Raw genomic sequence first — 72,089 nt, forward strand, 5'->3', positions numbered from 1 at the left:
GCACATAATCAACCACGTCCTTATCCAAATCAGGATAAGGACAACCATGATTGTGCTCATTAGACAACCTTCCAGAAGGTATCCTTTAAGGAATAAAGAATATGCTGATGTTGACAGTTGCCAATGAAGGGTGGACAACTCAGCAAAACCCATGTGCTACCACGTGATTGCACATGGGTCAGGTGAAATACCTTGGTCAGAGAATAATCAATGAAAAAGCACCAGGTGTCCTAAGGACACGTGGCGCGAAGCAATAGGAGGAGGCCAAAAAGGTCCTAATTGGGTCTGAGCCCAATCATTGGAAACCCTAACACTATAAATACCACACCACCTCCACAAGGGGAGGTAAGCAAGAAAATACATTCTAAGTCTTTACTCACTTTCAGATTATTATTATCTTCTCCTATAATATCTTATTCTCACACCGGAGGGTTACCCCAAAGAGGACCCCTCTGTCCCTTTCTGAGGGGTAAGTTCACGGTGCTGCTCGTTTTGTAGGTGGAAGAATTCATATTCCGGAAAACCATCGGTGATATAGCACACTCATACCCGAGGAAAGTTGATCGTATACAAGTAAGTCGATCCGCGTTTCTTCATTGGCGCCATCACCTGTTACAACGGCAACAAAACCACTATCTCATCAGTTCTCACTGAAAATCTTCACCATGGTTTCCGGTGTTCGAAACAGCGATCAAGTTCTGGAGGATAATGAGCTTGAGGATGTTAATGAGGGACATCAGTTTCTGAGGGCGCCGCGTGATATTGCGCGCACCACCAGTAACCATCCCTTCATCACAACACCTCATAGCCAGACTGAAACTCCTCCAGACGATCTCACGTTCCAAAATCTGACTGGTGCAAAACAAAAAGGCCCAATGGGTCCGGAAGTTGAAACCAATGACCCTAAAGAATAGCTCATAAACGAACAACGGCGTTTAATGGACAAATACAATGAGCTGGTCAAACACAAAAAGTTAGCCAACTTAACACAAAGGCTCGCATTTGATAAACAAACCATTCAGGGAACAACAAAAAGGGCGCGCGCGCCGGAAGATGGTCACTCTGTTCACACCGAACACGCTGATGTTAGTGATGAGGAAGAGGTGCACAGCATGAGGAAGACGCGAGATACTCATGCAGGAGGTTCACAGCTTCGCGCGCACATGAACATAGCGCCTGGAGCCAAAGTTGATATGGATCTATACACACCGTACAACCCACAAGCGAAAGGGCAAGTGGACGTAACCACACCATATAGGCCAGCCATCTTGGTGAAGCATTCAAAATTCACTGAGCGCATTGCGAAGGCTCATATTCAACACAAAACCAAGATGCCAAATGGTTTAGGCAAGTACGATGGTACAACAGATCCAGATGATTTCTTACAAGGTTTTTACAACACTGGAAACCTAGAAAGCTGGACGATGCCAACATGGTGTCACATGTTTGCTCGCCGCCTCACGGGCGCAGCGCGTGTCTGGTTAAAAAGCTTGCCGACAGGACAAATCGATGGGTTCGAAGAGCTATTGGAGAAGTTCCAGGCTCACTTTGTACAGCAGCGCAGACACACGCGCGACCCCGATGACATCATGCACTGCGTGCGCAGGAATGATGAAACCATTGAAGACTACATAACTCGTTTCAATCAGGAATCTCTTGCAATTGGAGGTATCACTGAACAACTCTTGCGCGTGGCCTTTATACAAGGTGCGTGTAGTGATCAACTCCGCAGAGCTCTCGTGAGCAGAGATGGCATGCCAACCACTTGGGCTAAGCTTATGGAAGCATCGCGAGTCTTCGCGCGAAATGAAAAACAAATTGCCCAAGACAGAGCAAGAGATAGAGGGCATCAAACAGAAGCACCACGCAACAATGAAAGGAGGGGCAAACAAAACTCCGTATGGTCCAGGTTGCAACAAACCAGTTATTCTCCCGCAGAAAAGCAAGCACAACAAAGTTCACCCCAGCCCCAAAAAGACATTCGTAATCGCGGAGAAGGTGACAATAGGGAAGGCGGCAGAGAGCCTAACAGACCTCTACCAAGAATATGGACTCCCCTCACCAAAACGCCTTCGCAAGTGTTAAGCACAGAGAATGTCCAGTTTAAAAGCCCCAAGCCATTACTCCATAAGGGACCACCAAACAGTGGCAAGTATTGTGAGTTTCACAAGTCCACAGGGCACAACACCGATGCATGCCACCATTTGAAGGATGCGATTGAAAGAGATGTGAAATCAGGCAAGTTGGCTCACCTGGTGAAAAACCCAAGACCAGAGAATGAACAACCAGACGGAGCCTTAGCCAGTAAAAAATTCAAAAGAATCTGTGTAGCTGAAGGAGGAAGGCAAGGGCAAAGATCGAGGAAGAGAAGCGCGCAAGTCTAAGGGGATTGGCGCGAGCAACAAGTAATCTTCCCAAGAATCAGAGGAGGCCCGTCTATCAGCAGTCCTCTAGTCATCACTGCACACATCGCTCATTATGAGGTGTCAAAAGTCCTGGTGGACACCGGCAGTGAATTAGACATCATGTATGAGCAATGTTTCAGGAAGTTGGATCCAGCAGACCAAGCAAGGCTCGAAATTGTGAATGCACCAATCTCGGGTGTCTCAAACGAAATTATTCACCCCCTAGGTCAGATACAATTCGAACTAACTATGGGGGATGAGAAACACAAGTGACCTGAAATTGTCAACTTCTTGGTCTTGCCCACCACTTCATGCCATAATATGATCTTGGGTAGAGGAACGATTGCCCAATTCAAGGCCATACCGTCATCAGCGCACGACGCGTTGGGGTTCCCAACACCAATAGGAGTAACATTTGTATACCGAGATCATTTGTGCGCAGTAACAAGTATACCGCGAGAAGGGAGAATGAAGCTTCCAATGGCAAACAACGCGCCAGAGGAATGGATTCTCAACCCAAAATTCCCAGAACAAACAATCACAATTGGAGCTATGATATCAGATGACACAAGGGTGAGAATGAAAATATTGCTCACAACGTATATATCGGTCTTCGCGTGGCAACATTCTGATATGACTGGGGTTCCGCGAGACCTGGCGCAGCATTCTCTCAACACATTCAAGTCTGTAGAGCCAATTGCTCAAAAGAAAAGAGTCATGGGGGATGAGAAGGCAAAGGCCATGAATGAGCAAGTAGAAGATCTACTGCGCGCAAATATCATCCGCCCAATACGATACCAAACATGGGTAGCCAATCCTGTGATGGTAAAGAAAAGCAATGGGTCATGGAGAATGTGCATTGATTTCAAGGACCTCAACAAAGCGTGTCCAAAAGATTGTTACCCCCTCCCAAACATTGACGCGAAGGTGGACTCTGTGGCGCCATTTAAGCTCAAATGTTTCCTGGATGCCTATAAGGGCTATCACCAAATTCAAATGGCACCACAAGATGAGGACAAGACTGCCTTCAGAACTGACAAGGGTGTTTTCTGTTACACAAAAATGCCCTTTGGTTTGAAGAATGCAGGAGCCACTTACCAAAGACTCATGGATGCGGTTTTCAACGAGCAAATTGGAAGAAACTTAGAAGTCTACGTGGATGATTTGGTGATTAAAAGCAGGGAGGAAAAACAAATGCTCAAAGAAATCAAAGAAACCCTTTGGCGCCTAAAGGAAGTAAACATGAAGCTCAACCCGAGCAAATGCACATTCGGCGTAGAAGAAGGGAAATTTCTCGGTGTAATGGTCACCAAGGATGGTTTCAAGGTGAACCCAGAGAAGGTGGAGGCTATCCTTGACATGCCCTCACCATCCACCATGAAGGAAGTTCAAAAGTTGAATGGCAGATTGGTATCAATTAACAGGTTCCTAGCAAACCATGCAAGCAAATCTACCCCATTCGTTAACACATTGAGAAATGGCTTAAAGAAAAGCCAATTCAAGTGGACACCTGAAGCCGAGCAAGCTTTCAATGAGATAAAAGAATGTCTGATAAATCTGCCTACGCTCACAGCTCCACTTCCTGGTGAAACTTTAACGTTGTACCTGTCAATCCAAACACCAATTTATTATGTAAGTCGGGTGCTGACAGATCCTGAGACGCGCTACACCATCATAGAAAAGTTAGTTTTATCACTAACGCATGCGTCGCGCAAGCTTCACAGATATTTCAATGGTCATCCTATTGAAGTCCTGACTGGTTACAACATCCAGCAAGTCTTGCGGCGTCCCGCGCTCTCAGGAAGGCTGACAAAATGGGCGCTGGAATTAGGAGAGCACACGATCGCCTATAAGCCTCGTCCAGCAATCAAGGGACAAGTCTTAGCTGATTTCATCGCAGAAACCCTGAAGGAAAAGTTGAAGAGGCTCAGCGCGAATTAGACCCTCCGCAAGCCAATAATGAAGAAAACGTTTGGAGATTATTCACTGACGGAGCTTCAAACAACGAAGGGTCCGGCGCAGGCCTCAAGCTGGTGGATCCAGAAAATCATGAGTATACTTACGCAATCAGGTTGGATTTCAAGAGCACCAACAATGAAGCTGAGTATGAAGCCCTGCTGGCTGGTTTGCGCATCGCGCACAAGTTCGGAGTCAAAAAGCTAGAGGCTCATGTAAATTCATACCTGGTAGCAGCGCAAGTCAATGGCCTTTATGATGCCAAAGAGAACACCATGCCTCTGTATCTAGAGCAGGCGAAAAAACTCATCGAACAATTTGAATCTTTCAGAATCATACACATTCCGCGCAGTGAAAATAAGTCTGTCGACGCGCTGAGCAAGATGGCATCAACCAGCTTCGATCACTTTGGCAAAGATGTCAGGGTGGAAGTAATGAGCAACCCGTCGGTGGGAGCGAAGTCTGTCCTTGTAATTCATACAACACCTTCATCATGGATAACTCCAATAATGGAATTCTTGAAGGAGGGAAAGGTACCGGACGATCGCGCACAGGCGAGGAAGATAAGACACAAGTCGCAGAACTACGAACTGCTTGATGGTACGTTATATCGACGCTCTTATCTTGGACCGCTCATGAAATGCCTGGATGCTGAGGAAGCAAGCTATGTGATCAGAGAGATACACGAAGGAATCTGTGGAATACATGCTGGCCCGCGCATGGTGGTTGCCAAGGCAATGAACGCAGGTTACTATTGGCCAGGCATGTACTTGGACGCGTTAAAAGAGATCCAAAAATGCAAAGCGTGTCAGAGCAATGCGCCAAACACCATGCGGCCAAAGAACAACTTGATTCCGGTGACCTCTGCATGGCCTTTCCACAAGTGGGCAATCGATATTGTGGGTCCCTTACCACAAGCGCTGGGGCGAGTAAAGTTTTTGGTAGTGGCAGTAAACTATTTCACCAAATGGGTTGAAGCCAAGCCACTAGCAAAAATCACAGCTGAGGCAATGAAGCAATTTATTTGGAGCCACATCATATGCCGTTTTGGCCTGCCAATGGAAATTGTGAGCGACAATGGCAAACAATTCACTGACAAGAAGATATCCAGTTGGCTCAAGGAATTGCGCATCAACCAAGTCTTCACTTCAGTATACCACCCTCAAGGGAATGGCCAAGTGGAGCGCGCGAACCAAAGCTTGCTGAATGGGCTGAAGAAAAGGTTGGAGGGAGAATCCCATGCATGGGTCGAGGAGTTACCTAATGTCCTGTGGGCGCACAGGACATTAAGCAAAACCAGCAATGGCGAGTCCCCGTTCAGCCTAACCTATGGAACGGAGGCTATGATTCCAGCAGAGATTGGATGCCCATCCTATAGAGTGCTCATGATGAGTAAAAAAGACAACGAGCAAGAAAGGAGGTTGGATCTCAACTTACTTGAAGGGCGCAGAGAGGCGGCTATCATCAGTGAAGCCAAATACAAGAAAAAACTAGAAAAATATTACAATCAGCGCGTGAAAGAATGCCACTTCAAGAAGAATGATTTTGTCATTCGGAACAATGAAGCTAGTCGCGCAATACCCCCGGGAAAGATGTCTCCCAACTGGGAGGGACCTTATCAAGTCTTGGAAGAATTGGGAAAAGGTGCATACGCTTTAAAAGATTTGAATGGAAAGAAGATCGCGCGCACATGGAACGCAGCACAGCTTAGAAAATGTTTCATGTAAAAGTTGTCAAGTTTGTAATCAAGGCCCTTTAAGCCATTATGAATAATGATGCGCGCTATTTTCTCTTAATGTGTGTTCTATTACCTTTTGCATACATGTTTCACACTTCCCTTTATTAATTTTGAGCAATATGACAACATTGTATTGACATCAAACTAAAAATAAAACGAAGTAAAACATACATGCGCGAGCTTCAAGCTCAAACGCGTTAACGAGTTTTAACTCTAAAATGTCGGGGCCTTAGCCCAATAATATGAGCCTTAGCTCAAATCACTCACAACATCCATCCTACATGCTGCGCAGCTAGACCATAAAAGTACCTAAGCACAACTAAGGCAAAGCACATGCCAAAACATAGTTGTTAAGGTCTCAAGTCGAGGTTGCGCATGGGATTATAATGGATATCAGAGTAACACATACTGACACGTAAAGGCTAAAAAACTCATTCATAATTCCCTATAATAAATGCGCGACAACGTCGCGCAAAGGAGGAATAATGAAGTGCCAAGGCACGTGTCAGCATATTCAGAATATTGCAAAATAACTTGAAATGTGACAACTGTTAAGGATTAAATAAAATAATTTCCTTACAGCCTTGTCCAAGTTTCAATGTGTAAGCATACGTTATATTCAACGAGCACAAACATGCAATATAAAGAGATGAATTGGGAATGCGCAAGATGCGAATAAGGGAAAAACAAAATTTCATTCCAAACCATAGAAGTTTACAAATTTACAAAATGATGAGATAAAAACTACAAAAAAAAAAAAAAAAAAAACATGAAGGGCTTTTCAAGTCTCTATATCAACATCAGCCTCTTCATCGTCCTCATCATTACCTCCTCCCTCAGCATCTGGCGCAGCCCGCTCCTCGTCATCTCCAAACTTACCATAATCAAGCTGTTCGTCTTGAATGGAGTCGTCTTCTATCACGATAGTGTCAGGAGTAGGTCCTTTGGCCATGCCAGAGCCGCTAGCAGAGGCAGCATTGCCCGCGCCATCATCGCTGCCACCAGTCCCTTCACATTCGTCAAGTAATTTCTTTAGCGCGCCAAGATCGGGCTGGTCAGCAAGCGCGGCTATCTGCAAGTCACAAGGAAAAGTATGAGTACAAAAGATTAGGAAAAAAAGTCAAGGTAAACTCATTAAGGTTAAAATACCTGCTCAAGGATGGGAATTGGAGTATTCAAGTACTTCTCCCCCACCTCGGTCATGTTAGCGCAGACAACGTCGAGCTGATAAGGGTAGTCGGATGGATTCTTCTTCAGCATGCCATATTCATAGCCATCCTTAAACCCTTCAGCTCGACCCACCAAGCGCGACGCAGCATTGCAATCCATCACAAGGGTCTGAAACTCGTCTGAGTATTTCATCGCATAAGCGCAACGAGTCACACCCTGTGAAACTAGCCATTGACGATCCTGCGCGAGGGAAGAAACAGACGTCTCAAGAGCAGGAATCTGAGAGTTTAACAACTCAACAGTTTCCTTGGTTTGTTTTAGCTCTTCTCTGTCAGACGCTGCTGCCGCCAAGGCTTCATTCTTTTCTGCTCGCGCAGCATCGAGCTCTTCTCTGTCAGACGCTGCTGCCGTCAAGGCTTCATTCTTTTCTGCTCGTGCAGCATCGAGCTCTTTCTTCAGGCGCGCAACCTCACTCTCTAATAAAGATTTGTCAGTGTTAGCCTGCGCAAGAGTTTGATCACGAGCCTCTGCCTCCAACTCCAAGTCACGCGCTCGACGCGCGTACCTGGCCGCATCCGCTTCTGCCGCTTGCAGCTTCTCCCGCGCAACCTGCAGCTCATGCCCGCGCTTCACAAAGGCAGCGTTGGCACTTGCTCGGTTCTCGCTAAGTTCTGCTTGGAGTTTCTCAGCTCTCTCTCGAGCGTCAGAAAGATTCCAAGCAGAAATCTTAGCCTCTTGCTTGGCCTCCACAAGGGCATCACACACTTTTATATAATCATTGCGTAGCTCTTGGGAGGCAGCAAAGAACGCAGACCCAACAAAAAGGTGGTCGTTGAGCAAGTCCACGCGAGCGCGGTCCTCCTGAAACCTCCTTTCAGCCGGAGGAACAGAGTGAGCCCAGAAGTCTTCACACACGCCCATGGATTGAAATGAGCTATCTTCAGTAATATTCCAGCTCGGGCAGTATATGTGATCGGCTTCCTGCAAACACAAAGCAACGCAAAAGAAACGTTTTAGTTATCTAGACACTAATTTGGAAGTCCGCACAGCGGAGAAAAACAAACTTATACCTGCGGAGAACCGGCAGAAAGGTCAGCTCCAGCTGGTGAGTTCCTGCCTGCCCCACGAGAAGAAGGCTGCGCCACGAAATCTCGTGGCGCTATAGGGCTTGCGCGGCCACCATCGGAATCTTCAAAATTGACCTCCTCATCATCCTCTGTAACAGGTCTTTTCTCCTGCGACTTGGAAAAATCAAAAACAGTCTCACGAGGAGGGCTGCGCGCAGGAGGAGGTGAGGGAGGTCTTGACGCCGTTAGATCAGCACGTAAAATAGTCTCCTGCTCCTTAGTAATCCCAATGAGAGGAGATTCAGTGCTTGTTGGAGCAGGAGCAGAACTAACGGCGCCGGCGCCGGCGCCAGCAGTGCCGCCAGCAGCTTGTGTGCCAGCTATAATTCCTATGAAAAAACCAACAAGGAGAAATGATTCATGACTTGATCTAAAGGAAAAAAATCAGAAAATTAAAGCGCAATAAATACCTTGGTGCACCGCCGTCCGCGAATTGAGCATCGCCATGAAGTCCATTTTCCCCCTTTTCGAGGGTAAAACAGGGGACTTCAAAGCAACCTTCGGCGCAGCCTCGGTACCTTGCTGCGCCTGAGGTTGAGCCACCAAAGTCGCCGGCTCTACAAACATTTGAGTGAGCAAAGCTTCATTAATAACCTTATCGGAATCACGCTCATAAAACCACAAAATATAAACAAAGTATACCTGTTGGAGAAGATGAAACAGCAGGCGCAGCGCCGCTTCCCTGGTCCGCCGCGTGAAGAGATGAGGTGGCAGCACCATACCTCGTGTGGACGGGAGGATTGTCCACACCTCGAGGCAAAGAAGACGAGGAAAACTTGGAGGTAAATCCCTTGGTTTTCTCAAGTCCCTTCGCTTGGGTAGGAGGAAGATTCTGGGCAACAGGGGCATCATTTTTCTTCTGTTTTTTACTGGCCCCTGCGCCAGTTTTGCCTTTAGCTTTGCGCTTGAGTTGTGGCGCCTCAGCTGCTTCCTCCTCCACCTCCTCTTCCGCAAGCTCCAACTCATAGTTCTCGAGCGCATCTACAATACGTGCAACAGAAATGTTAACCAAATTTGGTATTCTAAAGGCATAAGCATAAGTACAAAGGCTTACCAGGCGCATCGCTGTCAAAGCAAAATTCTAAATCGACAGGGATGAACATATCATCGAAGCGATCGGGGAAAGCAACTTCCCCAGCGCTCAGCGCGACAGAGCCGCCCTCCATATGCTCGTCATAGGCGGCGTGGACGTATTCCTTGCTTACTGCATAAAACAAGACAAATGATATCAGCAAAACGATTTATATTCGCGCAGAAATAATGCAGTGAGCTAATAACTCACCTAAGCCATCAATATGGACGACGGGCTCAGTCGCGCTGTCGGTCCACCTCTTGCTCATACCAACCCCCACCAGCGCCTCCTCGCAAATATTCTTGGCGGGGGATGGTTCAGCAGATAACTTGTTAACCCATGCGCCCGTTGGGTTCTTAAGAACATTCTCATCCGCGGGCGCAGAAGTGATCGAGCGCATGGTCATGCGGATAGGAATCACATCAGCCTTAATATAAAAAAAATTTTCAGCCCAGTCATGAAGGCTTTTGAAGGAAACAGTGCAGCATTTAACCTTCTGACTGCGCGGTATGAATGAGAACCAAGAATCTTGGATTTTTGGCTTGTAAAAATATTGAAAGCGCCGAGGGGTGGGCTCCTCGCGCTGAGCTTTGCACATGAACTCAAAATGAGTCATGCGCACTAGTCCACAATGATGGACTTGGGATATGTGAATCCCATAAAACTGAAGGAGCGCACCCATAAACCTTGTCATCGGAAGACGAAGGTTACAGTGAGTGAAAAAGTGAGAGTATAAAGAGATATAGCCGGTGGGCGGATCTGCCGCCGTTTGCCCGGTCACCGGGAGCAGACAGCTGTACTCAGGGAGAAAACCCTGAGAGGCGACGAGATTGTCAAAGTCAGACTGTTTCAATTTGCAGGGAATCTCATCCCATCTCTTCACTGTTTTGTTCTTCCCCACCTCCTCCGACGAGGCCTCGGCAGCCCGTTTACTCTTGCCGGTCTTCTTCAAAGTGGACATAACTAACGATTTTACACGGCGTTTGCTGGGGGAAATTGTGGTGTCTGGGTTATCAGACATACAATTGTGAATCAAACAGCGGTTACTTTAAGCACGGAAATCTGGAAGCAAAAGATAAAGGCTCTTAATCGGAATGAAAATTGAAGGAGAAAGAGCTCTGAAAATAACAATGAAGATGAAGAAAAAACCACTCAAAAGGCTTGCTTTTATAGGCCCAGGAGAGAGAAAGAAACAGGTACTGATCAGAGTTACGCTCACGCGCCCCCACTCGCAGGTGCAGGCCAACATGAGCGCGACACGTGTTCCTGACACTGTATGAGGAGACATGAAAGGCCACTGTAGCACCTCGAGCACACGAAAAGTCTGACACATGACGTCTCCATCTCTGACGCATGTCAGCACCAACCAACCACGTACATGGACGATTCATTTCAACCAAAAGGATAGAATTTCGCGCAATGCACATATGAGAAATAAAAAAGAAAAGACAAACCCTATTAAAAGAGCAAACTATTAAGTCTAATATCTATCTTACCTCGCTCGCGCGAGACAAGACACACATTAGACTGGGGGGGCTTGAAGAGGTATGCACCCGCCTTAACATCGAGCGGGGCGGGTCAATCCACAAGATATAGACAAGAGGCTTGAAATCAGGATGTCATGAAGACACAAAGCCAAAACCTATGCGCGTGGCGCATATCACATATGCTCACGCATATCACATATGTTCACGCATCACATATGCTCACGCGTATCACATATGCTCACGCATCATATATGCTCACGCATATCACATCTGCGTGTGGCGCATATCACATATGCTCATGCATCATATATGCTCACGCATATCACATCTGCGCGTGGCGCATCTGCGCGTGGTGCATATCACATATGCTCACGCATATTACATATGCTTGCGCATATCACATCTGCGCATGAAACATCTGCGCGTGAGAATAAAGAGAAGACCTCGCGCATCCCCAGGATAGGCGCATATCACACATGCACATAATCAACCACGTCCTTATCCAAATCAGGATAAGGACAACCATGATTGTGCTCATCAGACAACCTTCCAGAAGGTATCCTTTAAGGAATAAAGAATATGCTGATGTTGACAGCTGCCAATGAAGGGTGGACAACTCAGCAAAACCCATGTGCTACCACATGATTGCACATGGGTCAGGTGAAATACCTTGGTCAGAGAATAATCAATGAAAAAGCACCAGGTGTCCTAAGGACACGTGGCGCGAAGCAATAAGAGGAGGCCAAAAAGGCCCTAATTGGGTCTGAGCCCAATCATTGAAAACCCTAACACTATAAATACCACACCACCTCCACAAGGGGAGGTAAGCAAGAAAATACATTCTAAGTCCTTACTCACTTTCAGATTATTATTATCTTCTCCTACAATATCTTATTCTCACACCGGAGGGTTACCCCAAAGAGGACCCCTCTGTCCCTTTCTGAGGGGTAAGTTAACGGTGCTGCTCGTTTTGTAGGTGGAAGAATTCATATTCCGGAAAACCATCGGTGATATAGCACACTCATACACGAGGAAAGTTGATCGTATACAAGTAAGTCGATCCACGTTTCTTCAATCAAAGAAGTAAAAACTTCTGTAAGAATGTTAGTAAAGTAGCCAATGTCATAAATGAGATCTAACTCAAAAGGAAATACTCTTGTGTACCACTTACTAACGTAGTTATACATTAATATAACGATGGACTTTTCTTATTTCAAATGAAACGCCCCCATAGAAAGAAACATTTTCTCAAGATAAATTTTGATAGTTGAACATTAATAAGATCATATTTGACTTAGACTAGAGTTGTAAACGCAAAGCCGGTAGTAAGCTACCTGAAACAAACATGTTAAAGTCTAAAGACTTGATTTGAGACGAGTATAAACGAACCTGAGCCTAAACTAGTGCTACTTTACTTTTATAAACAAACACAAGCTCAAGTTTCATGTACCGACAATGATTGAGAAAGTAACAAAAAAAAAAAACAAATTACGTAGCACACATGTTTCTGTGTGAGAGAGAACGATTATATATATGAAACATGTATAAAATTGTTAATATGTGTAATATTAAAAATATTTAAATAGTTCATAAACAGTAAATGAGTTGAATATAGATTACTCGCGATTCAAACTCGAGTTTTAGACTAAGTAAAGCAAGCTTAAGATCTCAACAGCATGAGAGTTGTCAATAACCATGAGTTGTCTTAATTTAAACGAGCTACACTTTGTTTATAGTTTATACTCTTAAGAGCACAAGTACAACTTTTGAAACCTTTATTAGCCCTCCTTTAACGGGAACTTTTTGGTGCAAAAAAATTACAATGCACATTTTTAAAACATTAACTTAAGGTTCAGATCGAATCGTTTCGTTTCGAGTCTTACATCTAAAGTTAGAGATGAGGCTGCGGCTAGTTTTACTAACAGGCTTGATTTATAACTTTCACTTGCACTTGACTAGTATATTACTTAATTAGGTAAAGGGCCCAATACAAAAGCTCCTAATTGTACAAGAACGTAAAAAAAAAAAATCCTTTTGAGCCATGATTACATGACATTTATAAGGTTTTATGGATGAAGTAAATAGATTACGCATAAAAGTTAACTAATTACGCATCGGAAATTACACATGTAATCATGGTTGTAGAAATCACGCCTAGGCGCCGATTACTCAACGAGTAAGCCCCAAGTACTCCCCGCCTGGGCCGAGTTCTAGTCTAGCCATCCCGAGTACTCCCCGACTAATACCGAGTACTCGCAAGAGTCGATCGAGTTGGCAACGCTTGGCGAAGTCACAACCATGCATGTAATAATAATTGCTGAACTTATATAATAATCACAACCTATATTAATAATTACACATGTACTTTTTACATTAATCGTCCTTTATACAATAATAATAATCTATCATACTTAATTATAATTATGACATATAATACTTATAATTCTATACCATTTTTAAAATAAATTTATGCATAATAATATTTAGCATTCATATGACCCAGCAAGTGAGTATGTGACGTTCATTAGCTGGATCCTTGAACTGAACGAGTTTTATCCCATCACACTGTCGTGCCTTCGGGCAAGTGTACACGGACTCACGGGCGTTGACCTCAGGTGAGAGTTTTACCCGAATCGAAAAACGAGTGTATCCGATAATTTGAAAGAGCAGGGACCAGAAGTACACATTCCGAAAAGTTGAAATGGAAATAAAAAGCGGAACCCCAGCGAGAAACAAAATCCAATTCGAAAACAATTTCATGTCCGCCTTCGTATTCCATGGTAACCAATATCCAACCGGCCTCTATATAAACCCCCAATTACTTGCTCTTATTAAACAATCACCAGCAAAATCTGACGAAATGCTACACCAGTGATTGATTAAACCACTACTTAGAGAGTCTTGTCTTTCAATTCCTACAATTTCAGCATCACCATTTTCTAGGGTTTTGTCTGCAACAAGATCCGTTCTTCGCAATTTGCTTCTTCTTACATAGGTCAGTTTAATCTTTTATTCGTACGTTTGGTGGGTCGGTTTTTGGTTTCATTTATGCGTTTTTACTATTTTAGGGCTTCAATTACGTTAATTGGGGTTTTTTTATTTTTAGGTTTAAGCTGTAGCTTTACCTAGAATTTTATAGACGAATTATTTGTATCCGTTAAAAATTTTAATTTAATTCGACTGTGGTGAGCTTAATTACATATATATGGGTGGTTTTTTGAAATTAGGGTTTCGAGTTAGAAGAACATAATTACATATATACCCTCACCAAATCATGTGGAATGTGTAGGTGAATTACTTGTTTCTGAAAACTTAATTATCTCCTAGTATTTAAAGGCTTTAGTTGATGTTAGAAGTTTGTGTTGTCAAATTGAGCACCTGTCTTGACACGATTAGATTTGTTTAGCAACAAAGTGCGTGATGCAATTTTATACTTTTTTAAAAATAATTTAAATTAGGAGGCTAGGGTATATCATTTCTTCTTCTTGGTACATAAAAACGTATAACTGCCACGCTCAAACCACCAAAGTCAAGTGTTAAACGAGTCGTTTTCATGTTTGATACCTGTTAAACACGTTAAGACACGAATTGCCAGCTCTAATCTTTATTGTTTACATTGATTCCTTTTTTCTGTAGACAGGGGCATGAGGGTATGTCTAATAGTAGAAATAATTCATGTGCCTAAAAATATATCTAGCAAGGATATTGAGACCTAGGCGTTGTATATATTAGGCATATATTTAGGGGTATATATCATTACTTGCCAAAAAATGACGCAACACTCGTTAGTTTATAAAGATATTATTATCTGCGTTTTAAAGATTGTGTAAGTGGAAATGACATGTGATCTTTTCATCTTTTGTGTGGCGATAGAGATTTTTTTAGGTTGACTTAATTTACGGGAAGTCGGGAAGAAAGTCAGAAACATATTCAAATTATGGTGCTTTGGTTTGTGTTGGTAAAAGACAAAAGTATTTTGTGTGAATTTGGTTCTTTTTGTGTTTACTTACTGGAATGTATTGTAGCAATTGTGTAATGACAATTGAGGAGTCCATCAGTGCGAATGCTTTGTTTTCTTAAACATAACGTTGTCCATCAGTAATAACAAGAAATCAACTAACGTTATTAAAACTTGGGAGGTTTTTGGATGTGTTGCAATCCTATCAGTATTTGTTTGGCAATTTTTGTTTTACTCTAGTTTTTGTATTACCTTTGGAGGCAAGGTAATAAAAATTTAAGACATAGGCAAAGAGTGGCCACAATGAAACTGATTTTCAGCGTAAAATGTAATATTACCTAACTTTTACTAACTTCAGTCACTGGATTGTTATTTTGAATGTCATAATAATAGCTTCGGAAGCACACTTCTAAACACGCCCTTACTGAAGCTCTCTTTATTACCATCTTTTTAGCAGTCTATTTCTAGAATAGTGCCATTGAAAGATTCTTAGCAATGAAACAGAGCTAAAGAAATGATGGTAGCATTAATCTGGATTAGCATTATTCTGAAACTGAGAAACTAGTTGCTATGATAGGTTTAATACAAGCACTATTTCTTTAAATGTTCCATATTATCAATAGAATTTTTTATTATTATGGAACTTACAACAACACAACTGTGGTGAGCTTTAGGGTTTGGCGGGTGGTTTTTGTTTTAATTTGTGGGTTTTTACTTTTTAGGGTTTCAATTGGGAAATTAGTACGTGAATGCTGTTATTGCGTTAATTGGGGGTTTTAGGGTTTAGTTGATGATATAAGAATGTCTTGTTAGGCTGCTTGATTTGTGAATCTTTATTATTTACATTGCTTCCTATGACATGGGCATGAGGGTATATGTCTAATAATAGTAATGCTTCATGTGCCTAAAAGTATATCTAGCAAGGAGATTAAGACCTAAGCAATGTATAGATTAGGCATATATTTAGGTTGATGTTTAGGTGTTTCATTAGTTGTCAAAAAATGGCGCAACACTGGTTAGTTCAGTAAGATATTAGTATCTGTGTTTTAAAGGTTGTGTAAGTGGCAATGGCATGTGATCTTTTATGTGGCGACAAGTATATTTTAGGTTGACTTAATTTTCGAGAAGAATGTCAGAAAAATATCCAAATCATGATGTTTTGGTTTGTGTTGAATTTGGTTCTTTTTGTGTTTACTTACCTCAATGATACAGAGCAATTGTGCAGTGCACAAATGTGTAGTAGTGTGAATGTTTTGTTTTCTCAAGTATGACGTTGTTCATCAGTAGTAACAAGAAATCAACGTTATCAAAACCTGGGAGATTTTGGATGTTTACAAGCCTTCAGTTTTTGTTTGGAAATTCTGGTTTTACTTCACTTTTTATACTACTTTTTTGAGGCAAAATAATAAAAAATCTAAGACTCAGGCAAAGAGTGGCTGCAATGAAACTGCTTTTCAGTGTAAAATGTAAAATGAACCAAGTATTACTAATTACAGTCACTTTGTTGCAACTATGTATTGGATTATTATTATGAATGTCATAATGCACACCCTTGCTGAACCTCTTTTTTTTTTTTACTTTTACCATAACATATAGCAATCTATATCTAAATTAATGCATTAGAAGATTATTTCGTCAAAACTATGTATATGAATAAAAAGGTTATCAAATTGTCCCCTTTGTCTTTGTCATAGAATTATTTTTGCTTGTTTGTCTGTTTTTTAAATGCAAGTATGTGACACATGTTGGTTAACCAGAACAATTAATTACTTAGAAATAAAACAGAGTAAAATAAACAATGGTAGCAATAATCTTTTGTTGACTTGGATTTAACAATAATCTGAAACTGAAATTAGGTATTTCTATGAAAAGTTTTGCTCTGAGCACTATTTATAAAATGTTCATATCACCAATAGAATATGTTTTTACTGTAATAAACTTACAACAATACAATTGTACAGGGTTCTTGATACTCTTTTAAAATGATGCAACATGAGATGGAGTCCCAGATTCATTACCTTGAGCAAGTAGCTTACAGTTCAGTGCTACGAGCTTTCAAAGCACAGTCTGATGCCCTTTCATGGGTATGATTTAGTTTTTTTGTTACAAACCTTTATCCTAAATATAGTTTATTTTAACGTTCTGTAAATATAAATAATATTATAACAGGAAAAGGAGGGATTAATAACAGAACTTCGAAAAGAGCTGCGAGTTTCTGATGATGAGCATAGAGAATTACTCTCAAAGGTAAACACCGATGACATCATCATACGAATCAGGGAATGGAGGAACTCAGGTGGGACCCGCAGTGCAATGATCAACATTCCTCAATCAATCCACGACCCTATTCCACTGAGTCCAACTGTTTCTGGATCCAGGAAGAGGCAAAAGACATCTATGCCCCTGTCTTTACCTACTCAATCTTTTCCTGGCTTGGGAGGTGGAATTCAAACCCCTAAACCCGTGAGTTGGTTTATAACTTAAATTAGACTGTGATGTTAATATTACTATGTTTGTTGAGTGATTGATGGGTCATGTTGACTTTTAATGAAGTCCCCAAGGTACCCTTTAGTGGGTCGAACTCCAAGAGCAATGCTTTCAAGTCATGGTTCTGCTGTTGTTCCTTTTGCAAATGAAGCAAGTGATGTGGGGTCAAAGGATCAGTTGATTGGGAAGAAACTAAGAACTAGATGGCCTGATGATAATAACTTCTATGAGGCTGTCATTGTTGACTACAATGCAGTACAGGTATGTTTTAGATTCATTTATTAATCTTAATTTTCTGTTAATATATTTAATTTTTGTTAGGGACGACATGCTTTGCTTTATAATAAGAATACACCACAAGAAAGCTTTGAGTGGGTTAGTCTCAAGGAGGTAATTTGTTGGCATCATCTAAAGTCTTATTTTACTCTCAAAATGGTTTATATCTTATTTTCAATGATCAAGCTAACATGGAAAATTCTACTTTGTTTAAACAATGATTCATCCCAGATTCCTCCAGAGGACATTCAATGGATAGGTGAGGACCCGAGTTACCATCAGGTTAGTCACGGTGGGTCCCACGGGTACAATAATCAAGTGAGCCATGGAGGTGGAAGGAGTAGAGGGAACTCAAAGGAACAATCCAGAATAGGGTACCCGACACCCATGCAGAATGGTGATCATATGAAGGCTTCAGATGAAATAGAGATACTTCACACCGACACTCTTATAAAGGAGGTACTTTTACTTTTAAATTTTAATAATAATAATAATAATAATAATTTTGAATTGCGGTTTAAGTTATTTACCTTAATCAATATTTGTAGGTGGAAAAAGTGTTTGATGCTACTCATCCTGATCTTCTTGAAATCGAAAGGGCAAAGAAAATGCTCAGGGTATATATTATTACACGAAAATCTAATAAATTTTATTTCCATGCCAGCATTAATGTTTTTTTTTTGCTTTGTCGATGATATAGGAACATGAACGAGCACTGATTGATGTCATTGCAAAACTTGCTGATGCATCTGACAGCGATAGTGGTAATCGTCATATTATTATTTGTTTTATGATATTTATGTTGATGTTTAGAGATGATTTTATAATTCTTATGCTGTTTAAATCAGGTGGAGATCAACGGTTCATGCGGGGGCAAGCTATGGATGGGGAAGTGGGGGGCCGGAGTCTGCTAAAGTATGGTGGCAATCAGTATGGTACGGGAACGGGAATGAGGGGAAGCATAACTGCAATGGATAACCAAACAGAAGAATATGTGGAGATCCTCTAGTAGTTGTATGCTTTTTGCTTATGGATCCGACCCCCCTTTTGCCACCTGTAAAGCTCGATCTCTTCTAACTCTAAAACAAGATATCCAGAAATTAGGGTTTTAGTTTTGGGTGCGGGATTTTATTTGTTGAAGAATATCTATTGTATTTGTATAGACGGTTTGGTACTATAGAAGTAGAATCAATGGCACATACTACTAACATTCAAGACTATGGCCTTGTAGGTATCAGTTTCATCATGCTAGCTTTATTTTCTGTCTACAAATCTGCAATTCATAATAATATTCACCGACGCCATTTTAGCATTTCATAATCTTTTAGGCCCAAAACTATATCCCATATGATACAGAACAATGCGGTGCAATTAGGCTTGTAAGCGAAACGAACGTTCAAGTAGAGCTTGTGAACCGTTAGATAGGAAGTTCATTTGTGTTTGCTCATTTAAGTTGTTTATGTTTGTTTTGTGTATACTCTTTCAGTTGTGTTCATTTAAGTTGGTGTTCATTTATATATTTATTTAATCTTTTAGATTAATTACAGTTTAGTATCTTAGGCCAAACAGATTGATGTTCATGCTTACTTTTGATTGATTTGCTCAATTATTTTTGTTTACATTCATGAACATTTTATTGATACTGTAAAAAAAAATGGACATAAACATATATAAAACATACAATTTTTTAGTGTATATGGACAAGAAAACCCCATTCATTCAATTGTTCATGTTCCATCGTTTGGTTTGTTTACAAGCCTAGACAATAGTAGAGTGTCTTTATTTTAAAACCTGGTGAAATTGAGTTTCAATACATTCAAACTGATGATCAGAAAACCCCAAAAGACACTGGGTCAAAACTCGCCAACTTGTGTACGATCAAAATAGCAACCCGAAGGGCCTCCTTGAGGTAAAAGAGCCAACATAACCGACCCCTGTGCTCCCTCTTCAACTGTCATGATACCTGTGTGCCAATTTATATCAGTGTCTACATATCCAGGATGGACACAGTTAATGCACATCTCCGGGTACTTCTTTGCAAGGACTCTAGTGTAGGCGTTGAGCATGGCTTTTGACACGCTGTAAGCCGGTAACATCTTTGACCAACCGCTGACTTCAAGCTCATTGTTCTTCAAATCATGCAAAAACTTCTCTACGAACCCATCAATCTTCTCTTCGGTTAATGTCTCTAGGTTTCCAAGCTCGCTTCTTATTTGTTCATTTGGAATCCTCTATAAGAATCATACAACACAGTTATAATAAACTTATTATATAAACATGATAAACAGCAGTCAAAACACATTCCAACAAAAACCAGACTTACCCATAATTCGGCTCGAAGGGAAGATACATTTACGATTCTACCCCCAGAAGTTGAACATTGTAGGAGTGGAAGTAGTGCTTTAGTTACATTCTTGACACCATAGTAGTTTGTGCTGAGACATCCTATTGCCGAGTCATAGGTAGTTTTCATCACATCTTGAACCATATTTGTCGCCTTACCCGAAAGCTAGATTGAAGTCGAATATTATTATGTTACATATAAGTTATAAACTCGAGTTCAAACAGGCGTCATGCATAATGAATAAATATAACTTACCCAAGTTGCAGGATCTATATTTAGAGCCCGTAAACCATCTTCGTCAACAATCACTCCAGATGCTCCAGCATTGTTAACCTTTTTAGTTTAAATAAAACAATGATTAACGTATAAAACGAGTATTTTCTCACCATAAAACTCAAAAAAGATAATAGCTTTACCAAGATATCTAGCTTCCCAAACCGGGTTCGTATGAAATCAGCCAAAGCTTGTATGCTTTGAGGGTCTTGTACATCAAGCTGATGGAATAGTACATTCGATAAACCGAGTCCATGGAGCGATGCCACGGCATCAGTACCTCTCTTCTCATTTCTGGCAGTCAACAAGACTGTCACGCCGGAAGCTGCCAGCTGTCTAACTGTCTCTAAACCAATACCCTTGTTTGCTCCCGTTACAACTGCATACCTTAAAAGTTGTATATATTTAAAAAAAAACACTCAAACCAATTAAAACAATTGATGATGTTACTAAACCTTACCTCTCTGTCGGTTGGTTCCCGTTCATGTTCATCATCGACGCTGTCACGCTTTGATTTGTTTTCAGGCTATCGATATATATGTTACACCTACTATAAGGAGATAAATGATATGAGCCAATAATTTGGTTTTAAAGACTAGTTTGGATGTTTCAGTTTTTGGTCTATATGGTCATAAATACAAATTGTATCCATGGAACCCGAATCCGAATAGTTCTAATTCAATTACTGGTCAACCCCGAAAAAACCTGTTCTGTTTTTAGATATATTCATTCGATTGGCATTTCATCGATTTCAAATTCTATGGATGCTGTATTTCTAGGTCGAATACTCGAAAATCTATTAATAATGAACAGAAACAGAAACAGAAACAGAACGTCAGAAAGTGACCTGTTTTGAGAGGCGGTGTCAAAGTGGATGGATCTACATCTACTAGAAAAAAGTGTTGTGAGTTGATGATATTTGCAAAATCTTGCCTGCGAAGTGTTTGTCAAAATGTCAACATGTTTGTGGGCATGAGCCACAGTAGTATCTAAACTACGAATCATGTTTTTTTCTTTTTAAAATTTTTCGTCATGATTAATCTTCAATTATATCGCCTATACTCGAATAAATTAATTATTTTTCATCGAGGAATACAAAGCACGGCGTAGTGGGTGATTTGTTTAACGACTCACAACAGTGCTTCACGTGGGAGAATAAATAAAAATATATAATTGAACGTAATTTTAATTATTGATTACCTACCACTAGCCTCGACGTTAAATTAGATAATAAAATTTGGGCATGTTTCAACACAAAAAATATTACTTTGCTTTCGATATTTTGATTCCTTGGATATACATAGCAGCATAAGTGTAGATCTTTTTTAGAATTTAGGGCCCTAGGAACGTGAGCCCCAAATCCCTTACATGAGTCGCTCGTACGCATCCAACGCGCCACTGGTTAAGAGCTGATGCCGGTCTCCTGATTTCATAAGTGAGGCAGATTGGCCGAATCTCGAGCAACCAAGGGTATGGCATTAGGCATCAAAACATTTGGAGCCCCATTTCGTTAAAAACAATCGTAGTTGGTTCTTTTCTTGGGCTAATGAAATTTAGGGGTGAATACGACCAAACACCTGAGATTTATATGATAATACGCATGCGACCAAGGATTGAAAGGCATAGAACGGACTTGAAGGAAACAAACACTTTGGTTCACAAAATGCAATAAAATTAAGTGGAATTTGAGTTTTAGTTCCGTCTCTTAATGTGTTTGTTTCGCAAAGTTTGTCAAAATTGGAATCCCAATTCCATACTTAATTTGTTTGATTAATTCCGTCAAATTCCTTCATTTAAAGGAATTCAACAATGATGTGATTTCTTCACAAGAAAAAAGGAAAAGAGGACTAAATTTGGAAATAGAGATTAAACTTAAACAAACTTTTCTGCATAATTTCATTAAAGTGGAAATAACCAATATATAGCTAACAAACCAAGGAAATGGAAACACACGACTTACTGCCATTAACAACTAACTACCTAAATATGGGTCCTAAGATACGGAGAACATGGTAACTACCCATGATTGAAGTAAATAAAAAAATAATAAATAACATAAAATAGAAATAAGAAATAACATAGATAAATATGCAGAAAATATCATGTAGAGATGCAAACACGCCAACCGAATCACCCCCTTGTCCCAGGTACGGGTTAGAAGTTTTAAGTAAAAGTGTGTGAATGAAGTCTTAATAAGGAAGTGGTAAAAGTTGTCCCACATCGGATTGGGAACAAAACAATGAGTGGTATATAAGGTAGAGCATTTATCACTCATTTGAATCTTTATGACATGTTTACAACAAGTCCTACGCGCGCGCAGGAGGGGGGGGGGGTGCAAATTTGGGTTTCTGGACTAAAATTCATTGAACTCGTGACACGAATGCAGCTCCAAAAACCCAAGCCCGCGTGAAGCAATTTTTTGAATTTGTTTTTGAGATTCAAAATCTGCTGGTCTGGTCAATACTATTTAATAATCATTATGAGAATGATTATTATTTTCAGTTTTGTAATCTGCACTAATGGCCATTATTGGAATATACAATTTAATGGTCATTAACAGTATTGATTATGATTGTGTGGTTATATAACCAGGACCAACTCTTCACTTTAGACACACAAATATACACACTTCTTCTTCTTCCTCTTTGCTGCAGCAATATTGTTACGATTTCATTTCAGGCAAGTGATCGAGTCTGGCAGTGCTACGCTTCTGCTTCGAACCGGAGTACCCTGGGAACATACCGCGAATCTGTTTAAGGGAATTGTGTCAAACACAAGCCCGGTTCACTATTCGTGTTTAATTATGTTTCTTATTTCAGATTCTATTATACACGATTTCTAACAAGTTTAAACAGATTACTCATTATTCTTCTATTTTCGTTTCAGAATGGAATCCAAACCCATGAGTACTGTCGTCTCTGCAATCGTGACTTCTGTTGTTGCTGTCACAACCAGTTTGGTTGCTCCGCTGCCTACTGCAGTCACGTCTCGTGCTGAGAAACCAGAGAAGTTCACCGGTGTGAATTTCAAACAGTGGCAACAAAAGATGTTCTTTTATTTGGCCACTTTGAACCTCGTGAGGTTCTTGACTGAAACCGTTCCCCAAGTTGATGAATGGGAAATGGATGTGCAATCATTGAGCTCGGTTCAGGCTTGGAATCATTCGGATTTCTTGTGCCAGAATTATGTTTTGAATGGCATGGTGGATGCACTCTATAATGTGTATTGTAAGGGCAAGACTGCCAAAGAATTATAGGAGTCGTTGGACCGCAAATACAAAACGGAAGATGTCGGTACTAAGAAATTCGTGGTGGCTAAGTTCTTGGACTTTAAAATGATAGACTCAAAAACTGTTATTAGTCAAGTCCAAGATTTGCAAGTTATTCTTCATGATATTCATGCAGAAGGAATGTCGCTTAGCGAGACATTCCAAGTTGCTTGTATTATTGAAAAGCTACCACCAAGTTGGGTCGATTTCAAGAACTATCTCAAGCATAAGCGAAAGGAGATGACCATTGAAGATCTTGTTGTTCGTCTTAATATTGAAGAAGATAACAAAATTGCATTAAAAAGAATTGATGGTCCCGGAACAACGAAGGCCAATGTTGTTGAACATGGCCAATCTTCAAAGGGTAAAAAAAACGGTGGAAAGAAAAATCATGGGAAAAGCTTCAACCTTGGTCCTAAGGGGGGAGTTGGGAAGAAAAAGAAGTTCCAAGGAACATGCTATAATTGTGGAAAGCAAGGCCATTGGGCCAATGAATGCAAGCTTCCAAAGAAAGAAAATGCTCAACAAGTGAACATGGTTCGTGAGGTTGAGAACCTTGTTGCTGTGGTCACGGACCTCTCGATTATGGTCACCGAAGTTAACTTGGTTGGGCAAAATAACATATATTGGTGGGTCGATACGGGGGCTACCCGTCATGTGTGCTTTGACAAAAGTCTCTTTAGCACTTTCAAGGAGGCGACTAACGGAGAAAAAGTGTTTATGGGAAACTCCGCTACGGCCGAAGTCAAAGGTAAGGGGAATGTGGTTTTGAAGATGACTTCGGGAAAAGAACTCACTTTGTCAAATGTGTTGTATGTTCCCGAAATTCGTAAGAATCTTGTGTCGGGGTGGCAGTTGAACAAGTTTGGTTTCAAAATGGTGATTGAGTCTGATAAGGTCGTGTTGACCAAAAATGGTTTGTATGTTGGTAAAGGCTATGCCCTCAATGGTATGTTCAAGTTGAATGTAAGCGTGTTTAATGAAATGAATGAAAATGCTACTAGTTCTGCTTATATGCTTGAGTCTTCTAATGTTTGGCATGGTAGACTAGGTCATGTTAATTTTAATTCCATTCGGCATTTGATTAAACTTAATTGTATACCAACATTCGATATCGACTCAAATAATTAATATGAAACTTGCATCGAAGCAAAACAAACGAGATCGTCATTCAAAAAGATTGAATGATTTACCGAACCCCTTGAGATGATTCACACCGATGTGTGTAATCTAAAAGCAATTCCTACTCGTGGTGGGAACAAGTACCTCATCACGCTCATTGATGATGGTACAAGGTATTGCTATGTTTCCTTACTTAAGGGTAAGGACGAGGCTATTGATAAGTTTATCTTATTTAAAGCCGAAGTTGAGAATCAACTAAATCGGAAAATCAAAAGAGTAAGGAGTGACCGAGGAGGTGAATATGTTTTACCTTTTGTTGACTTGTGTGGAAAGGAAGGAATCATACATGAACTCACGCCAAAGTTCTGGGGAACGTAAAAACCGGACCTTGAAAGAAATGATGAATGCCATGATGATAAGTTCTGGGGTAAGCCCGGACATGTGGGGGGGGGGGGGAAGCAATCTTATCGGCGAATTATGTCTTGAACATGATACCCAATAAAAAGAAAGATCTAGCGCCATATGAATTATGGACGGGAAATAAACCATCATATAAATACTTGCGAGTGTGAGGGTGCCTAGCCAAGGTAGTGGTGACTCCACCGAAACGCCTACTAATAGGACCCAAAACCGCGGATTGTGTATTTATAGGATATACCCGTCCTGGTGGTGCATTTCGATTTCTTGTGCATGATTCCAAGAACCCCGGAATAAACAATGGCACCATAACCGAATCTAAGGATGCATCATGGTTTGAACATATGTTCCCATGTTTGGGTGAGGGAAAACGAGCTATCCTAGACCGGTTGAGGAAACTATTCCAGAGAACGAGGGTACAAGATATGAACCTCGGGATCAATCTGAGACATAGGAGGTTGAAATCAGAAAAAGTAAACGGCAAAGTACTGAAAAATTCTTCGGCCCTGATTTCCTTACCTACAAGGTAGAAGAGGAACCTCAAACGTACCAACAAGTGGTGAATTCTGCAGAAGGCCCTCAGTGGAGGGAGGCCATCAAATGTGAGATAGATTCTATCTTACAAAATCATACATGGGAACTAGTGGATCTTCCTCAAGGGTGTAAACCACTAGGATATCGATGGATTCAAGAAGAAGATAAAACCTGATGGCGCTATCGATAAGTATAAGGCAAGGTTGGTGATCAAAGGATATAAACAACGAGAATATTTAGATTACTTTGATACGTATTCTCCAGTTACGCAAATAACCACTATCAGGTTAATGCTTTCCATTGCCGCCATTAGAAACTTGGAAGTTCACCAAATGGATGTAAAAACAGCTTTCTTGAATGGAAATATGGAGGAAGAGATTTACATGGAACAACCTGAAGGCTTCATAGCCGTTTGGCAAGTAAAGAAAGTGTGTAATTCCAGGAGGATGTTGTGACAAATGCTTGATGCTGGGTTCAAAATCAATGAATGTGACAAATGTGTATACGTGAAGGACACATCCGATGGATATATCATTTTATGTCTATACGTAGATGATATGCTCATTGCTGGAAGTGATGATAAAATCATAACGTCCACAAAGAACATGCTAAAAGCTAGGGTTGACATGAAAGACATGGGTTTTGCGGATGTGATTCTGGGAGTTAAAATCACACGAACCCAAAATGGACTTGTTTTAAGTCAATACCATTACGTGAGCAAAATTCTTGAGAAGTTTAATACGAATGACTCTAATGTAGCTAGAACTCCCATTGACAAAAGTCAACATCTAGCTAAGAATAGAGGTGAACCCGTTAACCATTTGGAATACTCAAGAATTATTGGTAGTTTGATGTATCTTATGAGTTGCACTAGACCCGACTTATCATATGTTGTGAGCAAGCTATGTAGATACACAAGCAACCCAAGTTCAAATCATTGGAACTGTGTGATTCGGTTGCTTCGGTACCTAAGATACACTAGGGAATACGGGTTACATTAGAACAGATATCCAGCAGTTATCGAAGGACACTGTGATGCAAATTGGATATCTGACACGAAAGATTCCAGAGCAACAAGTGGGTATGCATTCACACTTGGAGGTGCAGCTATATCGTGGAAATCGTCAAATCAAACGGTTATAGCTAGATCCACGATGGAATCAGAATTCATCGCCCTAGATAAAGCGGGCGAAGAGGCAGAATGGTTACGTCAATTTGTTTAGGATATACCAAGATGGCCTAAGCCGGCATCGGCCATCTGTATACATTGTGATAACCAATCGGCAATTGGCAGAGCTCATAGCACAATGTATAATGGTAAGAATAGACATATTAGACATAGAAATAATACGGTACGACAACTAATATCTACTGGAATTATCACTGTTGACTACGTGAAGTCAAAGGATAATATATTCGGATCCGCTAAAAAAAGGCCTAAGTAGAGAGTTAGTTCAAAAGTCTTCTATGGGAATGAGACTGAAGCCCTTGAAAAGTTAAAGTTCATACGAAGGAAACCTAACTCAACTGTTTGGAGATCCCAGGAATTGAGTTCAATAGGAAAACCTAATTGTATAAATTAGTGTGGTCACTGTGGGGGATAACCTTACAATTTAAGAGGGATATTACTACATAGCTAGGTAACCTTCCTAGTTTATTCCTAAAATGACAAGTGTGAGGCTAAGCATATGGCTTTTAATGATTCGACCAAGGTAGTCATACATGGTGAATCACCTATGTGAGAGAGAAGTGGGGTCGTTTCGAAGGGTGTTGTTGGGCACAATACTTAAAAGCTCTTGCAGAACCATGCTCATATTCATGACCATAATGAACATAACTATGAGGACTTGACTTTGTCGGAGAGAGTCTTGTGTGAAGTGTATTGTCGTCTACACAAACGGCAGACGAGTTCAAAGACATCACTGTCTACTCAGAGCTAGTGGGCTAAGTATGCTTCATAAGCAAAGGTTCAAAAGATAACACCTACCTATTGTATGCAAGATTCAACTGCTGAAATCTAATCGGAATAATGTTGTTTTGACCTCCATTCATGTGGGGGATTGTTGGAAGTTTTAAGTGAAAGTGTGTGAATGAAGTCTTAATAAGGAAGTGGTAAAAGTTGTCCCACATCGGATTAGGAACAAAACAATGAGTGGTATATAAGGTAGAGCCTTTACCACTCATTTGAATCTTTATGACATGTTTTTACCACAAGTCCTACGTGCGCGCAGGGGGGGGGGGTTGTTGTTTGAATTTGTTTTTGAGATTCAAAATCTATTGGTCTGATCAATACCATTTAATAATCATCATGACAATGATTATTATTTTCAATTTTGTAATATGCACTAATGGCCATTATTGGAATATAATTACAATTTAATGGTCATTAAAAATGTTGATTATGAATGTATGGTTATATAACCAGGACCAACTCTTCACTTTAGACACACAAATATACACACTTCTTCTTCTTCCTCTTTGCTGCAATTTTGCTGTGACATTCGTCAATTTCGGGTCTTGTTTGTATTCGTATTTATATTGTTTTATTATGTAAACAACCCGTTTTGTAAAACGAAGCTTATGTTATAATCAAAATGATGGATTTTATGTTACAATATTGTTTTACACTTGTTGGGTCTTGAAAACATCCTTTTTGGTCCTTAAAACGCGTAAAAATCACTTAAACGAACTTCAAGGACCAAATCTGCCAATTATCAAAAGTTGGAAAAACCACCAGCCACCACCCATCGCGCTACGCGATGGGGGAGCAACCTCATGGTCGCGTGGCGCGACCTGATGCAGACCAGCAGCTACGAATTTGTTGTTTTGTGTTTTGTTTTGATCCTTTTTGCATGCAAACTCTTGTGTCTCACACCCATATTTGACTACCAACATTACCCTATATATACACCCCCTTTCCCCTTCATTTTCCCCTGCTACAACTCCAAAAAATCTCTCAAATATCAAAGATCCAAGGTTGTTTATTTATGTGTTCTTGAGTGTTTGACTTCCAAAAGTCAAACTGAGTTTAATCTTTCATTCTAATTAGCTTATGTAGTCTTATTACTACTTGATTATGGCGGAACAACATATATATACTATAATACCCCTTATTACCTTTGGTAGTTACTTCTCCGATTCCGGTCGGTGAGGTTTCGGACCTTGTAAGGCAAGGCTTCATGGAGGACTTCGTGTCCTTGATATATATATAAAACTTGTTTATACATATTAATCTTGATTAACTTTTGCTCATTTTAGTTTATTTGTTATATTTACAAGTTCCATGGTTATGAGTTCTAAGAGTCTATGCTTCGGTTTAACCGTAAATAGCTCTAGACTGTAAACCAAACTTTTGTTTAAAACCTTTGTTGTTAACTTTTTGGTTGTAAAACTTAAGTATTTTTATTTGTACATTATTATACAAGATCTTTGATACTTGGGCATGTGAAAACCATATATGAACTTGTTGTGAGATGGAAACCAAACCAATCCGATTTTTTACTCGCTTAAGACACACAAGTGTGTCTTAAGCTATCAAGACTTGTATATTTCTTTAAAAATATTTTACAAACTGATTTTAATTATTTTCTTAAGTACCTGGAAATGTAGGATCCAACTTGATCTCATAACAAAGTTTGGACCAACTAAACTGAACACTCGCTTAACGTGCGTTGTTAGTTCTAAAACAATAGAACTACATACTTGGTTAAGTCTTATTAAGTTTTATTGAGTTATCTCATAACATTCATTATTTTGGATAGTTGACTTTGGGTTTGACCAATTGTCAAGACCCGAACCAACAACCCGAACACTCATTAAAGACCCGTTTTAGTATCTTTATCCCAAAGGAACTTGCATCTTTGCATTTTTCCCATCTTATTACTTAACATAGGTTAAATAAATTTTAAGGTTAGATACTTCTAACCCGGTTTCGAGTAAACTTTCATTTTAAAGGGTTATTATTTATAAATTCTTAAGTAGTTACATTTTAAACCTTGAACTTTAATTGTTTACTTTTTCGCAACAATTATTTTTTGATTTAAAGATCTTCAAGACAACCTTTCTAAATCCAAGACTTATTTCCTTTTAGGCATTATTCGTTAAACTCGTCGTTCCGGCAAATCTTCAAACTATCATCTTTCAAGTTTATTACTTGAACGTGAGTACTTTCATACCCCGTTTTCTATCTTTTGTTTTGGGGTGACATTTCATACTTATCTAAACTAAATGCTTTATACTTGAGTCTTAAACCACAAATGTTGTTGTATACTTTACTTAAATAATTGCTCAATTTGGTGTTCTATGATTATATGCCTATGTGTTTATCGCTTTTGGTTGGTGGAACTATAAAATCTTAGTCTATTTGGCATCCCCTTATTGCAAGGTGTCGTTAACGTAATGCAATTAACGATAACTATAAAATCCTAGACTATTTGGCATCCCCTTATAGCAAGGTATCGCTAACGTAATTCTACTAGCGATTTTATCTATTTATCCAAGTTATTGCGTTTATTTATTGTTTCGTATACAAGTTTTGTGGCTTTTCTTACTATATATATGTGCTCAAACTTATGAATTGCTCACCAACCTTTGTGTTTATAAACTTTATTTTATGAAATGTTACAGGTTTGCTTCTAGGTTGATTGTGGAGTTGAATAAAACGACATCGATACCTTTAGGATATTTAGCAAAAATGAACAATATTTGATTTGCTATATTTTGTTGTGACTATCCTTTGAATATTGTTATGTTACATTTTCGATGTTGTGAAATGAAATGAGTTTGTTAAATATTGTTTCTTTAAATAGTGTCATGCGCTTATGGGCAATCGTTACACCTCGGCATGTTCCGCCGCCTTTGGTCAGGGTGTGACATATTGGTATCAGAGCCCTGACAATAAGATAGGTGGTTAGACGTAACGACCTAATATTGTTATGTTTAGGGTCCTATACGTGATATAATTGATTATTCATACCACATGTTATTTATAAATTTGTTTAAAATTCACCAATATCCTAAATGTTCACATACACACACTTTCATAGTATTTCCAAGGTATCCTTACCTTAAAACGCAAAAAAAGTAGATTTTCATTATGTTTTATGGATTACAAGATTAACTTGGATCCAGTTATTTCAAATCCCTTAAAGGTTGCGTTTATATCGGGTTTGTAGCCATCATAGAAAACGAGACATTATAAAACGACCATTTGACAAAACGATTCCAAGGATCGAAGGTGATTTACTTACCTGGGATGGTTGAGTTATAGTGCTCGTTTTCTAGGCCACAAATCGTGTTATACATGTCAATTCTTTAAGTAGTCGAATTCGAGCGTTCCGGTCGCCATCCTAATTTTCGGTGTTAAAACAATAGAACTACGGTGGTTCGTAGACTAGTGTTTTGACATGACGTTGTATCTCGATTTATTGTGTTATTATCGTTATTTGAGTCGAAAACATGAAAAAGTCGCGGTGGTTCGTACACATGTTTAGACTTCAACGTGGTGTTTTATAAAACTTTTAGTGTTGGAATATCACGTCATGGTGGTTCATGTACGATTTTCCGACTCGATAAATCTCAAAATCTCCAAATTTTCAAGCTTTAACATCTCAAAATCATTTACATTTTGTTTATGGTTTTGTTATTTATATACAAAGTTTTACATTTTATCTAACACTAACATCTTCTCCTTACTAACTCTAGGATTCACATTAAAAAAATGAAATCTTAATTTATTTTATACACCCTCGTATTCATTTTTTTTACCCAAAACGTATTCCATTTCTTTATATACTTTTAGCATGCCTCCGCTAAGACTCCAACCGCGCAAGAACTCCAACCGACGTATGGATGCTTTCGTCGCCAAACAAATGGCCGTTGTGATTCCCGAACTTATAACCCAAATCCAAGCTACCCAACTCGCACCCGTTGAACCCAAACCCGCATCCTACTTGTATAAGCAATTTACTAGTGCCAACCTGTCTGAGTTCCTTGGAACCAACTGTGCGACTACCTTGTTGCAATGGTTCGAATCGATCGAGAGTGTGTTTCGACATAGCGAATGCCCTGAAGCCAAAAAGACAAATTTTGCTTCAAGCATGTTTAAAAAGACCGCTCTAACATGGTGGGGGTAGTTTTATGCACCTCCAAGGTTTGGATACAGCTATGGCTCTTCCATGGGTCGATCTCTAGACGCTTATGATGAAGAAATTATGTCCCAAACACGAGCTCCAAAAGCTTGAGGAAGAATTTTGGAACCTAAAACAAGATAGTGGTGATAACGCCGCTTATTCACTCCGATTTAACAAGTTGAGCATTCTTGTCCCTCACTTGGTTACCCCGACTGAGCGCGAGCTTGATAAATACATTTGGGGTCTACCGATGCAAACTGGGGACTCTGTTATGAGTAGCAAACCCGTGAATCTTGAGGACGCCATAACTTTGGCCGGTGCGCTATCGAAAAATCATGTGAAGGCGGGTACTCTAACCCTCAAGAAACCGAGTGAGAAAGCCAAGCCAAGCCCAAGCCCGCATCGCAAGCCAAGGTTTAACCCGCACCAAAAGCCATTAAATACTTCAACTCATCCCGTCACAACAACAACAACAACAAGAAACCCAAATCCAACTAATGAAACTTCGCCGTTACCCAACCTTAACAACAAACTCAAGCCGCACCACCAAACCGAAGACCCTATACCGGTATCGCCCCGCTATGCAACACTTGCCAACTTCACCACCCACCAAATATGCCTTGTCTCCATTGTACCATTTGTAACAGACTTGGTCACCTCCACACCACATGCCGATCCGCCCAATGAACCCAACCTAACCAACCAAACCAACCAAGAACCTTTCCCCAAAATTCCCAAAACCGATATGCACCCTACCCACAAAACCAACCCCGAGCTTGCTTCAATTGTGGAGATCCTAACCATTTCTGCAACAATTGCCCACGTTTAACTTTTGCTAACCAAGCCCAAACCGTGACCGTACCCTACTACCAAACCCAAGCCTACCAAGTTCAAACTTACCAACCCCAAATTCCCCAACTGAATGCACCACTCATCCAACCCATCCAAGCAATCCAAGTGTCACACCCCGACCAAAGGCGGCGGAACATGCTGGGGTGCAACGTTATTGGACAAATACACAAGACACTATTTAAAGTGACAATATTTAATCAACTCATTTTATTTCATAAATCATTAAACAACACATCTCGTTCATATAAACAAATTGAATACAAGTAAACAATTATATTGTTCGTTTTACTAATATCCTAATAGTCTTGGTAACGTTTTTCGTCAAGTCCCCGAGTCAACAAAAGTCAAACCTGTAACATTTCATAAAATAAAGTTTATCAACACAAAGGTTGGTGAGCAATTCATAAGTTTGAGCATATAAGTATATAGTAAGAAAAACCACAAAACTTGTATACGAAACGATAAATAAACGCAATAGCTTGGATAAATAGATAAAATCGATAATAGAATTACGTTAGCGACACCTTGCTATAAGGGGATGCAAAATAGTCTAGGATTTTATAGTTATCATTAATTGCATTACGTTAACGACACCTTTCTATAAGGGATTTCAAATAGACTAGGATTTTATAGTTCCACCAACCAAAAGCGATAAACACATAGGCATATAATCATATAACACCAAATCAAGCAATTATTTAAGTAAAGTATACAATAACGTTTGTGGGTTAAATTTCAAGTATAAAGCATTTAGTTGAATAAGTATGAAATGTCACCCCAAATCGAAAGATGGAAAACGGGGTATGAAAGTACTCATGTTCAAGTAATAAACTTTAAAGGTGATAATTTGGAGATTTGTCAGAACGACGAGTTTAACGTATGAAGCCTAAATAAATAAAGTCTTGGATTAAAAGGTTGTCTTGAAGGTTTTTAATAAAATACATGTTGAGAAAAAGTAAACAATTAATGTTCAAGGTTTAAAATGTAACTATTTAAGAATTTATAATAACCATTTAAAATGTAAGTTTGCTTGAAACCGGGTTAAAGTATCTAACCTTAATATTTACTTAACCTATGTTAAGTTATAAGGTACGAAAAATGCAAAAATTCAAGTTCCTTTGGGACAAAGATACTAAAACGGGTCTTTAACGAGTGTACGGGTTATTGGTTCGGGTCTACGTAATTGGTCAAACCCAAAGTCAACTTTCCAAAATAAGGAATGTTATGAGATAACTCAATAAAACTTAATAAGACTTAACCAAGTATGTAGTTCTATTGTTTTAGAACTAACAATGCACGTTAAGCGAGTCTTCGGTTTTGTCGGTTCTAACTATGTTATGAGATCAAGTTGGATCCAACATTTTCAAGTACTTAATTTTTTTTTTATCAAAATAGTACTTTTATTAACATTTAACACCAACCAAACTACATCTGGATAATGGGTAAGCGAGCAACAAGCTGCGTCGCTATCCCCTTTTGGATCTCAAAGCCTATTCTACTAAATATAAATCCTTGGTTCCTCGGGCTCTGCGAGTCACTGTGGACCACCTTCTGCACCCGTTCCAAGAAGCGAACCGCCTCGGGAGCTAGAGATCGAAATGTGTCGAAGGCAAATGGAATGAACACGTGCTGATTCTCCAAACACGCTGCCTCATGCTTAGCAACCTTCCTAGATTCCGCCCTCAAAACCGCCTGTCTCGGAACGAAACCACTATCTCTCAACCCCACCAACGGGGACACCCCAGTGAGGTTGACACATGCATGCTTACCCCCTGCCCATCCAAACACAAGAACGTCCACAGGACGCAGTGTAGATCTTCCCTCTCTCGGATCAGTTAGAAAGTTAACAGGTGCCTCTTTTTGGCTGAGATCCCAGCACGCCTAAGCACATCACATAAGACATCTCTAACCCAGTCGTGACGATACTTGAACCCAAGCAGTTCCTTACAGTGGAGGGCATGCTCACCAAATTTATCCAAACAGGCTTTTTTAAGAAAATAATTAAAATCAGTTTGTATACTATTTTTAAAGAAATATACAAGTCTTGATAGCTAAAAACACACTTGTGTGTCTTAAGCGAGTAAAAATCGGATTGGTTTGGTTTCCATCTCACAACAAGTTCATAGATGGTTTCCACATGCCCAAATAACCAAGAACTTGTATAATAATGTACAAATGAAAATACTTATGTTTTACAACCAAAAAGTTAACAACAAAGTTTTTAAACAAAAGTTCGGTTTGGTTCGATTTCAATCTCACAACAAGTTCATAGATGGTCTCCACATGCCCACATAACCAAGAACTTGTAAATATGACAAACAAACTAAAATGAGCAGAAGTTAAGCATGGTTAGTATGTATAAACAAGTTATATAAGTATATATATCAAGGACACGAAGTCCTCCACGAAGCCTTGCCTTATAAGGTCCGAAACCTCACCGACCGGAATCGGAGAACTAACTACCAAAGGTAACAAGGGGTATTATATTATGTGTATGTTGCAACAACAAGATTTAAGTAACACGAATTAGTTATAAACAAGGTTAGCATTAATGTGGAAGATGAACTAAGAACTTTAAGAATGGATACTTGGATCTTTAGTTTGAGAGAGTTTTTGGGAGAATGGTTTATAATCTATAAGTGATTATTTGAACACATGAGGTTTTTATGAATATACTAGTTGTATATACATACATAAAAAAATTTGAGGGTAAAACGAAGCTTGCGTGCATTGGGAGGGGTTTTAGGCTTCGAACGGTGAACAGTTTGAAAATTTGGTGAAAAGTGAGTGTGTTTCGGTTGGCTTGCGTAGTTGGGTTTTGTTGAGTTGGATTGATGAGGTTCGTTGTGTTTAGTTCATTTGAGTGGGTTAGGCTTAGATGATTTGTGTGAGTAGTGGTTGGTCTATTTAGGTGAGGTTTTGCTTATTTGAGCTCGGGTTAAGTTGATGGGTTGGATAATTTGATCTTGACTAGTTTGGGTTGAGATTCGGTTTATACATGTATTTCATAAGGAGTGTTGAGGTTTCTAATTTTGATATCAAACCTATGGTTAGATAGGAACGGTGTGGCGACATGGTTTGTGATTTGACATAGCAAGGATCGAATGATCGAGTCATAGTTGGGTAAGCTTTGGTTTGTATATGTCCAAGGCATTTGTGGGTGTGTTTGTCGGCGTCTTTGAAGTATTTGGATAGTGAGTTTGATTGGTTTTCATGGCATAAAAGTGTCGGTATTTAGGGCTTTTTGTTGGGTTGATTTTGTACATCTTGGATTTACGCGGGGTTTGAGTTGGTGAGGGTATAACTTTGGTATGTTAGGTTTCGTTCATATTGGGGAAAGATTTGAGTGCGTGTGAAAACTTTTGTAGTGTAAGGACGGTTTATGTTAAGGTGGTAGTTTGAGATGTGATACGGGTGTTTGGAAACTTGTAGTTGCGTTTAGGGAAATTTTGATTAATAATTTTTTTTTTAATTGAAAATATCATAGTTTATAAATAGTGATTGAAACATTCATGAATCTATTGATGATTAAAATTACAAGTTATTATGTATAAAATAAAATATTGAGATTCAAGCTATTGAATCACAACAATTTTAATTGCTAAAAATTTTCCACTAAAATGAGAGTTGCTACGATACGTCGGGTTGGATAACTTTTGAAATAAACCAATTCGCGTAACGCAAATCGTTCTCGAAATACTTAACATTTAGTAGTTGAAAACATCATAGTAACTATGATAATAAGGTTTGCTTATTTTGAAGTTTATTGTAAAAATAAGAGTCGATTGTCATGAGGAAGCAAAATAAGTTCTATAAGGGTCAAAACGAAATTCCTTGCTTATGAGGAAATAAGAATAAAAAGAACAAGTTAATTTAATGTCGGGATTTGTTATGAGGTATCAATATGAATGTTGATAGTTTCTTTGAGCATAAGAATTTGCGTATTGGAAATTTTTTACCAAGTTCGTTATTTAATACTCCCTGCATCCCATTATAAGTGTCCTAGTTTGATTTTTCAAGTCTTTCTTGTTTAACTTTGACCGACAATATTTTTGTTTGTGTTATATAATACTTGATGTAAAATATATGAATGGATTGGGTTTTAAATGTATTTTACATTGATATAATTTTCATCAAGTATTATATGACACGAACAAAAATATTTACGGTCAAAGTTGCGAAAGAAAGACTTGAAAAGTCAAACTAAGACACTTATAATGGGACGGAGGTAGTATCGTATAACGAAAATATCACGGTAAGTTAAAATGACCGTCATTGTGAATCGAGAAAGTGACATAAACAAGTTTTTTTTTGTCTTTAAAATAAAATTTCTATGAAGTTTTGCATGAGGATTTCAAGAAAGTTACAAGCTATAAGTTTGTGAATTTTTGAAAAATCAAGGCGAAACTACCATAAGAAATTTAAAACGAAGAAAATCGTTTGATGCAAATTTTATCCATGAAAATTTATAATGAATTAAAAATTGCATGATGAAAGTTGTTATAAAAATAAATTCGGGTAACGAAAATTCTACCATGTATATTATATAATATAGTGTAATTAAAATGTCGTGAGAAAATTTAAATAATCGATATTGTGAAATGATAGTTCCAAAATGAACGGGATCGTTATAAAAATAAAGATTTTTATGGAAACTTGTATGAAAACATTAAAGGCAAGTTAAAATCTATATAATGGGAGTTTACTTGAGAATTTAAGGTAAAATTTATCATAAAACCTTTTTAATATGATGAAATTCATATGATAAAATTTGGATTTATAAATAGTTTTAATAAACAAGGATGACATATTAAAAATCATTATTAATAGATCAAACTATATGTGTGTGTGTGTGTATATATATATATATATCCCCCCCCTTTTTTTAACTTATATCGAAGAAATGCAATGAACAAAATTTTGTAAATAAAATCGTTGGGAAAACAAAATGAGAAAATTTGTATAGAAATTTTACCATATCAAATCAAGATATAAAATAATTATTCACAATAAAAAATAACATTTATAAATGAGAACTTGTGATGAGAATTAATACGGCGGAGTAAAAGGAAAAATTGTTTAAATCCTTGAAATTTGTAAATAATGTCTTAAGATTTAAAGGCGGAAAAATCGCGCATGAACCACCATGACTTGATATTCCGACACTAAAAACCTTTTTTCAAAAAATACCTTGTTGGAGTCTAAACATGTGCACGTACCACCGCGTCTTTTTCATGTTTTCGACTCAAATAACGATTGTAATAAATATAATAAATCGGAATACAACGTCATGTCAAAACACTAGTCCACGAACCACCGTGGTTCTATTGTTTTAACACCGAAAAATTAGGATGGCGACCAGAACGCTCGCATTAGACAACTTAAAGTGGTCATCTCATATGAGACAATCTTTAAGGAGATTTGAAACAACGGGATCCAAGTTAAGCTCGTGATCCATAAAACACAATAAAAACTAGTTTTAAGGTAAGGATACCTTGGAGTCTTGGATTAAAAAAGCGCGAGGCGAACAAAAGCGAAGAGGTCCTCAGCCGAGGCGAAAAGCGCAAAAGCGAATGCTTGTTGAACACGAGGCGACCGTATTTTAAAAAATATTTAATTATTTATAAGCCACATATTATATACAAACCACATTATAGTATATATTAAACCTCTAAAACATCAACATATATATATATCCCAAAATTCAAAAAGTAGTGTAGTACAATTTTTCGAGTACCACAGTACTCGCCCAAAATATTAAAGTAGCATAAAAACAAGTTATAAAACACCAAATTACTCGGAATTGTTTAAAAAAACACTACTCAAAAGTGTTTCAACTTTTAAAAGTTTATTGCCAAATGTAAAAAGTCTAGAAATGGTTAATTATAAAGGTTAAGTTGAAATGGGCTAACTGGTCACGTTTTGTACATAAAGCCTTCGCCTCCTCGCTTTTTCGCTTCGCACAAAAGCGTAAAAAGCGCTCGCTTTTTGAACAGGCTTCGCCTTGGGTAAGCAAAAGCGTTGAGGTGCTCTCCTTGGGTCGCTTCTCGCCTCACCTCGCCTTAAGCGCGCTTTTTTAAACCAAGCATGGAGTACTATGAAAGTGTGTGTATGTGTATATTTATGATTTGATGAAATAAATAAGTATATAAATAAACAAGTGTAATGAAAAATCAAGTAGGGTAAACACGTATTGGCAAGACGTATAAGGAGCTTAAAGCAAAGACTATACTAGGTCGTTACGTCTAACCACCTATTCTATAGTCTTGTGACTCTGATACCAATCTGTCACACCCCGATCAAAGGCGGCGGAACATGCCGGGGTGCAACGTGATTGAACAAATACACAAGACGCTATTTAAAGTGACAATATTTAATCAACTCATTTTATTTCATAATTCATTAAACAACACATCTCGTTCATACAAACAAATTGAATACAAGTAAACAATTATATTGTTCGTTTTACTAATATCTTAATAGTATAGGTAACGTTTTTCGTCAAGTCCTCGAGTCAACAAAAGTCAAACCTGTAACATTTCATAAAATAAAGTTTATCAACACAAAGGTTGGTGAGCAATTCATAAGTTTGAGCATATAAGTATATAGTAAGAAAAACCAAAAAACTTGTATACAAAACGATAAATAAACGCAATAGCTTGGATAAATAGATAAATCGCTAATAGAATTACGTTAGCGACACCTTGCTATAAGGGGATGCAAAATAGTCTAGGATTTTATAGTTATCATTAATTGCATTACGTTAACGACACCTTTCTAAAATGAGCAGAATTTAAGTATGGTTAGTATGTATAAACAAGTTATATAAGTATATATATATATATATATATATATATATATATATATATATATATATATATCAAGGACACGAAGTCCTCCACAAAGCCTTGCCTTACAAGGTCCGAAATCTCACCGACCGGAATCGGAGAAGTAACTACCAAAGGTAACAAGGGGTATTATATTATGTGTATGTTGCAATAACAAGCTTTAAGTAACAAGAATTAGTTATAAACAAGGTTAGCGTTAATGTGGAAGATGAACTAAGAACTTGAAGAATGGATAATTGGATCTTTAGTTTGAGAGAGTTTTTGGAAGAAGAAGAAGCAACCAAAAGAAGATGGAATGGTCTTGTTTATATAGGGAAAGAGTAAGGGTTTGGGTATAATGATTCTTTCAAGTGTTTACATGCAAATGGGTTGGTTAATTTGGTCAAACAAGGCATAAAACAACAAAAATTCGGATTGTTGCAGGTCTAAGGCTGCCACGCGCGGCCGCCCTAGCCATCATGGCCACTGGGCGTGGCACCCATGAGAGTGGGGTCTGGTCAGCTCGTCTTGCGTGGTTCGTTTTGCGTCCCAGAAGTTCGTTTTTGATGTAATTTGATCGTTTTAAAGCCGTTTTCGAATCCGTAAAAGGTGTTTTTCATATTGAACAAATGGGAATGATTTGGTAACATAAAAATCCAATATTTTATATTTTTGAAATGTTCGGGATATAAATCGGGTCGGTTTACGTGATAAACGAATACACAAACGAATACAAATAGAACCCGAAACTGACGAATGTCACACCAAGCACCACCTCCACCTCCCCAACTAGCACCTCAAGTCAACCATGGCAACCAAGGGAGAGCTTTTATGATGAACGCTAATTAAGCTCAAGTTGCAAACGATGTTGTGAACTATCATATGGCTTATATTTTATTTGATACTGGTGCCGATATAAGTTTTATATCTTTGAAATTTGAGTCGAAACTTGTTATGCCTCGAACTAAGCTTTCCCGACTGTTTTCCGTTGAAGTCGCCAATGGCAATTCTATTACCATTAATTCCGTCGTCCGCGATTGTTCTCTCATCCTTTCCAAGCATAAATTCTCCATTGATCTCATCCCGATGCAAATGGGAAGTTTCAATGTCATAGTAGGCATGGATTGGTTATCTTTGCATCATCCCGAAGTCGTTTGTTTCGATAAATTCATTCGCATTCCGCTTGTCAATGGTAAAATTCTCAAAGTTTTCGGCAACACAACTTCTAGAAGGCTTAATCTTATGTCGTGCGCTCAATCGCAAAAGTACTTACTCCAAAAGTATGTTCCGTTTCTAGCTCTCGCGGTGACAAAAGACAAAAAGGAAAGGAAAATCCAAGATATTTCCATTGTTCGTGATTTCCTCGACGTCTTTCCCGATGATGTTACCGGTCTTCCTCCCGTTCGTCCGATTGAATTCCGTATTGATCTTGTGCCCGGCGCGATGGCCGTGGCCAAGGCTCCTTATCGTTTAGCCCCGTCGGAAATGCAAGAATTATCAAACCAATTCGCAGAACTTTCCGATAAAGGCTTCATTCTTCCAAGCTCTTCTCATTGGGGTGCTCCCGTTCTCTTCGTGAAAAAGAAGGATGGTTCGTTTTGTATGTGCATCGATTACCGAGAGCTTAACAAACTCACTATCAAAAATCGTTATCCCTTGCCACGAATCGATGACCTATTCGACCAACTTCAAGGCGCAACTTGTTTCTCCAAAATCGATCTTCCATCGGGTTACCATCAATTGCGTGTTCGCTAAGAATACATTCCTAAAACTGCTTTCCGTACTCGATATGGACATTTTGAATTTTTGGTTATGCCCTTCGGGTTAACAAATGCACCCGCGGTATTTATGGACCTCATGAACCGCGTTTTCAAACCATTCCTTGATAAATTCGTTATTGTCTTTATTGATGACATCCTTATCTTTTCTAAATCCAAGGCCGAACATGAACATCATTTGCGTACCATTCTCGAACTCCTTAGAAACGAACAACTCTACGCCAAATTCTCCAAATGTGAATTTTGGCTCGAGGTAGTTCAATTTTTGGGACATATCCTAAACGACAAAGGTATTCATGTTGACCCCGCTAAAATTGAGGCCATTAAGGATTGGAAAACTCCAACGACTCCCACGGAAATTCGATCCTTCCTTGGTTTGGCCAGGTATTATCGGCGTTTCATTCAAAATTTTTCCAAGATCTCTTTGCCTCTCACCTCCCTCACTCATAAAGGGAAACCATTCGATTGGGGTTCGAAGCAAAAGGAAGCCTTTTTCACTCTCAAGAACATGTTTTGCAATGCTCCCATTCTAACCCTTCCCGATGGAAACGACGGTTTTGATGTATTTTGCGATGCATCTCATCAAGAACTTGGTTGTGTTCTCATGCAACGATGCCAAGTCATCGCTTACGCATCAAGGCAACTAAAGGTCAACGAGAATAACTATACGACTCACGATCTCAAACTTGGTGCCGTCGTTTTCGCTCTCAAAATCTGGACATTACCTTTATGGTACAAAATGTGTGGTTTTTACCGATCATAAAAGCTTTCAACATATTTTTAACCAAAAAGATCTCAACATGAGACAACGACGATGGGCTGAATTACTTAGTGATTATGATTGCGAAATTCGCTACCATCTCGGTAAAGCGAATGTTGTCGCTGACGCCCTAAGTCGAAAGGTTAATGTTAAATCCGTTTTGCTTCTAAGCGTTGTTGTTCAAACCGATCTTCAAATCCGAATCTTCCAAGCTTAATGTACCTCCATCGAAGAAGGTAATATGTACGACGAAATGTCATGTGGAGACGAGCTTCAACTCGAAACCAAACCCGATGGTCTTTTGTACTTTCTCAATTATTTTTGGATTCCCGATTGTGATGACCTTCGTACTTGTATACTCGACGAAGCTCATAATTTGCGGTATTCCGTTCATCACGGTGCGGATAAGATGTATTTCGATCTTCGTGCTACCTTTTGGTGGCCGGGTATGAAAAAGGACGTAGCGTTGTATGTATCTAAATGTCTTACTTGCTCAAAAGTCAAAGCTGAACACCAAAGACCTTTTGGTCTACTCGAGCAACCACCGATTCCTGTTTGGAAATGGGAAGACATTGCTATGGACTTTATCACCAAATTACCCAACACCCAAAAAAGGCAACAATAGTGTTTGGTTGATCATCGATCGATTAACCAAATCTGCTCATTTCATTCCGACCCGCGAGAAGTCATCTGTCGAGCAGCTTGCTCAAATCTATGTTCGGGAAATTGTGTGTCGACACGGTTTACCATTATCTATCATCTCCGATCACGAATCCCGTTTTACCTCTCATATTTGGCGTTCACTTCAAGAAGCTTTGGGAACACGTCTCGATCTTAGCACCGCTTATCATCCTCAAATGAACGGTCAATCCGAGCGTACGATTCAAACACTTGAGGATATGCAACGAGCGTGTGTTCTTGATTTCGGTGCGAATTAGGATTCTCACATTAATGTTGATGATCTTGTCCTTCTAAAAGTATCTCCTTGGAAGGGGGTAGTCCGTTTCGGAAAGAAGGGTAAGCTAGCTCCTCGTTTCGTTGGTCCTTTCAAAATTCTTGAGCGTGTTGGGAAGGTAGCTTATCGACTCGAACTATCGCAAGAACTTGTTGGTGTTCATCCGACATTTCATGTTTCGAATCTTAAAAAGTGCTTAGTCGAGGGTAATCTCCATATACCTCTCGATGAAGTACATATCGATGAGTCGATGATCATGGTTGAATGACCCGTTGAGATCATGGATCGCAATGAGAAGAAAACAAGCGTAGTCGTATTCGGTTAGTCAAAGTTCGAAGGGAATCACGACGCGGCGCAAAATTTACTTGGGAACGAGAAGACGAAATGAAAGAGAAGTATCCATATTTGTTTGCATCATTGTCTTCATCTTAATTTTGGGACGAAATTTCCTAAAGTAGGGAATACTGTGACATTCTTCAATTTTGGGTCTTGTTTGTATTCGTATTTATATTGTTTTATTATGTAAGCCGACCCGTTTTGTAAACCGAAGCTTATGTTATAATCAAAATAATAGATTTTATGTTACAATATTATTTTACACTTGTTGGGTCTTGAAAACATCCTTTTTGGTCCTTAAAACACGTAAAAATCACTTAAAACGAACTTCAGGGACCAAATATGCCAATTATCAAAAGTTGGAAAAACCACCAGCCACCACCCATCGCGCTACGCGATGGGGGAGCAACCTCATGGTCGCGTTGAGCGACCTGCTGCAGACCAGCAACTCCGAATTTGTTGTTTTGTGCTTTGTTTTGATCATTTTTGCATGCAAACTCTTTTGTCTCACACTCTTACTTGACCACCAACATTACCCTATATATACACCCATTTTCCCCTTTATTTTTCCCTGCTACAACTCCAAAAACTCTATCAAATATCAAAGATCCAAGGTTGTTTATTTATGTGTTCTTGAGTGTTTGACTTCCAAAAGTCAAACTGAGTTTAATCTTTCATTCTAATTAGCTTATGCAGTCCTATTAATACTTGATTATGGCGGAAAAACATATATATAATATAATACCCCTTGTTAGCTTTGTTAGTTACTTCTCCGATTCCGGTCGGTGAGGTTTCGGACCTTGTAAGGCAAGGCTTCATGGAGGACTTCGTGTCCTTAATATATATATCTATATAACTTGTTTATACATATTAATCTTGCTTAACTTCTGCTCATTTTAGTTTATTTGTTATATTTACAAGTTTCATGGTTATAAGTTCTAAGAGTCTATGCTTCGGTTTAACCGTAAATAGCTCTAGACTGTAAAACGAACTTTTGTTTAAAAACTTTGTTGTTAACTTTATGGTTGTAAAACTGAAGTATTTTCATTTGTACATTATTATACAAGATCTTTGATATTTGGGCATGTGAAAACCATCTATGAACTTGTTGTGAGATGTAAACCGAACTAATTTGATTTTTTACTCGCTTAAGACACACAAGTGTGCTTTTAGCTATCAAGACTTGTATATTTCTTTAAAAATAGTTTACAAACTGATTTTAATTATTTTCTTAAGTACTTGGAAATGTTGGATCCAACTTAATCTCATAACAAAGTTTGGACCGATAAAACCGAACACTCGCTTAACGTGCGTTGTTAGTTTTAAAAAAATAGAACTATATACTTTATTAAGTTCTAAAACAATTAAAGATCTTCAAGACAACCTTTTTAAATCCAAGACTTCTTTCCTTTTAGGCATTATTCATTAAACTCGTCGTTCCGACAAATCTTCAAACTATCATCTTTCAAGTTTATTACTTGAACGTGAGTACTTTCATACCCCGTTTTCCATCTTTTGTTTTGGGGTGACATTTCATACTTATCTAAACTAAATGCTTTATTCTTGAGTCTTAAACCACAAACGTTGTTGCATACTTTACTTAAATAATTGCTCGATTTGGTGTTCTATGATTATATGCCTATGTGTTTATCGCTTTTGGTTGGTGGAACTATAAAATCCTAGTCTATTTGGTATCCCCTTATAGCAAGGTGTCGTTAACGTAATGCAATTAACGATAACTATAAAATCCTAGACTACTTGGCATCCCCTTATAGCAAGGTATCGCTAACGTAATTCTATTAGCGATTTTATCTATTTATCCAAGTTATTGCGTTTATTTATTGTTTCGTATACAAGTTTTGTGGCTTTTCTTACTATATATATGTGCTCAAACTTATGAATTGCTCACCAACCTTTGTGTTGATAAACTTTATTTATGAAATGTTACAGGTTTGCATCTAGGTTGATTGTGGAGTTGAAGAACACGACATCGATACCTTTAGGATATTTAGCAAAAATGAACAATATTTGATTTGCTATATTTTGTTGTATTTTGTTGTGACTATCCTTTGAATATTGTTATGTGACATTTTTAATGTTGTGAAATAAAATGAGTTTGTTAAATATTGTTGCTTTAAATAGTTTCATGAGCTTATGGGCAATCGTTACACCTCGGCATGTTCCACCGTCTTTGGTCGGGGTGTGACATCTGCAACAATATTGTTTCGATTTCATTTCAGGCAAGTGATCGAGTCTGGCAGTGCTACGCTTCTACTTCGAATCGGAGTACCTTAGGAACAGACCGTGAATCTGTTTAAGGGAATTGTGTCAAATACAAGCCCGGTTCACTGTTTCGTGTTTAATTCTATTTCTTATTTCGGATTCTATTATACAATATTTCTAACAACACGTAACAAACAAATTCTTGCAAATCATGAAGGAATTCAACCAAAGTAGATAAAGTCTTTGAATACTATCTGCCAATTTTTGGGTGGGTAGATAAGTGGTAGGTGAGGTGAACACGATGTGCAAGTGGCCAGGGAGGGGATGACGGGTGGTTAAGGTGATGGCGGTCGAGGTGAATGGTCAGGATGAGTGTTGGGCATTGTGATAGACTCCGATTATCTTATGATTGTTTTGTCATTTAAATTCATTATAAATTAAAATTCTTTTATAGATTCCAATTGGTTTTGGAAATTTTAATTCTAAAGCAAAGTCCTTCAAATTCTAATTCCTTTAACAAATTTCATTCTAAATTAACATTCTTTCATAGATTCCAATTGGTTTTGGAAATTTTAATTCTAAAGCAAAGTCCTTCGAATTCTAATTCCTTTAACAAATTCCGATGCAATCTGTAAACCAAACATACAGAAAAAGTAGCCGGATTTGGATGAGGTTGTTAAAATAATGAAGCATATGAAATGCCAAGAAAGAAATGGGATACGAATCTGAAAATTACAAGGTGATAGTTAATTGGTATTATTTGGCTATTAAATTTCTTTCTCTTCTAATAAAAGACTACTCATTTTTGTCACTTGTCAATCTCTTAATCACCATCACGTTTTTTTCCAACTTATTTTAATATACGGTCATTATCTTTTGAATTATTTCAATATATGAATTCAATCTACTATTATAATAAACAAAAACCTATTTCTGTCACTTGACATCTAATTATACAATAGTTGTGTCATTTGGCAAATTTGTTCTCAATCAATAAAACTTTTATTCTTTATTTTAAAAAGAATAATTAAAATTATTAAATGGTAACGAAACTTTTCTTTAAATATGCTTCTCCTACTATTATGAGTTAATTAGTTATTAATCAATAATAAATTTCAATAATAAATGTGTGTTGCTGTAAATTGTAATTTTTAAATTTTAAGAACTCAAGAATGAGAGTATCTTCATGGACATGTGAGTGTATATTATTCTTTCTTGGATAAGAAAATAAAATACATTGTTTACTTATTATTATTATAACAAAATAAAAGGACTTTTGATTAAAGAATAGGTACTCGGTTTTTGTGAGTTCAACGATTCTGCATTCTTTACAAGTAATCACTAATAATATAATCATAATCCTTAATATAAAAAATAAAAATGTGGTTATGTCTCTTAGCATATAATTAGATCATCTTGTGCCACTTGACACATTAAAGGTTTTTTAAAAAAAAACTATTTAATTCCATCCCATATTACTCAAGGAAGAAATTAATAAGAAAGTCAACTATTATAAAATGCATTTGTCATCAAACTTATCAATGGCTCTTTCATAAATTATTGTGTATGGTTACTTAGTTTTAAAAATATTTAATGTTATCCGGACTATAAATGTTGTAAAGTCTGATATCCTATATCCGTTGTTAAGAACACAAATATAAAAAAGATGACATGAAATACATGTGGAGACAAATACGATAAAATTACCTATGAAACTATAAATGCTGTATACAGAGAAATATTTAGAGATTTAGAAATATATATATACGCACACACCATATCATTTAAATGTAATTTATTATACTATAAACTAAATATTTATACATACAATTTAACACATTATTTGTGTTTTATATTGTTTCGTCGATTAATAAATTTATTTATTCTAACCCCTGTTACACACTGGATCTTAATCTAGTTTTCTTATAAAAGATTCAACAATCACTCCAAAATGTGAATAAACAATTTAACCAAAATAACTGCAATCTCCGACCAACATTTAAATTTGTAGTGAAGTTTTAGTTCCAGACACAATATTTCTTTTAAATTCCACACAAATTAATTAACCTTTAGTTTTAAATCCAATTCTAACTAACTAATTCTATGGACAACCAGATTATATTTTCTGCTTTTAAGCCCTCCTTTAAATGAAGGGGCACATGACATGGATATTACAATTTACAATCATATAGATTATATATTACTTCCCTAGTCCCATTAACGTGTCCATATTTCTCTTTTTATTTATCTCATTATAATTGTCAACTTTCAAAATTTATTAGTCAATATCTTTTTATTTATCTCATTATAATTGTCAACTTTCAAAATTTATTAGTCAATTTTCAAATTTATAATTAAACTCACACAACTAACATTAATAGACAATACTAATAGACCCACTTTTCAATAACATTATCATTTGATAAAAAAAAATCATTTAATACACCTTAAACTTTGTTATTTTCAAGCATGGACACTATAATGAGTTATTGTAAATACTTATAATGAGTTATAGTAAATGAAGTTATAATGAATGGAAGGTGTATCATTTAACGCAACATAATCAAGCCAGCTGCATCTTCCATACCATGGAAGCATTTCTCTTACAAGAAGTTTCCAGTTTTTTCTTCATCAGCCACCCAATGAAAATAACTGTCCTAACATGTTTTCACCTAAACATGCAATCTTTTTATTACAAGTTACTTTTCACGAAATACTCCACGTAGACAGAAAACAGGATTTACATCAAACTCATAACATAAAATTATTTCAAGTTCAAACACTACTAAAAAACCAACACAAATCAATCAAAATCCCTCCTACAACCTATCAACGATAAGCTCCACCTGTACCATATCCACCGGCACCTCCACCAGCTTTTGTATTATGCCCCGCCAAAGTCGTACCCGTACCTGTATCCGTTCCAATGGGGTGAGACTTCACAACCCCTTCCACTACATTTCCAGCAGTTTCTCCTGTTCCATGACCAGGCAAGGCCGACATCTGGTGGCTTCCCATCTCATGACCGGTGGCTCCGGTTGTGGAGAACGAGTGCGTACCTGTGGCTTCTGCCGCCTGTCTCTGCGTGGCGTTTTGTTCTCGTGCCACCTGTTTTTCGTACTCCGCTTGGTTTATTCTCGCTTCCTTCTTCTCCGTTGCCATTTCCTTTTGAGTTGGATCATGTGCAGTCATTCTCTCGCCCTATTTCGGAATAATAAGTTAATTAAGTTCCCTATTTCGGAATAATAAGTTAATTAAGTTGGTGAGGTTTTAAATTATTTATGTATGAGGTCAGCTATAAACACTATAAACACACCGTCTTATGTCTAAACCAACCAACAATGTTTTAGACGACATTTGGATAAAAGGTCTAAAGACCGTTTTGACACTTATATCGTTTATAGTCACAGCAAATCGTGTATTATGTAAACGTGTAAACTGGCGTTTGATAGTGTGAAATCAGATACGGGGTGTAATTATATAGTGACCCATTATTTGTAATTATATAGTGACCCATTATTTAGAGAATCAATAGAAAAACATCAAATATCGTTTTCTAAAAAAAACATCAAAAAAATCGTTTTCTTATGGAGAGGCATATAAACAAAAAAAAAAAAAATTCAAAACTCAAGACCTAATAAAAAGTTATAAAAACACACAAAAACATTACCACATCATCATCACCAATGTTTTCAGACCCGAAGATCGACCCGGACGACTTACTGGGTCACATGTCTGACCGGCCCGAGAGAGAGAGGTCGGACAGTATATTGACCCACCCGGATGACGTCATAGATAATATATTTATTTATTATATATAATATACTCCATGTTAATGGACTATTTAATGTTTACTCAAAATTTGAAGGATTAAATATGTGAAGAATATTGATCTTATTTTTTAAGAAAATAAATGATAATTAAATACCACTTTCTCTCTGGATTCCCAATTACCCCAAAACCTTCATTGAGATAACAGTCATAGCCATATCTTCCCTACCACTTCTCGAACCCTAAATATTAAAATAGCAGCCGCCACTCACATCCATCACTACCAGCTCACATACACTATTGTCCACCACAACTGATGATTATATCAATCAAGAATCTGGCATTATTATAGCTCGTCATCTTCTATTCTACTTTTTTTTCTTCCGTTTTCTTCTCGATCTACAGATCTTAGAGCGACGAGGGTAACCGAGAAGTTGCGATTTAGGGTTTGAATGTTGATAGACTTAGATTTTTTTGAGTAAAAACTGAAAAATATTAAAAAGGTACATTTGCCACCCTCCGGGTCAACGGTTCCGGTCGGACCGCAAACCATCAAACCCGGCCGGGTTTTTAGAAAACGGGTCAAACACCCTTACCCGGCCCGGTATTTGTACCGGGTCCGGGTTGGACCGGTCTGACCGGCCCGGCCCGGACGGGTGGGTTTCAAAACACTGATCATCATCACCACCTTTTACATACCACCTCACCTTCATCTCATTTTTTTTTTCTAATTCCTACTCAAAAACACCTTATAAAAATGAGTTCCAAAAATCATATCCACAATAAGTAAAAAAAGTCATATCCATAATAAGTAAAAACGTGTAAAAACAACCCTAAAACACACACACGTGAACTCTTTTATAAAAGAAACCAAGAGAAACAAAGAAATATTTAACAAATGGTGGAAACGTACCTTTTCTTGTAGGGTGGCTTTGGTCTTTTCCATGCCGGACTTAGCGGAGGCACCGATGTTCGCTGCCGTCTCTTTGATGGAAGCTGCTGCATTTTTGGCCGTCTGCATTTTGATCAGTTTTAATGGATAAGAGATGGGTGTTTGAAATGAAAGTAAAGTAAGCAGCTTAGAAATTAATTAGGATATATTTATATAGATTTGCAGGGTGCCACCGCTGTACCACGTACGCAACACGACTATGATACGTGTAGCTTATTATTTTGACACCTTGCAAAGTAGATTAAAATATACTCCTATCACATAACGTGTAATGGTATTTTGAAGAGTTTAATTCTATCGTGGATTGTACAATAAAATTATTAAAAATAAATTATACGGATATATATGTTAGTTGGTGCTCCAGAAAAATATACTGTTTCTTTATGAACGAGGGTAGACACATTCACGTCACTTCAAAGATATCTATGAACATTCTGTCAGAGATTGTTTTAGAAAGCAAAATGTTTTATTTACCACAATAGATGAAGTTATAAATTTGAGCACCAAAATCAATCATCTTTAATCAAGATTTATCATCCAACAACAATACACCAATTAGTAACACCTTTATGCTATAAATTTTAAATTGCCGATACATATGTAAAGAGGGTTGACAACTCTCTACTCGACCTATGATGACGGGGTAGTCCAAGGAAATAATAAAATGGCTGAAACACGTTAATGCTAAAAGGGTTAAAAGGTTAAAAGCTTCATTTCCCGCCCAAACTTTTGTAAACAAGTACCCACGTGCTACAGTACGATGTCAAATCACTGTTCTCCTCTGACCAAAGTACATACTCAGATAAAGTATTATTATTTTAAACTATGGACCTGCGGTCCAAGCCTTCCCGCCCATAAAGGTCAACTCTCTATGCAAACAAGAGGCTAACTAGTTTAGTTAACTGGACTAAAAGGTTTTGATCTTCTTCATATAAATAGATAACTTAGCCTTAAACATAAACATAACAGATATGGGCAGATAACACCATCTCCCTAATCTCCTCTTCTTCCTTGAGAAATATGCTTATAGCTTATTTCTTTCTTAATTCAATAACTTCATAGCTTCACCAAGAACATCATCCTAAAACCGATTCCAAACATCACGGTTCTTGATCCTCGGTGAGCTATATCAACGAACAACTAACTAGTGAACCTCCTTCTACGTTTTGCAAACGTAGAGGGACACCACGACCTGCGTTAGGCTAACCTGAACCCTTGAAGCCTCTTAGCCTAACCAGTCCATTCACTATCATTGGTCTTATCTTTGTTGTAGCAACAACCCACAACAAAAGCTTTGAAAAACATACGCCTTATCGGCTATACAGTTTATTTGTTCATGTTGTGTCGATTGTAACTTACGGGGTCATTCTACCGTTTATCTTGGCACTTGTATCTTCTTTAATATAGCCCATGTTTAATTTAATTATTGATTAACAAATATAATTAGCCCATAGGAGTTAATCTGAGCCCATTGATTTAAGAGAAAATTCTTAAAATGTCTATATTACTAACTCAAGTCCTTTGTCCATTTGACCAAAAAACTTCTCATTATGTCCATTGTATATACGGTTGGCTCATCCCCTAAATCAAGTCAGACGCTGGTTTTCTCTTTTAAAATGATGACCGACGGTATAAAAGTAAGCCTGACGTTATAAAAGTGTTGCCGAATGTATAAAAGGTGGATCAATTTCGTTAAAATTAGTTGAATTAAATTAAGTTTTATATTGAATATCATAAAAAAAATCTTATTAATTTTTCTTTTATAACCTTTAATACATAAAGTTTTAATTTTCGAATTTACCGTTTGAATCACTTACTTTTATTTATGCGTGGGCCTAAATTTTACTCAAAATCGAGCCGTGTCGGATTTAAATCGAACGTTTAGACATAATTTTGACCCGATTCGACTTGGAGTAAAGTTTATGCCGTCCGGTGGTGATGGTCGGGTGGTAGTATGCCTTGACGTTTGTTCCTTTACCATCTATCTTCTTTTACTCTTCTCTCTCATCTGTTATCTACTCTGGCGTCGATGATATTGTATATATATGGTCGGACGATCTCCTTCTTCCTTTTGTTGACAAATGACACCTCTCTCTAGTAATTGTTTCAAACTCTAGAAAGAGAAGATTATATTGCCTAGTGGAAACATTATTTTTTTGTCTTCAAACACATGCTGTTGATTGTTGTTTTTATTTTCTGATATTAGTTTTTTATGTGTTAAGTTTTAAATGGGTAAGAAAAAATAACTTGACAACACAAATAAGTTAGTATTCAAGCTTATTTACAATGGACACTTTGGGAATTATAAAAGTTTATGGATAAAACTTTAAACTTGAAGATTAAATGGACATATTGATAAATTTCCCTTGATTTAATTCATAGCACACCAAAAGATTGTATGTTGTTTGTTTGTTTCTTTTCTGCTTTTTTAACAATATTCTCTTGGTCATATTTAATGAAGGGACCGGGAAGAATCTCATTATTGACTACCAACATAGGGAAAAGCAAATAATAGTAAACTTGATAAGGTTCTTGGACCAACATAGGAAAAATAATATAATAATAAACTTGATAACGTTATCTTGGACCTAACGCAGTAGACAAAGGCGTCTGGCCACCTTCAATTTCATACCTTTTGGGGTATATATTGAAGACTACATGCTCTCATCAGCCACTGAGAGAGCCAAACATGGGTGCGGGTGGCCGGTCGAATCCAAGTGACCCTGAGGTCGTTTTGAAAAGAGCCCCAACCTCAAAACCCGAGTTTACATTAGGAGACATTAGAAAAGCCATACCACCTCAATGTTTCGAAAGGCCTTTGATCAAATCCTTTTCGTATCTGGGAGTTGACGTTGCCGCGGTCGCCTTCTTCTACTACGTGGCCACCACTTATATCCCGCACCTCCCGCACCCGCTTCAGTGCATCGCCTGGCCGCTCTACTGGGTCGCTCAAGGTACCGTGATGATGGGTTTGTGGGTTATCGGTCACGAATGCGGTCACCATGCCTTCAGCGACTACGAATGGGTGGATGACACCGTAGGCTTCTTTACACACGTTCGTCACCACCCCTTACTTCTCATGGAAGTTCAGCCACCATTCCAACACCGGTTCGCTTGAGCGTGACGAGGTCTATGTTCCTAAGGAGAAATCGAAACTCGGTGCCGCCTCCTTTTACTTCGACAACCCCCTGGGTCGTACCTTCACCCTCGCTATCAAACTCACTCTCGGATGGTACATATACTTGTCCATTAATGCTGCTGGAAGGCCTTACGATAGATTCGCTAGTCACTTCGACCCTCGCAGCCCCATTTTCTTTGATAACGAGCGATTCCTGGTTCTCGTGTCGGATATCGGGATTCTCAGCGTAATTTTGTTGGTGTTCAAGGCCTCGATGGCTTACGGGCTCGCTTGGGTGTTCTGCGTCTACCTAGGTGCGTTGACGGTCACGAACATGTTTATTGTGACCGTGACGTACCTTCAACACACGCACCCTTCTCTGCCGCACTACGACGACTCTGCATGGAACTGGATGAATGGTGCGCTCGTGACGGTTGATAGGGACTTTGGGCCGGTTCTAAACAGGGTGTTGAATCGCGTTACCGACACACATGTTGTGCACCATTTGTTTTCGTGCCGTGGAAGCCACCAAAGCAATAAAGCCAGTTCTGGGTGAGTTCTATCAGTTTGATAGCACTCCCTTTTACAAGGCCTTATGGAGAGAGTCCAAAGTTTGCTTGTTCATTGAGCCCGATGAAAGTGATGAAAAAAACAAAGGAGTCTTTTGGTACAGCAATAAGTACTGAGCGAGCTAGAATGCAAAGAAGTGAAAGGGGACATTATTAATTAACCTATACAATACTTGGATGCTATAGTAGTTGCAAAAATAATGATAACCTCCAAGTTTTATGTCTACAACTTGTTTCCGCGTGCAAACAACGATAGTTTAATTTACTTTATTTCAACCAAGTTTCTAACTATTTCACAATAATTGTTGTGTATCAGATATTATTTTAATATAAAAAATTTTATAAAATTGACATTATACAATTATGTTGTCAAAACCAATCTAAATATACTTAGATAACTAACATAACTTTTACAATAATCGTCGTAAACTTATTGGTTTTATTAATTTTTTATGTTTTTTTTTTATTTTTTATTTGTATAAAAAAGTTGTTTATCAAATAATTTTCAATCTATAATATAACCAAAATTAAACCAAACAACATACAAAATATTACAAAAATTGTGTCACAAAAATCAAGCTAATATTTATTCAATAAAAATTAATGCATATATTGTTTTAATATTACAAATGTTACATATCAAACTACACAAAATTTTTCAATGTGAATTACATGGCTTGTCCACCTGGTCTTACATATATAATTCGACATCAACAATTATATAAACTACACAAAGATACACATGCGTAGGTTATATGTTTTTCGTATGTAGGTTATATGTTTTTTTATTCTTAGAGCAAGTGTAAGTTATATGTTTTTGTGTAGGTTGTATATTTTTTATTGACATTTAATGCAAACATGTGTAAGATAGTTTTTTGTATTATTCATCACAATGTAATTACGTGTTGATGGATATTGATATGTTGAGTTTGAAGAAATTGGTTTTGAATAAAAAGAAATTAATGTATGAATAAATTGTATTTGTGTAAGATAAAATTTTCGTGTGTAGGTTATATGTTTTTCGTGTGTAGGTTATATGTTTTCGTGTGCGTGTGTATTTCATTGATGATAAATTTGTGTGTAGGTTATATGTTTTTCGTGTGTAGGTTATATGTTGTCTTATTCTTATAACAAGTGTAGATTATACATTTTTGTGTAGGTTGTATTTTTTTTGTTGATTTTTAATGCAAACACATGTAAACTAGTTTTTTGGTATTATTCATTATAATGTAAGTATGTTTTGATTGATATTAATATATTGAGTTGGAAGAAATTAGTTTTAGATAGAAATAAATTTTAATGTATGAATAAATTATACTTGTGTAGGATAAAAATTCAAGATACAAAAAATAAGTTATAAAATAAATGAGTTCTTAATATTTTTCAATTATATTAATTTAATTAATTATATTAATTAAGTAAATAAGTATTATGGTTTATTAGTTATATTAATTGAAGAAAGAGAATGATTAATACTTTCTTTATTTAGCTTTAAACATTTAAAACTTAAAACAGAACTAGTGGTTCATATTAATTTCTTGCATTTCTTGCAATAATATCATTTCTCTCTTGAACCATCCGATATATATATATATATATATATATATATGAAACGAATATTTTGAGAAATTTATAAGTTGTAAAATGTTAAGAACTCAATATATACTACACAATCATTTAAATTATTATAAAATATGTGGTTTAAATTAAATCTATTTAAAAATAAATTATTTAAAAGAATAAAGATTTGTGATAATTACACTGGTGTAAACGTTAGTTACACCTATGTAAAAAGTCGATTCGGTATGTAAAAAAATATTGTAATTTTTTTTACGTACATATAACCTATGTATTACATATATGTAAGCAAAAAAAATTCAAAATTTTTTTTGTTACTTTGAGTTCTTAAAACCAAAAGAAATCAATTATATATATATATATATATATAGAAAGTATAAAATAAAAACCTTTTAAGTTGTGAAAGCCATGGAAACTCAATTGTGTGGTCTAGATCAAACCACATATGCATAGATGTAATATATTCTAAAGAGTATTTAGGTAATTTCTACACCCATTCATTTTCTTTCTCCCCGCACCTTTTTATTTGCAACCATTACATCTTTTTTTATTTTTAAGATACCAATCTCACATATTCTTAAATCATATCTTCTTTATTCATTTGTTTCAAGATCAAGATCAAATCCTATCTTTTTTGTATGACATTCATAATCTTCTTCTCTATAAAAGATATGAACCATGTGGAGATGTTCTCAATCAGTCGAAAATGAAATCAACTCTTCTTCTTGAATCATAATTGGTCTTCACGTTTTTCAAATAGATGATGAGAAATCAGTGTGGCCGGATATTGATGGAGAGTTGCCGGATTTTGAAGGAGAGTGTCGGTGACAGTGGACGATGACACCGTGATGGTGGAATGTTGGTGATGGTAGGTGGTGTGGCCGTTTTCTCGCAATCGCCGCTCCGGTGGCTGACCTTTTTGTAAGGCCCTGTTACCGGTGCCTCACATTTGGGCGTTGGATTTACTCATTAACATCGTTCTAATCATCAGAGTTAATAAAAACATTCGCGAAATAATAAAACTTTCATAAAACGTTACATAACTTGTCTTAAACAAACCTCTTTGTCTTTTAAAGTAAACAAAACATTAAACATAAACTGATAACGTCTCGAGTCTTCCGATGTCAGCCTCTTATTCAATGCCATGTGCTCCCCTCAAGCCAGCTGCCTCATCCTACTCACCTGCGTGCATACTAAAAGTCAGCTACGCTGAGTGAGTTCTAGTTAATCATACAACGTACAATACATTCATTTATTACATACTCTCGTACATACTTTATATTCTCATACTTCGTACGTGATATATGTATACTTACCTTCATACTTTATTCTAAATTCTACTTTACATTATTCTATTTTGCCTAAGATATTATTAGGGTCCGGTCTCTTTTTCTGCCTTGAGTATTATTAGGGCTCAGTCCCTTTTCTGCCTCGAGATTATAAAGGGCTCGGTCCCTTTTCTGCCTTGAGTATTATTAGAGCTCAGTCCCTTTTCTACCTTGAGTATTATTAGGGCTCAGTCCCTTTCTTCTGTACCTAGCTATCTCTTACATTCATTCATAACATACGTACATATCATTCATACATTATACATATCATTATATCCATAATCATTACTTGGCAATACGTGCAATATCTGAAGATCGTTCACGTACCGACAAGCAGTCAATCATACCTTTCACATAATTCTCATAAGGCATACACTTATCACTTAGGATAAGTGTATTAACAAATCACATCGAGTATGCACACAACTCCGAAAACATAACAAGGAATGGGGCTAGAAACTCACCTGAACGCGATTACGTTCACCGTTTATGGTTATCCCCTTCTTGAGCTGTGCACGACTAACTGTACAACCATTACATATATTAAATATGGCTCTAGCTCTTCTTGTCGTTTACTTAATTAATCTTAAGTGTCTAGGACGGTTTTACTTCATTGAACCTTTACCGGGTAGTTAATATTTACTCGTTAACCTTTAAAGGTATCTATCATAAATCATTAAATTCCAAGTGCTGTTATGTAATTATATCATTCTTCTTTAAGTCCATGGACTGTTCTGTCATTTGTCAAACTTCTAGTTCGTTACTTGATTCTTAACGAATTGGGTTCATAACGAATGACCCATTCGTTACTTTATAACGAATCGTCTATTGTAACGAACCGATCCATGTAACAGATTGGACCCCATAATGAACTGGTCCATAGACGGATTGAACCCTATAGCGAATGACCCCTCTGTAACGAATTGGACCTTCTAATTCGTTATCTCTTTTGTAACAAATGACTATAACAAATTGGGGTTAATTCGCTATCTTTCCTTAACGAATCTAGGTACGAACTAAGGCTAGTTTGTTAAGCTTCCATTAACAAATCACTTGACGAATTGCTTCTAATTCATTAACTCCCCGTTAACGAATTACCTCTATTTCGTTAACTTCCCGTTAACGAATTAGGGTTAGGCCAGAGAATGTCAGAAACATTCTCTGACACATCATTCTCGTACACTCCGCCTTTCCGGCACTGTCGCCGGAAAACCGCGGCTTCACCGGAAAAACGAGATCTGACTCGTTTTCCACCGTTTTCACTGTTTTTCGTCCCGTTAGATCCAGATCTGAGCTAGGGCGACCCCTAAGCTAATCTTAGGTTCGGTTTATACCATATTCCACCCGGATCTCGTGACTTTAACGGTTTAACAGTGTCGGCTCGTCGTTTCGTGACTAAATCTAAAGGGTTTAAGTTCATACAACATCATACTATTATTACCTTGGGTCGGGATCGGTTTTCCTTCTTGATTCGGCTTAGAGAAAAGAGAGAAACTACATAGAGAGCTTAAGTGTGTGTTTTAATGATGTATGAAATATGTGTGAATGAATGGAATAAATGGGTAATTAAGGCTTATATAATTATGGATCATGGGCTTAAGCACATGGTCTTTCATTCTTTATTTCATAACCCAAGTCCATAACCCATATCCATTTACCCAACACTAGCCCGACTCATCATAACTCGTATTTTCATTTATTAACCGAAACTAGAAAACAGGATGTTACACTTTTTCTCGCAACCTGCCGGTACTACCAACCATCGGTTGATTCTTAGATTTGTCATATCGGTTTGTGTTTATTTTTTCTGGATTTGGGTCTAAATTTTTTTTGCTAGTTAATAACTAATTTATCAAAAAAAAAGGTGGCCGAAACACACCTCCGGTTTAAACCTTTACATTTTAGTTAGAATTTTTGTTTCAAGTTTGTTAAAAATTATACAGAGCTTTTTGATTTTGGTGGAATTAAAGTTCTATATTTTATATGGTATTTGTTTTTTAATTTAGGTTTGTTTTGGCTATTGTTTTTAATCTAAAATGTTATTGATTGATATTGGGTTATTTTCAGCTTAATTGTGTTTTTTCTTGGAATTGTGTAAGATTGGAGCTAAATGCTTTCATTACAAGATTTTAGGTACAATTTATAATCTGTGATTTAATGTTGTTACAATTAGGGCTATTTTTGTTGCCTTCTGTTTTAGTTGAAGAATCAACAACAACAATCATACCCAGTAAATCCCACACATAGCAAAAACTATTAGCAGGGTCTGGGAAGGGTGAGATAAACGCAAACCTTACCTCTATCCCTAAGGAATAGAGAGGCTGTTTCCAAGGGACCCCGGTTCCAAAACAAGCAATATAATATTAGAAAAGTAGGTAAAGTATAAAAATAGAATATTGTAATATTTAGTATTGACGGGAAAAAAGGTTGATAAGTACACAAGATAATTATAATAAATAGCAGTATTTGTAGTAGAAATAAACAATAGTAGTAACAAAAACATATTATATCAAGTCGGTAAGGTTATGAATCTAAAACATATTCTAAAGCCAAAACTATATCATCTCCCTAGAAGTCCTTCGTCCTAATCCTACATCTCCAAGAATCATTTGATCAAAAAACATTTATTCACTTTTAATATTGAACACACAAATCAATTGAATTATTTGAATATGTGGTCCAGGTAGAGTTTCAATGGTTTTCACAACTCAAAAAGGTTTTCATTATAACCCAACCATATATATGTGTGTGTGTGTGTGTGTGTGGCTTGGATCAAATACAAATAAAATTTACGTGCTAAACGTGAGAATCAAGTAAATTAATTATATCTACAAGTAGAGTAATTATGTAATTATGTAAATCTCACCCAAAATTTTTTAAGCACGATCTATCATTTTCTTATTTGTGTGCTTGATTGCATATAATGAAAACAATTTGTTGTTAATATACACTACTTGGTTTTAGTTTATATTGGTAGGTAAAATCTGATGTTTATAAAACCCTAATTCGATCATATGTTTTGAACATATGTTATAGCATTATACTTATGTTTTTTGTTGTTTTTAGTACACTGTTTTTTTTACACAATTAACATATGTTTTTTGAACATATGTTTTAAACAAGTAACATAAGTTTTTTTATACAATTAACATATGTTTTATATTACTTCCAGACCAAAAACCCGCTAAGAGGCTTGTGGTGCGAAGGATTTCCAAAGAGTGCCAGAAAATCGCATATTTTTGTTAAAAGCTAACCGGAAACTTGTGAAAAGAGAGAGAGAGAGAGAGAGATAAAGAGAAGTAGGAAATAGAAAGTTGAAATGATGGAAAGAAAAAGAAAGTTGAAATGTGGTTATAGGAAAAATGAAAGTTGAAAAGTGGTTAGATGAAAGAGCAAGTTGAAAAGTGGTTAGAGGAAAGAGAGGATGTAAGAAAAAAATAGGAAAAAGAAAGTTGAAATGATAGGAGGAAAGAGAAAATTAAAAAGTTGTTTGAGAGAATGTACTCGATTGCCCTTTTTTTATTAATTTAAATGTTTATTGAAATTGATTTTAGTTTTTTTATTCACCTTTAATATTGAACATACAAATCAATTGAATTATTTGAATATGTGGTCTAGGTAGAGTTTCAATGGTTTTCACAACTCAAAAAGGTTTTCATTATAACCCAACCCTATATATATATATATATATATATATATAAGTGTGTGTGTGTGTGTGTGTGGTTTGGATCAAATACAAATGAAATTTACGTGCTAAACGTGAGAATCAAGTAGAGTAGAGATATAATTACTCTACTTGACTCTCACGTTTAGCACGTTAATTTCATTTTGTACGTTAACCTCCCCCCTACACACACACAAACACACATACACACACACACACACACACACACATATATACGATTGAGTTCATTTCAGCAGTGTTTCGTAGTGTGAGAAGTGCCCGAAGAGATTCCAGCCAATCACAAGTTTTCTTTTTAATTTCGGATTATTTAATTGTAGAAATATATTAGTAAAAAGTTTAGGAGTTTCGTTTGGTAACTAGTACTAAATAATGTTAAGTTACAAATGATTATACATTTATTTTTAGTTTTTAATTTTTTTTAATTTGATTTAATCTTAAAACAATTTATATAACAAAACCATCATACTCGTACTATAAAAAAGTATATTAACCATAATAAAAACAAATACTCACACAAATCATAATATTAGCGTACACATACAAAAACTAGTTCATTCTATCACCTACACATATCACAATATTAATATACATGCACATAACTAATTCATGTTAACCTACACAAATCACAATATTAACCTACATATACAAATTTAGTTCATGTTATAGCTTACCCATTTGTATACCCTACATAGATCACAATATTAACATACACAAACAAAACTTATTCATGATATATCATACAATTATTAAACTTGTAAATATTCACAATGTAGGAACACATCATGTTTTTTTTACTTTAATTATTTTATAATCTCTCTTTTATATGTGGGCAAATACGAGTTATGTGTAGGTGAATATGATTTATATGTAGGTGAAAATAAAATGAACTAGCAATCTGTGTAGGTGAATGAGAGTTATGTGTAGGTAAATATTAGTTATGTGTTGATGAAAATGAAAGAAACTAAATTAGTGTATGAGAAAATAAGTTGTGTTGGTAATACGAGTTACATTTTGATAAAACTAAAAATAACTAACAATTTGTATAATTGAATATTAGCTATGTGTAGGTTATTATGTTACTTGTGTAGGTGATCAAATTTCTTCGATGATATTTCATTAAAACTATTCTAGATGATGTTTTATGTAAAAGTCAATTTACCTTTTCTAAAATTTTAACTTTCTGTAAGAATTAATGTGGATAATATTTTAGGAGTAATTAAGGGAATTAATAATTTGAACAACTAGGAGATAATAAATGGTTGAGATTGGCTTCTCGCACTTCTCGCTATAATATTATTTCTCGCATGAATCATCCCCTATATATATATATATATATATATATATATATATTATAAATCACTGTTTAAAGTTAAGAATAATCCTAACATGTGATAATGAAATCAAAGTTAACATGTTACCTTTGCACACTTTATTTTTGAACGACCAATTTGGATTACTGATGGACCATTGATCAACCCGATTATCTTCATTCCACCTTCAAAGGAAACCCATCTATAGGTTGAAAAACCCCCTTGCCTAACTTGACCCCTCTATTTTTTTTTTGTCTTAAGTGGGATTTAAATCCAAAACTTTTTAGTTGTCTATTTAGTTGTAGTCTTTAGATGTCTCACTCAAATCATTTTAAGTAAAGAATATTGGCTACCTTTTCACACACTATTGGCCCAACTTATGGGTTCATTCTACCATTTATCTCTGAACATGTATGTTATTTGATTTAGCACACGTTTAATTTAATTATTGATCAACAAATTTAGTTAGCTCACAGGAGTTATTCTGAGACCATTGATTTAATTCATATATAGAATACCAATAGATTGTATGTTGTTTCTTTTTTTAATAATATTATTTTGGTCTTTTTATGTAAGGCCCTGACGTGTGCATCGGAGTATGACCCGTAAGTGAGCTTAAATGATATAAAAACCCATGTAGTAAGTGTTAACTTCATGGGACTAGGTAACTACTGTTGTGTGTTTAATTGCAGGTTAAAAGGAGGTTCCGGAGCATCTATGGCGTACAAGGAGGAAACCAAAGGAACCGGAGAGGCGAGAGGGGTTAAAAGGGTAAAAAATGAAGAACCTGGCTGAAGACCACCGTGGTCCACGGTCTGGACCGTGGGCCACAGTCCAACTGATCAGATATGACCAGAGCTCACCATACCGTGAGCTCTGGGAGCACCGTGGAGACCACCGTGGCCCACAGTGGTCACCGTGGGCAACGGTTCAGAGCTATAAATGCTGAATCTCTTTGTTTTTATTTCGTTATTCCATGTATTTTCACCTATCTATCACTTGAGAACGACCTAGAGGTGATTTGGGGTTCAATAGCATTATTGTGAGTGTGGTAATCATTAGAGACTTGATTTCGATTCATATGCATACTTTGATTGAATGAATGATGAACCGAATTATGTTTGGCTAATTTCCTTTGTGTTATCTCCCGAATTGTAAGGTTTTCCATTGAATGTTTGTTATTTTTTATGTTATTTTTGGGGTAGTAATTTGATCTTATGATTATATTGCTATGGTGATTGTGAGTTTGATTAGTAATTGTTAGTATAATGTAATTCGTGTTCTTGACTATCAGTTCTTGGTGCCATAGGCAATCGAGATTTATTGGAAGGGAATTAGGGTTGGCTATATAAAACTGATTATCGAGTGACAACCTTGTGTTATTACAATCCAAGTACTTAGTCCTCTTTTATCACAATCAAACATATACTCACGAACTATGTCAATGTAGTTCATCCCAAAAGTAAAAGTTAACATTATCAATCTTGGAAACCTAAAATCAAGAGAGAGCATTGTTTTTATTGAATCAGTTAAAACTCGTTAAATTGTTTTCAATTCTTTTTGTTAATCAAACCAAACAACCAAATCTTTGAATTTACTTTTTATGCAATTTAGTTTAATTTAATTATCTATTCAAGCTACTGGTAAACACGCACTCCATAAACACTCTGTCTTCGACACCCACTTACTGCTATCTAATTAGTTGTATTTGGTTTAATTTTGAGTAAGTCTTCGACCTCACATTAAATTTTGGCGCCGTTGCCGGGGAGTAGTGCGCAACATGTGTTAGCTTTTGTAGTTTTGTTTGTTGTTTTTGGATTTACGCTGGCTGTGTTAGTGTGCAAGTACTTACAGGTGTATGCATACTAGAGGCTCTAAAAGGTCATCACCACTAGATTTTTATTCTGAGATTGAACGAACACTTCGAAGAACCGAGTCCTACTTAGGGAGAAAAAGCTTATTGGTTCTCCAACTGCATCAAACTACTCCATGGATTCACCTGTCCCAACTTCGGGTCAAACATTGCTATCTACACCTCCATCAATTCCACCTCCACTGAATCCACCTCCACCAATTACTACTACCATACCTAATTCATCGAGTGAAGTAAAACCAACCTACACAACCAGCCTATGAACACTCAACTCCCTTACTCAATATCATCAACATTGCCACCTATTTCCAATCTTTTTCCTACCTTTGGTCCATCATCATCCCAACAAAACCAACAACCAACCTTTCAACAACCACAATCAAGTTACCAATTTCAACTACCACCTTTCATGCAATATTCAAGAACACAAAATGATGGTTATGGTGATGGGTTTGACAGGGAGTTTGAGGGGTATGAAGTGGAAGATTACTATACGGGGGGTGATGGAAGTCAAAGGATGAATCAAGGGAACTTTGCTTATGCTCAAGGGGAAAAAATGGAACTGGTGCAAGAACTTAATAGACAACCACCGGCGGTTGTTCAACAACAAGTTCAACCACCGCCGGCTATTCAACAACAACAAGCTCCACAACAAGTGCAACCACAAGGGCAACAATTTCAACAACAAATGCCCCAACCACAATTTCAACAATTTGCACCTCCAAGGCCCATTTATAGGGAAATGGGTCAACCAAGAGTACCAATGGGGGTACCAAGAAGGCATGTAAGAGAGATGGTAATGGGGATTGGAGCTCATTTTCAACCGATCATCACTAATAATCCATCTCCGGTGGTTATTCTTCAAAATCAACAAGGAAGAACATTTGAGGTTAGAACCAATTCACTCCAAAGTCAACCAAAGTATAAAGGTTTAGCAATAGAAGAACCTTACTTTCACTTGAAGGCATATGACTCTATTTGCAACACGATTGGGGGTCAAGGTTTTTCATCGGATGAGGTTAAGTTAGTCTTATTTCAATTTTCTTTGGAAGATAAAGAGAAAATATGGTTTTACACATTGCCTTCCGCATCAATTTATACTTGGGCCGGGACGCAACAAATATTTTTGGAAGAATTTTAAACGGCTCAAAAGACCAATGATGCAAAAAGGAGTTTGAGAACTTTCCATCAACAATCGGGTGAGATGTTTCATGAAGCATTTGAGCGGTTTAACATGATGATTAAGAATTGTACTCATAATGGTATTGCTCTTTGGAAATTGTTGAATACTTTCCATGAGGGGTTGAGTATGGAAGATGAGAGGGATTTGAGGTCAATCACAAATGATACATTTGGTACTAATTATGAACAAGATGATTGAACATATTTGGAGCAAATGGCGGTCACATCAAAGAGAAATGCTCAAACCGGAATTAGAGCAAGGTCGGCAATTGAAAGACCACAAGTACAAGTCGTGGAAAATGGAGGGGTACAAACCACTAATTAAGTAATCGATGTTTGCACGAATTGTAATGAGTTGGGTCATGCTTCAGATATGTGTACGGTGGGTCAAGTACAAGTGGAGGAGGTGAATGCACTTCAAGGGGGGAGGTGGTAGGAATTACAATATGAACTCAAACACTTACCACCCCGGGTTGAGAAATCATCCAAATTTTCGCTTTGGAAATCCGGCCGATCAATCCAACCCGAATTTCCAAAGGAATCAACGAAATTATGTTCCTCGCCAACAATATAACAATCGAAGTAATTTTCATGGCGGGAATAATCAAGGGTTTCAAGGTCAAAGTGGGTCCGCAGGTCAAAGTTTATTAAGTGAAAATGAAGTCATGGACATGTTGAAGATGATGCAACAAGACATGCAACGGAGAAAGCAACTTGATGAAGCTCGAATGCAAAATGATGAAGTCCGAGACAAAGCCATCCAATCGTTAACTACCCAAATGGGCGAACTTGCAACCGAAGTGTCAAAGTTGAAGAAAAACAAAGGCCAATTGCTAAGCAACACCAAGGTAAATACTTCTCATAGATCATCCCGTAACGTTCCTATTAACCATTGATGTGTGCCTAATGAGTGCTCTTTCTATGGGACTCACAACTAAGCTTTAAATTTAAAACAGAAACTCCTAATAACTCCACACACAAACGGCAAGTGTACCGGTCACAAGTAGTATAGACCTAATAAGTCCGAATATCGAACACAAGGACACGTGAAAACGCCTATGATCATTGATGTACATAGAAATATACATCTTTTCAGCATCAAATAATCTCTAAAAACTGCAATTTCTATTTAATAACATAGCATAAAAGGCTACTTATCATAATAAAACGTAATTTCAGGTGAAACCAAACCTCAAACGAAGAAACAAGCAAAAAGACGAAGAAAAACAGAAGAAAACACAAGAAAACAAAGAAACACGACCCCATGTCTCAAGAAACACGCCCCCATGCTTATGGAACAAGAAAAGACAAAATCTGAGAACAAAAGCACGGGGCCATGCTCAGCATGCACGGGGCCGTGGACGGGAATGCAGAAAAGACAAAGAAGAATTGAGAACATGTCACTAAAAAGCACGGGACCGTGTCTGCTAACCACGGGGCCGTTGCCAGCTCACACAAAAGACAAAACAGATCTGGCACATGTCATAAAAATACACGGGGCCGTGCTCATCAAGCATGGGGCCGTGCCTCACCATCCAGATTGCCTATAAATAGTGGCTCATGTTGCATTCATCAAGTGTGCCTTGAAAAGATTTCTATCCGATTCTCTCTTATAAAAACACACACTAACACTCACCTTGAAGATCTAGTGAAGAGTTTGAAGGTTTGGAGGTCATCACCACTAATCATCATCATCAACCATCATCCCCATCATTAAGAAGAAGGATTCATCTACATTTGGTTAGATTGTTCCAAGTTTAATCATGTATTTGTTATTATCAATCATCTTAATGTTCATCATAATGCTCATTATGAGCAAAACTCCTTTTACCATCTAAAATCTATGAAGAAGCTTTGTTTTACTTGATAATTAATCAAGACATGTGATGTAGTCTAGTTAAGTACATGGTTATATTACAATTATCTTTTGATGAGAAATGTTTCACCAAATTAAATCACTAATTCAAAGTTGGTGGTTGTCAATCTCTTTGGTAATCGTTCATGATCGATTCATGTTCTTGAAAGATAGAAATACTTTGATACATTATCGAAACATGGATCCTTATATTGTACTTAGAAATGATGAGATATAAGTTATGGTGTATTTTTCTAAACCTTGGTAATCCGAAAATGGCTTTGCTTAGGATATCAAATTAGCTAAAGAAACCATATGTTAAATGGAATGTGTAATCATAACCTACTTAAATCAACCAAGGGGAGGTTGTGTGATGAACTAAAATCACCCGAAGTTGTTAGAATTGGTATTCGAGAAATTGAAGTCAATCTTAATCTTTCTACTTAACGAAAATACTTGCCAACTTAAATTAACATCATTGAGATGGTATGACATTAGGAAAGGGTGGACTTTAAAATGCGCATATCATCTCCTTAGTGCCAAAGATGCTCACTTTGGGTTAAGGAGTTATCTATCATATATTGCTACGGTAAGTTTATCCCATGTCTACATATTAATTATCAATGCTAAAATGGAGTGGATTCTTGATCTTAGATGGTAACCTTTGTATAATTGAACAACTCGTTTAGAATTTCTTATCTTGGTCACCTATATATTATATATATATATATAATTATTTATATTTTATAAAAAGTTCAAAAATTAACCTCAAAATGATTAAAACTTCCGATTGAAGTAAAACAACGATTTATTATTAGAAACCTTTGTGTCCACGGATCGATACTTGGTTCTTACCAATACTATTCTATATATACGATAGGTACACTTGTCTATTTTGTGTGTGTTTAGTCTTTGTAGAAATCACTTTTATAAATTTAAAACACGATCTTGTGCAAAAGCTAAATATCCAATCTATCATATTTTATACAAGCTACACAGCACGCATCAATCACTAAACCCTAGACAAGACCTTCCTAAGAATAATATTTTTAATTGATTTTTAATAGTTAAAGTACTTGACCTAGATTACTTTAACTAAATTAATTAACAGGACTGATTGGTGAAACTTTCCAAATTTAGAAACTTTAACTGACAATGGAGAAAACGTCTACCTAGGTAAGAATCAAATTGATAGTCTAACAAGCTAACGGATTGAATGATCTCACGACACCAGTATCTAAAGATGGCACAACTAAGGTTCGCTCAAGAAAGCTAGATCACCTCTCAGTCTCACTAACAAACCCTAACTTACACTTAATTGATTTTAAGAACAAACCGGGAAACAAATGCTAAGGTGTTCTAATGCCGACTCTCCTCTCGGACTCACCGACACACGACCCTAATGGAAACGTATACTACGCAACCAAGGATAGAGTAAAATTAGGTTTAACATAAACTAGACCAACTAATTTCTCACGAACCCAAACCCGACAAGAACTGAACCCGATTTCGCGCAATCCTAATTTTAACAAGCAAAAACTATGAGACGATTATACTTCCTATCACCTCTCGGTCTCTAAGAAGGTGTTTACCCGCTGAATTAAATCAATGAACAATCTCAACAATACCCTATGGTTGTTCCTACCGCAAACAAACTCTAAACACAAAGTAAAGACTAGAACATGCAACTATATATCAAAACCAATTCAATTAATCGAAGCACAAGGTTATGAGATAATATCAATAATATTAAATCCACTAAACACAACCTAATTCATCATTAAACCGAACTTTCAATAGCAATTCAAGTCATACTAATCAAACAATCCATTTAACTCATCAAAACCGAACAATAATAATCTAACCTATGTAGAACTAAAAAGTTTAGCCAATCATAATTTTTGGACAGCAGCAAATACTTATTATAACCATCATAAAACTCAACCAATTCATAATCAAACTCATTCAACAATCAATATTAATCAAGCACAACACAATTTTCAATTCAAGTGCAAAATAATTCACTTTCAAGATCAAAAACAATATAGTTATGAATATAAACAAGAAAGCAAAGTAATGAGTGTTTTACTATTAATTGGGGCTGAGTTATTTGACGAATAATGGTCCCGAGCTGCTTTCCTAAGTCCTCATTGGCTGCCCCCAATCAAACCACACAACCCTTAAACTTTTTCTTACCTTTTCTTTCTCTTTTTTTTTCTTCCGTACGCAAGTAAACCCCAAGATGGGGCTTTAATTCTTGTTTCTTTGGTTTTTCTTGTGAGCTGTTGTGTTTGATATCAAATCCCAGCCACAAAATATATTGTTTCTTGTCTTCTTAAAGCAAGCAGCCCTCAAGTTCCCTCCTAGCCGACCAAAACCAATTAACCAACTTTCTTTTTGTTTCCTTGTTGCTGCCATGCGGGATTTTTAAGTTGAGGTGCTTAGGGTTTTTTATTTTGTGTTATAATAATATATAACATATGCAAGGCTTTCCACAAGTGGACTTGGGTCGGGCTTCATCTTGGTTCTATAAGATTTGATCAAAGAGGCCCTTTTATGTCTTCCAAAACCCGGTATGTTTCTCTATTAAAACCCGTAACCTACGAAATATAATAAACTTTGTAAGATCATATTAAAACAAGCCAAAATCATTATTTATTAGATAATTAAGCAATTAAGATGATGATAAAAGGTGCAGAAAGCAAGTGTGTTTTACAACACATCAAACATCCCCACACTTAAGACTTTTTCGTTCGTGAAAAAGAAATCTACACAGGATCATAACCAAGTGCAAACAACAAACTCTCAGATTATTTAACATTATTAAAACATTAGAAACAACTCGACATATTGATCGCGATTGGCGGTGTATTTGTCCACTTTAAACCCAGCCACCAACCAATCAAGCCCCCAATCACCTTAAGCATTTTAAGTTCAAAAAAACCACGGCTACACCTACCCCATGTCAGACAAAGAGAGCTAGAAAAAACTAGAGTCGAAGCAGACTGGTTCGACAAATCAGCATAAGCCAAGGACTCGTTGATGGTACTAAGTATATGCACCCGGTGAAATTTGATGGATGAATGGTCATATGGAGGCCATACGAGCTATTCCTAAATATTATTGGACTTTGTCCTATAAATCCCTAATTTAATATTTATTGACTAAGAACCTTGATCCCCAATAGCGATAACCTCAGAGTCACTATCCCCTTGGAAACGTGTAAACTCTCAGCCCCGTATAGTATGTGCAACTTTGGCCTCTTTTACTATTTTTGGATGCTTTTTTGCATCTTTTATTCGTACTTTTTTTTCTTTTTTTTTTCATGCTTTTGCAAGATTTTTTTTTTACTAAATAAATATAACTATTTTCTAAGCTCGTAAAAAGATGGACATTGTGGTGGTGAGCTGGTTTGAGTGCATCTAAGTCTTACCATCTCAAAGTTTTTAGATTATGGTAATCCTCCCTATGCATCGAAATTTGGTTTCACCGTTTTTCAAATGATTAGATATATAAAATTTTCTAAAGAGGACTATCAAAGCTAGTTGGGCCTACCGACAAATCCCAAATCAGATATGCAAACCATCTCTTCTTTTATTATTGTTATATATTTCAAAAGTTCCGGGAGCTTGTTAACACAACGGTAATAATATCATTTCCTGCTTAACGTAGAAGAAAAACAAATTTCAAGGGACATTTTTCTTAAAAACTTTTTACTTTCTTTTTTTTTATTCAGTCGCCCCAGTCACTTTCTGTTTTCGGGTCAATGGCTATCCCGTATGTCTACAGGTAGATAACCGGACCAAACATATACAAGTTTATGTCCCTTGAACTTAAGTAGCCGACATAATTTTCAGCGAAAGAATTAAACAAAACACACAACATTCGCCCCAATCACTTTCAGTTCTCAGGTAAATTGCTATCCCATATGTCTACAAGTAGATAACAGGACCAAACATAAACAAGTATATATCCCTCATACTTGAGTAACCGACATAATTTTCAGCGAAAGAGTGCAAAAATGTTATTATTAAAATTTTATTTTATTTATTTTTTTAAAATTAATATATTTTTTTTCCTACAACTAATTAAAATAAAATCTCATCCCCACACTTAGAACGAAATCGTCCTCGATGAGAACAAGGAAAATAAAGAAAAATAAAATAAAAACAAAACAAAACTTAAAATTTTCAAGAATAAAACAACGAATGAGTTATTCCCTTGGTTTAAATGTAGAATCTTTACCAGCTCTGTATCAATCGAACGACCGTATAGCATTTCATTCGTGGCCGCAACCTCGGGCGAACCAGTTCCTAAACGCCATCAGAGCTACCATGCGCATACTAATACCTACAATAACTTAAACTCGCTCGCATGTAGCGGCGTACAAAATAGAAAACTAAAACATAAGAAATAAACATATTTTTACGTTTTTGTATTTTTTGTAATTATTTTTGTATTTATTTATTTATTTATAATAATAAAATAAATAAAACAGATAATAAAGAAAATCATTATACACACTCTACAACTCGGGCTGTCTCCCGATTGATGCACCCAACACGTCTACGCTACGGTGAGTGAGTTAAGGTAGAATACCTCGGCTGTCTGATCAGCAACCGGCTCGCCTATGTAGTGCTTCAACCTATGACCATTCACTTTAAACTTCTCACTCTTATCTCTCATTTCGATAGTGCCATACGGGAATACCTCATTGACTGTGAACGATCCCGACCATCGGGATTTCAACTTTCCCAGGAATAACCTCAAACGGGAGTTATACAAAAAAACCATATCCCCACACTTGAACTACTTATTACCCTTCATCTTTCTATCATGCAGTTCTTTCGCCTGCTCCTTATAACAGAATGATTGAGCATACGCATGATCCCGTAGCTCCTCTAACTCGTGCAACTGATGGAAACGAGTACCCTCTGCAGCGGATAAATCACGATTAACCCTCTGAAGGGCCCATGATGAACGGTGCTCCAACTCAACAGAAAGATGACAGACCTTCCCATAAATCATCCGAAACAGCGTGGAACCGGTCGGAGTTTTGTAGGCTGTACGGAAGGCCCACAAAGCGTCATCCAATTTGTTGGACCAATCCCGACGATTCAAGCCAACCGTTTTCTCAAGAATACGTTTTATTCCCCAATTACTCACTTTCACCTTCCCACTAGTCTGTGGGTGGTAGGCGGTCGCAAGCCGATGGGTGACCCCATAGCGCTACAACGCCTTCTCCATCTGCGCATTGCAGAAGTGAATACCTCGATCACTGATCAAGGCTTTTGGGACACCAAAATGAGCAAAAGGACTCTTAATAAAACGGACTACAACTCGGCCATCATTCGTGGGTAGAGCCTTGGCCT

The 72,089-nt window shown here is 37.2% G+C and overlaps 3 protein-coding genes and 1 pseudogene across 3 annotated transcripts; 2 read left to right on the forward strand and 2 right to left on the reverse strand.

The window, feature by feature from the left end:
- The first annotated feature begins 13,807 nt into the window (after positions 1 to 13,807).
- Positions 13,808 to 19,081, forward strand: LOC143529780 (protein EMSY-LIKE 1-like). The gene is made up of 9 exons (XM_077025492.1): positions 13,808 to 13,950; positions 16,875 to 16,997; positions 17,083 to 17,376; positions 17,467 to 17,661; positions 17,722 to 17,790; positions 17,908 to 18,135; positions 18,225 to 18,293; positions 18,377 to 18,440; positions 18,525 to 19,081. The coding sequence occupies exons 2-9, from the start codon at positions 16,896 to 16,898 to the stop codon at positions 18,683 to 18,685; spliced, it is 1,182 nt and encodes a 393-aa protein (XP_076881607.1). The 5' UTR covers positions 13,808 to 13,950; positions 16,875 to 16,895; the 3' UTR covers positions 18,686 to 19,081.
- A 415-nt stretch (positions 19,082 to 19,496) lies between these two features.
- Positions 19,497 to 22,317, reverse strand: LOC143529774 (short-chain dehydrogenase/reductase 1-like). Its single transcript, XM_077025489.1, has 5 exons — positions 22,314 to 22,317; positions 20,437 to 20,711; positions 20,276 to 20,353; positions 20,000 to 20,185; positions 19,497 to 19,907 (listed from the first exon to the last, which is right to left on the reverse strand). The coding sequence occupies exons 1-5, from the start codon at positions 22,315 to 22,317 to the stop codon at positions 19,530 to 19,532; spliced, it is 921 nt and encodes a 306-aa protein (XP_076881604.1). The 3' UTR covers positions 19,497 to 19,529.
- A 25,964-nt stretch (positions 22,318 to 48,281) lies between these two features.
- Positions 48,282 to 50,313, reverse strand: LOC143529770 (11 kDa late embryogenesis abundant protein-like). The gene is made up of 2 exons (XM_077025487.1): positions 50,181 to 50,313; positions 48,282 to 48,697 (listed from the first exon to the last, which is right to left on the reverse strand). Exons 1-2 carry the CDS (start codon positions 50,286 to 50,288, stop codon positions 48,326 to 48,328), a joined length of 480 nt encoding a protein of 159 aa, XP_076881602.1. The 5' UTR covers positions 50,289 to 50,313; the 3' UTR covers positions 48,282 to 48,325.
- A 2,515-nt stretch (positions 50,314 to 52,828) lies between these two features.
- LOC143529771 (delta(12)-fatty-acid desaturase FAD2-like) lies at positions 52,829 to 54,047 on the forward strand (annotated as a pseudogene).
- Positions 54,048 to 72,089: the final 18,042 nt, after the last annotated feature.

This window comes from Bidens hawaiensis, unplaced genomic scaffold (assembly GCF_021521415.1).
Source record: "Bidens hawaiensis isolate Kalapana, Puna unplaced genomic scaffold, B.hawaiensis_p1.1 tig00008700_1, whole genome shotgun sequence".
NCBI classification, from domain to species: Eukaryota; Viridiplantae; Streptophyta; class Magnoliopsida; order Asterales; family Asteraceae; genus Bidens; species Bidens hawaiensis.

Coding starts and splice junctions, on each gene's coding strand:
- LOC143529780 (XM_077025492.1), top strand. CDS start 16,896: ATGATGCAACATGAGATGGAGTCCCAGATTCATTACCTTGAGCAAGTA. Junction 17,377..17,466: donor GAATTCAAACCCCTAAACCC/GTGAGTTGGTTT, acceptor CTTTTAATGAAG/TCCCCAAGGTACCCTTTAGT. Junction 18,294..18,376: donor GGGCAAAGAAAATGCTCAGG/GTATATATTATT, acceptor TCGATGATATAG/GAACATGAACGAGCACTGAT.
- LOC143529770 (XM_077025487.1), bottom strand. CDS start 50,288: ATGCAGACGGCCAAAAATGCAGCAGCTTCCATCAAAGAGACGGCAGCG. Junction 48,698..50,180: donor AAGCCACCCTACAAGAAAAG/GTACGTTTCCAC, acceptor ATTCCGAAATAG/GGCGAGAGAATGACTGCACA.
- LOC143529774 (XM_077025489.1), bottom strand. Junction 20,354..20,436: donor TTGGGAAGCTAGATATCTTG/GTAAAGCTATTA, acceptor TAAACTAAAAAG/GTTAACAATGCTGGAGCATC. Junction 20,186..20,275: donor ATATAGATCCTGCAACTTGG/GTAAGTTATATT, acceptor ACTTCAATCTAG/CTTTCGGGTAAGGCGACAAA.